The 72,089-nt window shown below is 43.6% G+C and overlaps 2 protein-coding genes across 4 annotated transcripts; one reads left to right on the plus strand and one right to left on the minus strand.

Annotated features, from left to right (window-relative positions):
• Positions 1 to 20,418: 20,418 nt before the first annotated feature.
• On the minus strand, positions 20,419 to 27,390 carry LOC124704626. Of its 3 annotated transcripts, XM_047236899.1 has the most exons (7): positions 27,275 to 27,390; positions 24,879 to 25,274; positions 24,658 to 24,710; positions 21,526 to 21,752; positions 21,181 to 21,454; positions 20,991 to 21,068; positions 20,419 to 20,866 (listed from the first exon to the last, which is right to left on the minus strand). In XM_047236899.1, the coding sequence occupies exons 3-7, from the start codon at positions 24,661 to 24,663 to the stop codon at positions 20,819 to 20,821; spliced, it is 633 nt and encodes a 210-aa protein (XP_047092855.1). In that variant the 5' UTR covers positions 24,664 to 24,710; positions 24,879 to 25,274; positions 27,275 to 27,390; the 3' UTR covers positions 20,419 to 20,818. The 3 variants fall into 3 exon arrangements, with proteins under 3 accessions (XP_047092855.1, XP_047092856.1, XP_047092857.1); XM_047236900.1 differs by lacking the exons at positions 24,658 to 24,710; positions 24,879 to 25,274; positions 27,275 to 27,390 and adding an exon at positions 22,389 to 22,532 and having other exon boundaries at positions 21,526 to 21,759; XM_047236901.1 differs by lacking the exons at positions 24,658 to 24,710; positions 24,879 to 25,274; positions 27,275 to 27,390 and adding an exon at positions 22,046 to 22,134 and having other exon boundaries at positions 21,526 to 21,759.
• A 17,615-nt stretch (positions 27,391 to 45,005) lies between these two features.
• Positions 45,006 to 45,849, plus strand: LOC124704628 (photosystem I reaction center subunit II, chloroplastic-like). Its single transcript, XM_047236902.1, has one exon. The coding sequence runs from the start codon at positions 45,042 to 45,044 to the stop codon at positions 45,657 to 45,659; it is 618 nt and encodes a 205-aa protein (XP_047092858.1). The 5' UTR covers positions 45,006 to 45,041; the 3' UTR covers positions 45,660 to 45,849.
• Positions 45,850 to 72,089: the final 26,240 nt, after the last annotated feature.

Here is a 72,089-nt window from a genome sequence, read left to right on the forward strand (position 1 = left end):
TTTCTTGAGCTACACTACTCCGAATTCTTCAGATTCGTTTATTTCTACGCGTTCCTAACTTCGAGCCCCACCTTTTCCACCGACCTATGGTCTATATAAACTCTCCACCAGACCGCAGTTTCGTTTTCCCTTTCCTCCTCTCGAAATCCTAGATAAACGAATCTTAACTCGTTGCTTTGATCCCTTAAACCACTTCAAATCGTTTCGGGCTCTACACGAAAGTTGTAGATCTCGTCGAGATCTTTCAATCCCGATCAATCTCATCCCTTTTCATCCACCGTACACGGATAATTTCGCATCGCAAGGTGTCAGATCTGACAAAGGGAATCTTCAATTAGTTCGTGCTCGTTCCACGAAATCCAAATTCCTTTGGTGAGTATCTAGATCTGATCATCCTCTACAACTTTCATGTTGAAAGTTTTTCGATTTGAAGTACCAATTTATCACTCATCTACAGATCTATTTCGAGTTAACTGGAGCCAAATCGAGTTTCAAAACGATCTCGAATCGTCACGACTTCAACACGTAAGTTGTTCCTCTCGTCAAGATCTTTTCATTGCCGCAAGTTTCACCTTGTTTCGTTCACCGAGCAAGGAGAAAATCGTGTTACAAGATTCAGATCTTATAAGGTATAACCCAGATCTTGTCAAACACATTAATCCGTTGTGAAAAGTAATTTGGGCGTTAGATAGATCTATTAATTCTATACAACTTTCATGTAGAAAGTTTTTCCATCCGAGCAAATTTTTTTGTCAACTTTATGACATCATCATGACATCAGCATAGTCAACTCAGTCAGGTCAAAGTCAAACTGCAGTCAGCGGTACGGTCAGCAGTACGGTCAGCGGTACAGTCAGCAGTACAGTCAGCAGTCAACTATACAGTACAGTCAGCGTCTCAGTCAAACTCGGTCAAACTCATTTTAATGTAAATTTTAAATATCAGATTATGTGTCTAACTTAAAAATTCATTATAAAATCATCCAGAGGTCCAAAATTTACAAACTTTATATCGTTGGAAAGCTTATAACATGTAGAATCCAAATATGCAAGAATACTGTATATGTTATGTATTAGTTTTCGAATCATAATTCAAATGATTTAATTAATCCTTTTTCACTATAAAAATCATATCAAATAATCTACTGGGCCAAATCTTATGTTTTTGTACTTTCTGGAATCCTCAGATCATGTGCTTCAACTTGGTATAGGAGTTGTACAACTTTGATACGTGCACAAACTTGCTTTAGTAAAATCTATACAAATTAGTAATTTGACGATAATTTAAATTCTATAAATCATTTTTGAATAATTCCAATTGGTCTAATCTTGTACTACTGTAACCTATCCAAGGAACTCAAGTTTATATTTCTACTAAACATAAATCTTGCGGTAGCTAATTAATAAGGTTGTGTATGTTAAGTAGATACTCAATTAATGTTTTCTAAACCAAATTAAATATCCAGGAAACTTTATTATTATTGCACATATCGGAGAACACGCCAATACCACTAGACACTTTACCTTGAACTAATATCGTGTCTATCCAAATGCATTTTCATTCACTCCTTTGACTAGTTTAAAACTATTCAACTTACAAATGAGTAATTTAAGTAATGTCATGTATCATTTGTTTATACCCAAGCCTATGTGTAACTCATACTAACTTAGTAAGTGTTGTCACACTTTACTAAATAATATTTTGAGTTGCGTCATTTGAGACTCATGTGATTTTATCACATGGATCATATCATTTTCCCATCCTTGAGTAGCAAACAACAATTGACCATAGGTTCTTATCAATCATTTTCTTCTAAGTACTTAACTTAGATAATCATGTTCTTTCCAGGTATTTGACCCATCCGTGCAATATCTCCAACTCATATCTTGCAAGCCATACCTCGTGCCATATCTTCTTTATCCAATTTCTAAAACACAATGAATAACTACTTGTTGTTGGCTTGGTTTGATTTTATTGTTGTTGAATGGTGTGTTTATGTTGTGCTATATTCTATGTTATAGTTTGTACGGAGAGGCGCGTATTTTGATTAAGAGAAGTAAACGCGCTTCAACTACCAAAAGGCAAGTGACACTCAATTACCTACTTATTTTTGTTAAGCATTAGTGTTTTATAAATTAGTATGCATGGTAGGAATTTTGTTTTCAAAAGTTATGCTATGCTTAGATCCTAGTAGTGTGTAGCCATCCTTGAACCATTGCTAGTAATTTTAGTATGCCTAGCAATAACAAAATGCTACTGCTGTTTTGAATATTCTGGACTGTGAGTGTTGGGAATTAAAATTAACAACCTTAATGAAACACCTGGGTGGATTGGTTGATCGGTGGGCGGCTGCTCAGGCTCACGCGCCCTAGGGACTAAAGTGACTCCTCACGCGCCCTAGGGACTAAAGTGATGAATTCCTGAGAGTGCGCAATTGTAAAGTGGCTACTCAGGGCCACATTGTGGTTGTCATCGCCTGAGGGTACACTTGTGGATGGCCACTCAGGGTTAAAGAGATTAATATGTCGTCCATGTTTTAGTTAGCTTCCAGTGCAGCCTTATGGTATTATGGGCTCTGCCGGGATTAAGTAAGTCGTGAGGTCAAACTTGTTGCTAGACATGATGATGTGGCTTGCTACCAAACGGGAACGGGTCTAGCTGGTTATGGTTGAAGCCTCCTTCTGAAAGATCTTGTCTCATTTCTTCTCTTGGGAAGGGTGGGTCGTAAGGTGAAAGTGCACAACCTCTCGAGAGTAAACCTAAGATCTTAGCCGTGTCCCCGGTTATGGACAATTTGAGCTTCTAGGCAGGGAATGTACGGAGGAATCTCATCACCTTTTATGAATGTATTTAAAATTTTGTATCAACCTTTGAAAACTCATGGGAGATGTAACCATGTGATTATTCTAAAACCCATGGACGATTTAACCATGGTGTGATTTCATAATGTCATTCAAAGGTTTTCAAAACGTTTTGTTTTAAATAAAATGTAGGATAAAATTGGCTTTATGCAAATTTGCCTAAACTCCACCTGCCAAATATCACGTAGCTAGTTAAGCCCAAAACAGCCACCATATAAGTGTCATTTGCCAGTACATCATTGTACTGACCTCTATTCGTGGGGCTGCATATTCAAACGTGCAGGATTTTCTGAGGAGAAGTACGTGGTAGGATCTCGAGTCTACATTCCAACATGATCTGCTCGTGGCACATGAAGATGATGAAGGCTCATTGCTGATTTACTTTCCACTTGTGTTTATTCTGAGCTAGTCCATGTGACTATGCAATTTGTAAGGTTTTATTGTACCCTCCGGATCAACGATGTAGTAATTTGATACTATTGCAATGATTACTATATTTTGTAATGTGTGTGCTATCAGTGATCCCGGGAATAGCACTATACACAGGTATCTTGCCTTTATTAAAAGGTAGGGTGCTACAACAAAAATAAGATAAGGAGAGGTTGCTATAGTAGTAACAACTTCCAAGACACAAATATAAAACAAAGTACTGTAGTAAAATAAACACATGGGTTATCTCCCAAGAAGTTCTTTCTTTATAGCCATTAAGATGGGCTCAGCAATTTTAATGATGCACTCGCAAGAAATAAGAGTTGAAGCAAAAGAGAGCATCAAAAGGAAAATTCAAAGCAAATTTAAGTCTAACATGCTTCCTATGCATAGGAGTTTTGTAAATAAACAAGTTCATGAAGCAAAAAGTAACAAGCATAGGAAGATAGAACAAGTGTAGCTTCAAAAATTTCAGCACATAGATAGGTGTTTTAGTAACATGAAAATTTCTACAACCATATTTTCCTCTCTCATAATAACTTTCAGTGGCATCATGAACAAACTCAACAATATAAGTATCACATAAAGCATTCTTATTCACATGCATAAAAGTATCATTACTCTCCACATAAGCATAATCAATTTTATTAGTTGTAGTGGGAGCAAATTCAACAAAGTAGCTATCATTATTATTCTCATCATCAAATATAGGAGGCATATTGTAATCATAATCAAATTTATCCTCCATAACGAGGCGGTACTAAAAGACCAATATCATTATAATCATCATAAATAGGAGGCAAAGTATCATCAAAGTAAATTTTCTCCTCAATGCTTGGGGGACTAAAAATATCATGCTCATCAAAGCCAGCTTCGCCAAGCTTAGAATTTTCCATATCATTAGCAACAATGGTGTTCAAAGCGTTCATACTAATATGTTCCATAGGTTTTTTAATTTTCGCATCAAACCATCCATGTCTTAAATCAGGAAATAGAATAAGAAGCTCATTGTTGTCCATTATGCCAAACTAGTGTAAACAAGAAACAAAAAGATACAATTGCAGGATCTAAAGGAAATAGCTTCGAGCACTCACACAATGGTAACAGAAAAGTACTTTACCTGGGACCGGAGTATGAGAGCCTTTTACCTTTCCTCCCCGGCAACGGCGCCAGAAAAGTGCTTCGTTGCCGGGATCCGGTGTGTGTGTGTCGTTTACCTTTCCTCCCCGGCAACGGCGCCAGAAAAATTGCTTGATGGCGTGTACAGCACACGTCCGTTGGGAACCCCAAGAGGAAGGTGTGATGCAGACAGTAGCAAGTTTTCCCTCAGAAAGAAACCAAGGTTTATCGAACCAGGAGGAGCCAAGAAGCACGTTGAAGGTTGTTGGTGGCGGGATGTAGTGCGGCGCAACACCGGGGATTCCGGCGCCAACGTGGAACCTGCACAACACAACCAAAGTACTTTGCCCCAACGAAACAGATGAGGTTGTCAATCTCACCGGCTTGTCGTAACAAAGGATTATATGTATAGTGTGGATGATGATTGTTTGCGAGAAAACAGTAGAACAAGTATTGCGATAGATTGTATTCGATGTAAAAGAATGGACCGGGGTCCACGAGTTCACTAGAGGTGTCTCTCCCATAAGATAAATAGCATGTTGGGTGAACAAATTACAGTCAGGCAATTGACAAATAGAGAGGGCATGACAATGCACATACATGATATGATGAGTATTGTGAGATTTAATTGGGCATTACGACAAAGTACATAGACCGCTATCCAGACATGCATCTATGCCTAAAAAGTCCACTTTCGAGTTATCATCCGAACCCCTTCCGGTATTAAGTTGCAAGCAACGAGACAATTGCATTAAGTATGGTGCGTAATGTAATCAATAACTACATCCTCGGACATAGCATCAATGTTTTATCCCTAGTGGCAACAAGCACATCCACAACCTTAGAACTTTTCATCATCGTCCCGGACTTAATGGAGGCGTGAACCCACTATCGAGCATAAATACTCCCTCTTGGAGTTAAGAGTAAAAACTTGGCCGAGCCTCTACTAATAACGGAGAGCATGCAAGATCATAAACAACACATAAGTAATAGATTGATAATCAACATAACATAGTATTCTCTATCCATCGGATCCCGACAAACACAACATATAGAATTACGAGATAGATAATCTTGATCATGTTAGGCAGCTCACAAGATCCGACAATGAAGCACATGAGGAGAAGACGACCATCTAGCTACTGCTATGGACCCATAGTCCGGGGTGAACTACTCACTCATCACTCCGGAGGCGACCATGGCGGTGAAGAGTCCTCCGGGAGATGATTCCCCTCTCCGGCAGGGTGCCGGAGGCGATCTCCAGAATCCCCGAGATGGGATTGGCGGCGGCGGCGTCTCAGTAAGGTTTTCCGTATCGTGGCTCTCGGTACTGGGGGGTTTCGCGACGGAGGCTTTAAGTAGGCGGAAGGGTAGGTCAAAGGGCGTCACGAGGGCCCACACAACAGGCCGGCGCGGCCGGGGGCTTGGGCCGCGCCGCCCTGGTGTGTCGCCACCTCGTGGCCCCACTTCGTCTATCCCTCGGTCTTCGGAAGCTTCGTGCAAAAATAGGACCCCGGGCGTTGATTTCGTCCAATTCCGAGAATATTTCCTTTGTAGGATTTCTGAAACCAAAAACAGCAGAAAACAAGCAAGCGGCTCTTCGGCATCTCGTTAATAGGTTAGTGCCGGAAAATGCATAAATACGACATATAATGTGTATAAAACATGTAGATATCATCAATAATGTGGCATGGAACATAAGAAATTATCGATACGTCGGAGACGTATCAATGGCAAGAAGCCATGAAATCCGAAATGGGATCCATGTATGATAATAAAGTGTGGACTTTGGTAGACTTACCTGATAGCCGAAAGGCTGTCGAGAATAAATGGATCTTCAAGAGAAAAACAGATGCTGATGGTAATATTAATGTCTATAAAGCTCGACTTGTCGCAAAGGGTTTCCGACAAATTCAAGGTGTTGACTACGATGAGACTTTCTCACTCGTAGCGAAGCTAAAATCCGTGAGGATTTTGTTAGCAATAGCTGCATTTTTCGATTATGAGATTTGGCAGATGGATGTCAAAACGGCGTTCCTTAATGGAGATATTGAGGAAGAGTTGTATATGGTACAACCCAAAGTTTTTGTCGATCCTAAAAATGCTGACAAAGTATGCAAACTTCAGCGTTCAATTTATGGACTGAAGCAAGCATCAAGAAGTTGGAACCGACGCTTTGATAAGGTGATCAAAGACTTCGGGTTTATACAGTGTCATGGAGAGGCTTGTATTTACAAGAAAGTGAGTGGGAGCTCTGTAGCATTCCTTATATTATATGTAGATGACATATTATTAATTGGGAATGATATAGAACTATTAAGCAGTGTAAAGGGTTATTTGAATAATAGTTTTTCAATGAAAGACCTTGGTGAAGCATCGTATATATTAGGCATCAAGATTTATAGAGATAGATCAAGACGTCTAATAGGGCTATCACAAAGTACATACCTGGACAAGATTCTAAAGAAGTTTAGAATGGACGAAAGTAAGAAAGGATTCTTACCTATGTTACCAGGCAAGGTCTTGAGTAAGACTCAAGGTCCGGCTACGGTAGAAGAAAGAGAAAGGATGAGTAAGATCCCCTATGCCTCGGCAGTAGGCTCTATCATGTATGCCATTCTATGTACTAGACCGGATATAGCAGATCGTTGTTAGTTTGACTAGCGAGATATCAAAGTGATCCAGGAATGGAACACTAGACAGCGGTCAAGAATATCCTGAAGTACTTGAAAAGAACTAAGGATATGTTTCTTTGTTATGGAGGTGACCAAGAGCTCGTTGTAACAAGTTACACCGATGCAAGTTGGAACACTGATCCTGATGACTCTAAGTCACGATCTGGGTACGTGTTTATATTGAATGGTGCTGCAGTAAGCTAGGCAAGCTCGAAGCAGTGCACGGTGGCGAAATCCTCAACAGAATCGGAGTACATAGCGGCTTCAGAGGCTTCATCAGAAGCGGTATGGATGAAGAGGTTCATTGTAGAGCTCGGTGTGGTTCCTAGTGCATTGGACCCATTAGGCATCTACTGTGACAACATGGGTGCCATCGCCAATGCACAAGAACCAAGGTCACACAAGAGGCTGAAGCATATCAAGCTACGTTATCATTCGATTCGCGAGTACATCGAAGATGGAGAAGTAAAGATTTACAAAGTACACACCGATCCGAATGTAGCAGATCCGTTGACTAAAGCTCTCCCTAGGGCAAAGCATGACCAACACCGAATGCCATGGGTGTTAGGTACCTTACAATGTAATCTAGATTATTGACTCTAGTGCAAGTGGGAGACTCGTTGGAGATATGCCCAAGAGGCAATAATAAAAGTAGTTATTATATATCTTTATGTTTATGATAAATGTTTATATACCATGCTATAATTGTATTAACCGAAACATTGATACATGTGTGTTATGTAAACAACAATGAGTCCCTAGTAAGCCTCTTAACTAGCTTGTTGATTAATAGATGATTAGTTTCATAATCATGAACATTGGATGTTATTAATAACAAGGTTATATAATTATATGAATGATGTAATGGACACACCCAATTAAGCGTAGCATAAGATCACGTCATTAAGTTATTTGCTATAAGCTTTCGATACATAGTTACCTAGTCCTTATGACCATGAGATCATGTAAATCACTTATACCGGAAAGGTACTTTTATTACATCAAACGCCATCGCGTAAATGGGTGGTTATAAAGGTGGGATTAAGTATCCGGAAAGTATGAGTTGAGGCATATAGATCAACGAGTGGGATTTGTCCATCCCGATGACGGATAGATATACTCTGGGCCCTCTCGGTGGAATGTCGTCTAATGTCTTGCAAGCATATGAATAAGTTCATAAAGAGACCACATACCACGGTACGAGTAAAGAGTACTTGTCAGGAGACGAGGTTGAACAAGGTATAGATTGATACCGATGATCAAATCTCGGACAAGTAAAATATCTCGTGACAAAGGGAATTGGTATCGTATGTGAATGGTTCATTCGATCACTAAGTCATCGTTGAATATGTGGGAGCCATTATGGATCTCCAGATCCCGCTATTGGTTATTGGTCGGAGAGAGATCTCAACCATGTCTACATAGTTCGCGAACCGTAGGGTGACACACTTAAGGTTTGATGTTGTAATAGTAGAACTTGAAATATGGAATAGAGTTCGAAGTATTGTTCGAAGTCTCGGATGGGATCCCGGACATTACGAGGAGTTCCGGAATGGTCCGGAGAATAAGATTCATATATAGGAAGTCATTTTATAAGTTTGAAAATGATCCGGTGCATTTATGGAAGGTTCTAGAAAAGTCCGGAAGAAATCACTTTGGAAGGCGGAGTCCCGGAGGGACTCCACCACCATGGCCGGCCAACCCTAGAGGGTGGAGTCCTAGGTGGACTCCACCAAAGGTGGCCGGCCACCCCCTCCCAAGGAAAGGTGGGAATCCCACCTCAAGTGGGAATCCCACCTTGGGTAGGTTTCATGTCATATGGAAGGTTTTGGTTTGGGGTCTTATTCGAAGACTTGTAGACCAACTCTTGGGTGTTCCACCTATATAATGAGGGATAAGGGGAGGGGGCCGGCCACCCCAACACCACAAGGTGGCCGCACCCTATAGTGGCCGGCGCCCCCCTCTCCCAAACCCTAGCCGCCCCTCTCCTCCACCTCTCCCGCAACGCTTAGCGAAGCTCCGCCGGAGTTCTCCATCGCCACCGCCACCACACCGTCGTGCTGCCGGATTCAAGGAGGAGCTACTACTTCCGCTGCCCGCTGGAACGGGGAGAAGGACGTCGTCTTCATCAACACCGAACGTGTGACCGAGTACGGAGGTGCTGCCCGATCGTGGCGCCGTGATCAAGATCTTGTACGCGCTTTTGCAAGCGGCAAGTGATCGTCTACCGCAACAACAAGAGCCTCATCTTGTAGGCTTTGGAAATCTTCAAGGGTGAGTCTCGATGATCTCCTCGTTGCTCCCATCTTCTAGATTGCATCTTGGCTTGAATTGCGTTCTCGCGGCAGGAATTTTTTTGTTTTCTATGCAACGTTATCCTACATTAACAAGGTGTTCTTTTCATGTGAAGTTTTAACAAGACTTGAGTGTATCTGACACTCAATGAGTAAAAACACATGAGTGAGTATGGATCACGAATAATATGTACACAATCAGATGTCCTGTGCTCTAAAATGTTATGAGCATATACCAGAATGATTCATGTGATGATCATTGGATGACAGTAAGAATATCCTTGAGTACTTTAGAAGAACCAAGGATATATATATAATTTTATATGGGGTAATGTCAAAAAAATCGCTGTAAGGTGTTGCACCAATATTTGTTTGGTCACATATAAAAATGAAATTCAAATCTCAATTAGGCTAAGTATTGTTTAAAAGGTAACACAATGCTAGATTTAGAAGAGTTCTAAATATTGTGAAGGATTCTACAAAAGAAGGCAGAGTATGTCATTGTTTTGACAATGACTGAGGATGTTTAAGTCGAAGAGTTCTTTGAGAACTTGGTGTAGTTCCGATAGTGTCAGAACTTTGAAGCTACATTGTGTGTGACAATCTTAGCGACATATTTCAGGCCATGGAATTAAGGTTCCACCAGAAGACCAAACATATTTAATGCCGACTCATTTGGAAAATGAGTGATGCGTGAAGACGCAAATGAATTGCAAAATACATACGTTTCTGAGTGTGTCAGAACCGTTGACTAAAGCTCTCCCTAGGGCAAAGTATGACCAACACCAGAATGCCATGGGTGTTAGGTACCTTACAATGTAATCTAGATTATTGACTCTAGTGCAAGTGGAAGACTGTTGGAGATATGCCCAAGAGGCAATAATAAAAGTGTTTATTATATATCTTTGTGTTTATGATAAATGTTTATATACCATGCTATAATTGTATTAACCGAAACATTGATACATGTGTGTTATGTAAACAACAATGAGTCCCTAGTAAGCCTCTTAACTAGCTTGTTGATTAATAGATGATCATAGTTTCATGATCATGAACATTGGATGTTATTAATAACAAGGTTATGTCATTATATGAATGATGTAATGGACACACCCAATTAAGTGTAGCATAAGATCACGTCATTAAGTTATTTGCTATAAGCTTTCGATACATAGTTACCTAGTCCTTTCGACCATCAGATCATATAAATCACTTATACCGGAAAGGTACTTTGATTACATCAAACGCCACTGCGTAAATGGGTGGTTATAAAGGTGGGATTAAGTATCCGGAAAGTATGAGTTGAGGCATATGGATCAACGAGTGGGATTTGTCCATCCCGATGACGGATAGATATACTCTGGGCCCTCTCGGTGGAATGTCGTCTATATTAGCTTGCAAGCATATGAATGGTTCATAAGAGACCACATACCACGGTACGAGTAAAGAGTACTTGTCGGAGACGAGGTTGAACAAGGTATAGAGATACCGATGATCAAACCTCGGACAAGTAAAATATCGCGTGACAAAGGGAATTGGTATCGTATGTGAATGGTTCATTCGATCACTAAGTCATCGTTGAATATGTGGGAGCCATTATGGATCTCCATATCCTGCTAGTGGTTATTGGTCGGAGAGTGGTCTCAACCATGTCTACATAGTTCGCGAACCGTAGGGTGACACACTTAAGGTTTGATGTCGTTTAAGTAGATATGGAAATATGGAATGGAGTTCGAAGTTTTGTTCGGAGTCTCGGATGGGATCCAGGACATCACAAGGAGGTCCGGAATGGTCCGGAGAATAAGATTCATATATAGGAAGCCATTTTCTAGGTTTGAAAATTATCCGGTATTTTTTCTGGAAGGTTCTAGAAGGTTCTAGAAGAGTCCGGAAGAAATCAGCATGGCAGGTGGAGTCCCAGAGGGACTCCACCCACCTTGGACGGCCAGCCTAAGGGAGGAGGAGTCCCAAGTGGACTCCTCCCCATGGTGGCCGGCCACCCCACCAAAGGAAAGGGGGAGTCCCACTCCCCCTAGGTTTGGTCATATGGAAGGTTTTATGTTGGGATCTTATTCGGAGACTTTTGACCTAATCCTTGGGGCTTCCACCTATATAAAGAGAGGAGGGGAGGGGCTGGCCGGCCACTCTTGCCACCACCTTGGCCGCACCCCTTTGAGGGCCGGCGCCCAAGCCCCCCTCTCCCAAACCCTAGCTACCTCTCCTCCACATATAACTCCCGCATACGCTTAGGCGAAGCCCTGCTGGAGTTCTCCACCACCACCGCCACCACGCCGTCGTGCTGCCGGGATTCCGAGGAGGATCTACTACTTCCGCTGCCCGCTGGAACGGGGAGAAGGACGTCATCTTCATCAACACCGAACGTGTGACCGAGTACGGAGGTGCTGCCCGATTGTGGCACCGTCAAGATCTTCTACACGCTTTTGAAAGCGGAAGTGATCGTCTACCGCAGCAACGAGAGCCTCCTCTTGTAGGCTTTGGAAATCTTCAAGGGTTAGTCTCATTCATCCCCTCGTTGCTACCGTCTTCTAGATTGCATCTTGGCTTGGATTGCGTTCTCGCGGTAGGAAATTTTTTGTTTTCTATGCTACGAATCCCATCAATGGAATATGGAATGGAGTTTGAAGTTTTGTTCGGAGTCTCGGATGGGATCCAGGACATCACGAGGAGGTCCGGAATGGTCCGGAGAATAAGATTCATATATAGGAAGTCACTTTCCAAGTTTGGAAATGATCCGGTGTATTTATGGAAGGTTGTTTCTAGAATCATCCGGAATAAATCACTATGGAAGGAGGAGTCCCGGAGGGACTCCACCAACCCTAACCAGCCAACCAAGTGGGAGGGTGGAGTCCATGGTGGACTCCACCTCCTTGGACGGCCAACAAGGGGGGAGGGGAGAGTCCCTGTCCCTCTAGGTTTCGTCCATATGGAAGTTTTTGAATTGGGGTCTTATTCGAAGACTTTGGGCAAACCCTAGGGATTCCACCTATATAATGAGGAGGAGAGGGAGGGGGGCGGCCACTCCAACAACACCTTGGCCGCACCACCGAAGGCACCAAGGCCGGCTGCCCCTCTCCCAAACCCTAGCCACCTCCCTCCTCCCACATCTCCCGCATAGCTTAGGCGAAGCCCTGCCGGAGATCTCCACCGCCACCGCCACCACGCCGTCGTGCTGTCGGGATTCCGAGGAGGATCTACTACTTCCGCTACCCGCTGGAATGGGGAGAAGGACGTTGTCATCAACACCGAACATGTGACCGAGTACGGAGGTGCTGCCCGACTGTGGCACCGTCAAGATCTTCTACGCGCTTTTGAAAGCGGCAAGTGATCGACTACATCAACAATGAGATCTAATCTCGTAGGCTTTGGGAATTTTCGAGGGTTAGTCTCATGATCTTCTCGTTGCTACCATCTTCTAGATTGGATCTTGGCTTGTTATTCGTTCTTGCGGTAGAATATTTTTTGTTTTCTATGCTACGAATCCCATCAGTGGATGTCGTTGGCTAGTGGCGGATCCAGCCCAATTTGCTAGGGTGGGGCAGGCCAAAATTGGGCTGAGCATTTTTTTTGTTGCTCATACATGGGCCAGGCCAAATATTGGGGTGGGGTCCGCCCCATCCTTCCAACCACCTGGCTCCACCACTGTTTTTGGACCTTGGTTTTTGTCCATGCTTAAAATGGACAAATTAGCCGAATGAGGACGCACATTCAGAGTGACCCTAAGGCTGGTCATAGAGGGGAGTAACTTAGACTAGTAACATATGCTACGTTATTAGTCTAGGTTACTATCTTCATACTGGGTAGTAACTTATATGTGGTGTCATGCATTGTATCATTTATTATGTTGTAGACTCATCTTGCCTTGAGATGTGTGATGTTATGGTAAGACTGCTCATAGTGGGAGTAACATAGCTAGTAACATCACACATCTCAAGGCATTTTGGTGATATGGCATGCTAATAAATGAAGAAAGAGAGTGAGATGGTAACTAGCTATGTTACCATAACATCACACACCTCAAGGCAAGATGAGTATACAACATAATAAATGATACAATGCATGACACCACATATATAAGTTACTACCCACTATGAAGGTAGTAACCTAGACTAATAGCATGGCATATGTTACTAGTCTAAGTTACTCCCCACTATGACCAGCCTAACATAGCTAGTTACCACTCACTCTCTTTCTTCATTTATTAGCATGCCATGTCACTAAAATGACTTGAGATGTGTGATGTTACTAGCTACTCCCTCCGTTCTCTTTTAATTGACTCAAATTTAGTATAAATTTGTACTAAATTCGAGTCAATTAAAAAAGAACGGAGGGAGTATGTTACTCCCACTATGAGCAGTCTAAGAGAAAAGGATGAAACAGAAACATTAAAGCTTGTTTTTTTTAAAAGAAAAAGACACATCGTAAAAGTTAGAAGGGTCGACCATATTTTCGAAGAGCTAGCAGGTTATTTATTTATTTATATATGCTTAGGTGGATAGATTTAATACTTAGAGAAATAGATTAGTGTGGCATAATATTTAGCTGCACTTGCAAGTGTGTACGTGCAGCACTAAGGATTATTATTTAAACCACACACCACAAAACTATAGACGAATAGAAAACAATAAAGGAAAAGTTATTAGATCAGCAAGATAGCATCATTCTAAGAATATCTAGCCTAAAGAGAAAAGGATCAACGGTGTTGGACTATTTCAAACGTGACGACAAATTTAAATATTGTTAGAAAATATATAAGAAAAAGGTTCGAGCAACATGTGAATCCAACACACGCTTTACTCACCCCCTCCCCAAATCCCTCTCGCTCAAGTTCATTCTCTCTCCCCAATCTCTCTCACTCAACATCGCTCTTTCTCTCGCCAAAACCACGTGATCTCCTTCCCAGCATCCTAATGAGTGGCACAGCCTGCTCTTTAATTTTTTTTCACCTTTTGTCACTGACACTTGTCATGCGGTAGCTTCGCGATGGCTCCCTATGACCCCACCTAGCCGGATTTTCGCCGGTCCCGACGACCCAATGTAGCAGGCTACTCGTTGACTCCTCGGCAAGGACCAATGGCATATCCACGACTGTCTTTCATGGATCTCCGACAAGCCCCAATAAAAGCAGAGCGCCGGGTATTGCTGGAAAAGGCTATTCCCCGAATGTGCCTAAGATGTCTGGTATGGATGTATTTATGATCTTATGTCATTTTTTATTCTAGCATGCTATTTATACTAAATATGTTTACTTATGCATTACTCATTTGGTCGCCGAATCTTAAATATGTTTTAATTCATACAACCAGACATAGAAAAGTTTACAACGAAAGATTAACTTTATTTAATAACATGAAACACCTACCAAGGCTAGAGACAGATGGAAAAACCTCGCTCAGGGCAATGATGCATACCCTGCTCTAATAGTGAAAGCATAAAAGACGAAAAACTAACGTCCGTTTGATAACATATGCCATTGAGATGTACCATAATGTGTCTATATGTTGTTATTTCCGTTTAGTATCTTGCATTTTTTAAGAGGATTCCACAACCTATGAGTTCAACAAATATCCTAGCAGCGGCTTGTATTGTTCCATTGTCTAGCTTAGGTAATAGGACTAGAAAATTCTAAATTATAGGAGGTGTAAACTATTGGTTTGTCCTCTAATCATCTTCTCTCTCCCTCCTTGGTTGTCAATGATATTTTCGTTGTTTTTCTTGTCAATTCCAGAGTTATACCCTTCAAGTATTATAATTGGGAACATACATATGTGATACGTCCATAATCACGTGGAAACAATGTTTGTAACATGCAGAACAATTTGGAATCCAAACTAAGTTTATAGAATCATTATTTATGTAGATTAAGGGATTTATTTAAATTTTATATAATTTCGCACATTTTGCCATCCACGCATTTGATACTATTGGAAACATATGCAAGAATATTCTCGGTTTACATTCCAAAAACAAAAAGGCTACTATGTGACAAAATAATGTACAGAAAGAGAAGAACTTTTGAATTGGTTTTTGACATGAAACCATCTTTTAACAAAAATGTGAAGTATGAACTACTCCCTCCATTCCTTTCTATAGTGCCTATTGTTTTTTCGCTTTTGTTTCAAAGTACTCCCTCTCTCACAGTTTATAATTTTAGCTCCAAGTGCGCGACACATATGACATCCATAAACACACAATACTAATGCAAAGGAAAATATAACTTCTGCCTGACATGTATGACTGGATTCCCGGGGGAAAAACCAATGCATGACTTGATGAGGTGGCATGGTTGATTAATCCCCAAAACATTAACTTCTGGGTGCATGCATAACTTGATGGTGTCCCTCAATTTTGATCAGACCGCTATTAATTAATAGCCGAGGTGATGTGGTAGCACCCATATGGAGAGAAATCTAGTAGCGACAGCTAGCTATTTAGAGATAAAATATAGAATTGCATTGTTGATAAAAGTTATTTTTGATAAAAGATGATTTTACATGAGAGGAGAAGACCAAGACATTGTGACTGACTGGCCATGCAAAATTGCTGCTTTCTAGCTTTGGTTATTCCACTTTGCTCTACAAATTGAATCCAAAAATTTGATTGTAATCCAACTGCACATTTTTTGGGCGTACAGCTCTGACGTTGTTCAAGTGTCATTTTGCTAATGTCTAAAGAATCATACGAATGCACGGATCTGACAAGGTCAGTAATGTGTGTCTCTGAATTATAGATTCTGCACGGACAAGTCTAAAATCAGCAACGAGAACACCAAAAAGAACACTGGTCCCTAGCTAATTATACCTCGCACGTATCAACCAAATCAGGCGACGATATGCCCATTTCACATCAGCACTATAAACCCGTACTCCGTAGATCGTAGAATTGGCATTGGAGCCAAGATCAGAAATTGTTCAGCCTCTGCACAGCCCCGCGAACACCACGAGCATCACCATTCACCGGCGGCGACCCGCACGCCCACATCCTCGACGTCGTCACCGGTCGCCACGGCGAATCGCCGCCCATATCTGCCGTCCGAATATCAGAACAGAGGGTCTACTCCGCCGCGACGCAGCTGAAACGAAAACAAGTAGGCAGAAATTTCAGACCGTGCAAACGTAAACAATGGCGAGCGACGGGGCAACGGGACTGACCATTATCGGGCGGTAGCCCGGCGTCGCCGCCGGGGAGGCGGGGTCGGGGTCGACCCAGGTGTCCAGCCGGTTCAGCGGCACGTGCATTGCGCGCCACGCGAAGTAGCCGACGAAGGCGAGGGTCAGGAAGGCCAGGACCTTGACGACCGGGAGTGGGCACCGGCACCGGCACATTCTGCGGCTCCGGCGAGGCTCGCCTGCATCATGAATGACCACGCAACCTTGGCGTCTCTCGCTTAACCACCGGTGGGTGCTAGTCGGGCGGCACATAACGAGCTTCGTCTATATTTAGGGCGTACGGTCCTATTTAGAACCTGTTCGAATGTCCTCCGCTCCTCAACTGAGCTCCCGGAGCGGAAGGAGCCACTGTTCATTTTCCGAGAGTTGCCCAAACCGAGCTTCACACTCCACGGATTTGAGCGCTGTAGAGGACATCCAAACACGGTCTTAGAACTTCCCTATTGCCTGTTGCATGTTTGCTCATGGCATAAGCACTTTTCTGCCTAAATTTACTAGGCTTCTTTGATTTATGGGATTTGTATAGGAATTATGTGAAATTTGAATCCTATGAAAAAATTTCTACATAGGTTGTTTGATTTATAGAAACGTATCCTGCAGAAAGTAATCCTATAAGAATCTTATAGTGTTAGTTCTATAGAAAAAAACATTAGGTCATATCTCATGAATTTTTTTTGCTACAATGAAACACGTTTCTTATTTCCATAGGATTCAAATAAGCATAATATTACATCCGATTTAAATTAATTGACTCAACTTTATCTAAATACCACTATATCTACTCCCTCCGATTCAGTTTATAAGGCGTGCACGTTGTTTAAGAAAAACTTTGACTATATATTTTGCGAGATATACGCCACAAATGTTATATCGTTGGATTCATCTTCAAGAGAAGTTTCTAGCAGTATAATTTTTGTAACATATAATTCATATTTTGTTGACTAAATTAAAGGTCACAGTTTTTTTAAATCTACGTGCATACCTTATAAACTGAACCGGAGAGACTAGACAAAGTTGAATCAATTAATCTAAACCAAGGGAGTATTTTATCCTATGCTTCTCCTAGTCTTAAGTTTTCCATATGTAAATCAAAGGATCCCTAAATGGTACCACTTTCAATTTTCCGAACAAAATACTACTCTATCCACAAAAAGATGTCTTAACTTTGTTACCACGCCTTCGACAGCCTCGATTTGAGGCGTTCTCACGAGATCTGCTTGCGCAATGCGCCGTGGGTTGAACGCAGGATGTTGATTTGATTCGCTGGAGACTTGCTTCATCACCCCCGCCGGCGACAATGGTTGGCACAACCAAGTCTCGAGAGTCCGGAGGTCTGTGCCTCCGCCGTTGCTCCTCGTGCAGGTCCATCGCACGCAGCTGCTGAACTTATCCAATCAGGAGTTAACTACAGCGGCAAGTTCGGCAGAGGATCTGCAAGCAGGCTGTGCGAGGAGGCAGAGATCAGGAGGCGTTGATAAAACAAGCCGTGGAAGATTGTGCTCGATCCGCCAGCGGCGATTCTGTTTGGAGCTGGAGATACGACGTTGCTCTATGTGGATCCGAGGAGGTACAGAGCTGGAAGGAGGACTGGGGCACATGGTTGGCTTGGCGGTGGTCTCTGCTGCTGCCTGACATCAAAATTATCAAGATGAGGATTGGGGTTGGGGACCTTATCAGCAAGAAAGACTTGAAATAACTCGCAGGATTACATACACTTAGCTTAATTGGTATAGCAACAACATATGCTGACTTTGGACCAGAGTGTGTGCGCGCATTTTTTCAAGGATTTCTTAATCAATCTTCTGTGTTGATATCGGGTTGTAGGTCTGGCTATGCATTCGGTTAATATATTTAATTCGGTTCGATTTATAGGGTTTTGAGTTAATATAGTTTTAATATTTCGGTAAATATAGTTTTGTATGAAAATACGGTTCGGTTTCGATAATAACCAATTAACTTTGGTTCGGTTTAAAAAATAACCAAACTAACCAAAGTTAACACGATTTTTGAATGTGGGATATATCATTTATGGTTGTATACAATGCAGTTTTGTATTTTCAATTACCAAACAGAATGTATTGCATAAAAAAATAAGGTGAAATGAAATTTGGGCCACCATTAGGAATTGAAGTCACGACCTCTATATGTAAACAAAATAAACCAACACGTCTAAACCAGCATGCCACGAGCGCTTTTCTGAAAGGATTGTACTTCATAGCCTACATTAATAAGCCACGTCAAGCTAAACTGGGCTTCAGAATAATGAATCAACGCTAGGATGAGACGTGTTCGGTTAGTTTCCGTTTAACTAAAATATTTTGGTTTTAAACTGAATTAACTGAAGGCCTTTCGGTTAGGTCTTTTGCGAACTTAAACCTAACTATAAAACTGAAATAACTAGAATACTATTTTAGTTCGATTATTTTTCGGTTTCAATTCGGTTATGCACAGTCTTAGGTGGAGGGCTGGCGGGCGGGCCTCATCACCTTCGAAATCCCTTCTGCAAGCCTGCAATGCATGGATGCTTGGCATCGGTGCCATGTATGACGAAAACCTCTGGCATTCTATCCTAGGATGACTTTTTTCAGGGTCAGTTTTAATACTCTGCAAGGCTTACGATGTAAAATCCATCGCAAAATAAGTTGCTCAGGTTTATCTAGATCGGTAATATCTAGATATATTTTTAGTATGTAGATATGAGTCATTGTCTAGAAAAGGTTGAGCAAGTTATTTAAGACAAGAGGAGTAGAAAAATTGGATTGTTACCTGGATTTCAAGAAGTGTTATAATCCCCGTGTACACAATGTTTCAAATATATGAAATGAGACTTTTCAAGTTTATTTCGCGCTTTATGAGAAGCTCAAAAAGATGATGATATAAATTATAGGAGAATTATCTTTTTGATTGACCAAAAAATATGTCAGACTATGTGTGTGTTCAAAAAAGGTTTAGATTCAAGTAAAACTTTTCCACAACGTAGATTTTTCTTCCCGTTGCAACGCACGGGCAATTTTCCTAGTATATCTAGAAATATTTTGGTGTGTAGATACATGCAAATTGAACAGAGAGAGTACAACACATCTGGATCATTAAAAAAACGATGTCAGCGTCCTGCCAAAATCCAAAGAGCAGACCGTCCGACCACAGATGGGTCGAGCGGGCTGACAGGATGCCCAAAGGCCCAGGAAGAGAAGGCGTCAAGGCCGAAAAGGCAACGAGTGTTCAATCAACTAGGCTGCACAGAGCCAGATTCTCTTTCTAACTGAAAAAGTCTGAGTTGACTATCCAGGAAGCACGAGTTCATGAAAAACAAGATATTTTTCTTCCACACCAGAAATTCATGATCATGCCCAAAACATTGCTTATATATGTGCAAGTCTCAACTCATCCACAACAACTACGGTAATACAAGTATAAATCTAGCTTTTCCTCCACAAGTTTCTCAAACTTCCAACAGATAACACTCAAGAGAAACCTCTGAACTTTCATCATTTTTCATGGGCAGACACCGAGTACCCCAGTCGCATTCATCAGTATAAACAGGGGCCCCGAAATTCTGAACCACAGGCTCACCAGATCAGAAATGAACTAACGCACTACTACAGTTTTTACCATTCTTCATGATTCTAGACAACAATTTGTTTGCAGTTTCGAACAAAAAGTAGAGGAACGATCTTGGATATAAACAGTTAAGCAATTAAAGAAAGGTGGGACAGGCATTCAACTCCCAACAAAATTGAACTTTCTTCCCGACAGAGCAAGAAACTCTGCACCAGGAATTCAGGATCATGACCAACACATGGGTGATACAGATGCTCTGCTATTGCAGCCAACTGAATGATAACAACAATGGTAAAGCACTAACGAATTAACTGATTAACCATGAATTTTCCTCCAGTTTCATACCATTACAACAAATGACAATCCTAAGAGACCTCCAAACTCCATAGTCCCACCAGCATTCAGTATTAACAGGCGCCCCACTATCTGAACTGCAAACTCACTAGATCAGGAATGGTCTAATATTACTGTTTCGGTCATTGTTCACGGTTCCAGATGACAATTCTTGGAAGTTACCAACAGAAAAATAAAGGATGGATCATGGACATTCAACAGGGTGTGAATAAGAAGAGGGGGGACAGGTATTGATCCCCCCACTAAATTAGCTGCTTAGGTTTGTCTAGTTAAAGAACCGCCAATGCTACCTATTTTCTGCATCGACCAGAGGTCAAAAAATTGATTTTCTTCGACCTCTACTCTGAATCACTCTCCATGCACAGAGCCTTCAGTCCTCTAGCCCTCTGCAGATTGATTTTGCGCATATCAGCAATCGACAGTAGCCCATCAATAAAACTAAACTGCTAACTCTCTAATGTAGGAGTATATTACTTGCAAGCAAGTAGAAATGAATGAAATGCAGGTTACCTTTTTGGAACTCTTCTTCTCTCTAACTTCATACCTCTCATGGGTCAAATCCGACAGCCATGCTCCTGGGCACACCGTCTACGGTCATAAACAAGAGTGAAAAACGAGACAAGAGGGTTAGGAAATGAGCATGATCACATCTTTTGAAAGAACAAAGCTTCAAAGTTTATTTTCTGAAAGAGAACATTACAAGCAAGCACTTCTGCATCAACTTGGGCCTCTTCTTAGGCCTCTGTGGGAGCTTGCAGCCCTTCATTACCATGAAGTCCTCCTCTTTCTCCTTGTTGGACAATGAGATGAAGAATCTTGGCAGAGCGGTGTTGCCCTTCTCTTCCACTCCACCATTGAACTCAAAGCCATGCCCCTCAAAAGTAAACGGGGAACCCCTGGTGGAGTAATACCGGTCCTTGTCCGGCGAGACCGATATGGACTGCCTGGCCTCCCCTGCCAGAGCCTCGGATTTCCTGCTGACAGATATTAAGTTCAGAGATTTCTCAACAGTTTGCAGAGCAAAGGGGGTCTATACTGAAATTACCTTCGGTGAAGGGTGCTAGGGCGCCGCGGAGAACGAAACTGCGCAACATCGCCTCCCAGAAGGGGCCGGTTCACCCGGGGTATGGTGCGTCTAACCACCTCAGACCGAGCTGGCGACGGCGAGCCATCTTCGCGCGTCTTGACGCAGCGAAGCCGCTTCCGGCTGCCCCATTGCAGGAAGAGATTCGGCTCGCTAGAGGGCCTTGGTTCCTTGACCTCCAGATCCATCTATATCCTGGAAAAAACGAAGCAGTTAGCCTGCAGTAAACCTTAACTGCAGATTACCTCAAAAAAAAACCCTTAACTGCAGATCGGAATGAACTTCCTTCAGAAAAGGAACTACCAGTAGTAGGTAAGAGGAGCAAACTGCAGATCGGAATGAACTTCCGTCAGAAAAGAAACTAGCAGCAGGTAAGAGAAGAAAACTGCAGAACAGCGTCGGATCTAGATGGCGCGCAGTCGGAAACTGTGGAGACCGGTGGGGGAGTTGCAATACTCACTGGATGAAAACAAGCTCATACCTAAGACAAAAGATTTGAGGACGGGGTGGAAACGGCACGGCAGGGAACGGCGAAGCGCGTGGGTGCCGGAGGCGGAGCGGTTGGTTAGGGCCGTGGGCGGCGGCTGTAGAGCTTGAGCCGGCGGCGGCGTTGGGTGCAGATGGACTTTGACTGTGGATGGAGAGCAGGTAGAGCGCACAAGACTACACCGTCTGAGCACACCTACAGGACTCGCCGCCGTGAGGATCCAGACTCAGGCCGAGGAGGGCCGGACGGACGCCGCGACATCGATCTCACCGGGGAAGAAACCAAGAAAAAACCAACAAAATCACAAGCGGACGGCAAAGTGGAAGAGAGTGCTTACAGGCTTGGCTGCTCCACCGCTGATCTGCTCGGAGAAAAATTGCTGGAAATCGGCGCAAGGTTGGAGCAAAGGGGAGTTCTTGGGGGTTGGGGGATGAGGCTGTTGCTTGCTGGGCTGCGTTTTCTCGGCGAAAACCCAACCAGGCAGGCGGGGCGAGCAATCCACCCGCTCCCTTGTATATGGAGACGGCTGGTCTTTGCCCTGGGATGGAAAGATTCTGGCCGTAGGATTGGACATAGACGGTGCGGATGGTGGAGGTGGTTTCCCAGTCCACGGTTTGGCTTTCCGCCCTAGGGCTGGCTAGGTGGGTGTTGCGGCTATATTTTCCAAGATGAAATGGCCAAACCCTTTTTTGTTTTTGTTTAGTCATGCACCATGGGATAGGGGAGGTATTCACATCTTTTTGTATAGACGTTATCACAATGGCATATATTTGCCTTTACAAAGTTGGCTTGGCATTTCTCGATAATAAATTTTTTCTTGTTTAGAAATTATCGTATCAGCACCTCGATGATGCATGTTCATAAGCTACAATAACGTTACCATACTAACTTTCATAAAAAACCGTGACTTCTAGATATATTTTGTTACGACTAATATTTTGTTGTGAAACACACCAAAACCTTATGATTAAAAACAAAAAATCACCGTCAATACAAGACATCACGACTAACTCAAACGCCTGAGCCAAGATCATGTCCATACCCTCACACAGAGATAAAAAAGTATTCATGTTAATCCCGTAATCGAATACTTTTGTAGTGCTATTCATCCAATTAATATTTTCTTTATATTGTTTTCCTTTTATGGCTAAATAATTTTGCCGTGACAATAAGATGAGTATGATTTACTAATAAATAAAATCTCATTCCCGCGGGAAAGATAGGTTATAGTAAGAACTACAGTGTGCATCCAATATGTACTACCTTCGTTCCAAATAAACCGACAAAGGTTTATCTAGATACATACATATCTAGACGCATTTCAACGTATAGTTACATCTGCATCTCAACAAAGTTGCATCACTTAATTTAAACCTAATAGAATAATTTATAATGATATGTTTGGAATTCTAAGATATTCTTTACCAACTTAGATCGCATGATTGAGAAAGACATGGATAGAATAATATAGAATTTTGAGAGGGTGCAATTGCAAGACATAAAGAAAAAAAGGCACTGGGGGGAAACACTTTAGCTGGAACACAAAATAGGATAGAATATTCCTTGAATCTACTAAAATGGGTATAAAAGTAAGACCGTTATAGATATTAAAACTCCCCCTGAATTGAGGTAAAGAATCTAAAGGTTATTTATGACAAGAAGCTAAAAATTGTGATAGTGAGAAAAATGACCAACTCCTTCTATATACTAGATGATGCCCTGCGCGGTGCTGCGGGAAATAAGCGAGAATAATTGACATATATGTAAGCAACAAAGCGTATGCTTGATGAAAAAGGTTGACAAAACTAAAACAATAAAAAAATTGTTGAAATAAAAATATGAAGTCTTTCTAACATATTCAGTAAACCAGCTTTAGTGATGGTTAACCATCATAATTTATGGTATAAATATTACAAAGAAAATAGATAGTTGGCAAAATCAGTTTTACAAAAGTAGCTGAAGATGCACAATCACTTTAGTCCAGCTGCAATGCACGTTCGCACATTTTTTTAGTATTATTTTGACTATTGATCTTTGCTGCCTAATAAAAACATATAAATAGCATTTGTCATAACAATCAACTTTTCGCTAGTAGCTAGTCATTGGACATTCTTGTAAGTGTGCAATTGGACTGCAGAGATGATTATTTTGGGCAAAAATATACATGATAAACCGAAATGGGCATTCACTTGCCTGCTATTCAAGCATCACAATATTTGGTTTTATTCGCTGTGTTTTATTCAAGATCTGGACTACCTTCGGTGATCCTAGACCTGATAGTAAAAAATATGAACAAATTGCCAAGATATGACCAATAAGGTATTTTTCATTTTTTTTTTGTGCGGTTGCTCCTTGGTACTCGAATGGCAAAAGTAACTCGGCAAGACTGCAATGATGTATAAACCCCAAAACAATTGATAAAATAATTGAATTAGTCAAGTGAAATGCAAGCGAAAATATCCAAAAAAAAAGTGTGCATCCATTAGTAGACAATCCATAAGCTAATGTGCAAATGCAAAGAATTAAGCAAGAAAAATATATTTCATGGACCAACAAACCAAAGATTGCATATCAATGTAGGAACCAACAAAATATAAGAATGTTACCACCATTATGGGTTGTAGTAGAAAATATTCATCTTTGATAATCAATACCACACCTGTTTCAAAAATGCGACGCACTTATAAACGTTGGCAGAGCCCTGTAAACGTCACCAAAGTAGGAGGGAAAGAAATGAATAATTTTTAAGTGAGAGAGGATGACAAACACAAAATTGCGGATTGAGAATTGCAATAAATAAGCAGAGCATCAAAGGATGACGTCGTACCTTCTTAGAATAGCTGATGACGAACTCGAGGATGAAATGATGGTGGCTTCCGACGGCCACCCATGTTACGGCTTAATCGACCTTCCCACCCCGTTTGATAGCACACATTGAGTAACTCTGAATATATGAAGGTGGCCAGGTGCAGCATTAGTGCCAATAGCCCGAACGCAGTTACCATGGGGAGAGAAAAGGATTAGCCGCTGATTTATTGAGAGAGAAAGGGAAAATGGAGGCGAATGGTTGCTTGCTCATTTATTGAGGAGATGAATCATTCCGTGTTGCTTGCTCTTTTATTGAGGAGATAAATCGTTCTGTGTTGCTTGCTCTTTTATGTAGGGAGATGAATCGTTCCATACGTTGATGGAACCACGTCCGAAGTGAGTACTACATGCACTTCTGCTTCAGATATTAGTACTATAATAGAACAATTGAGATGCTAATAAATTAGATGTCTTGTTCAAAAAAAATAGATGTAAGGACGTGGCATAACTGCATGGGAGTGGTGATCATCTATATCTGATTTGCTTAGGTGGCAAACTATGATTGCTTAGAGATGCTTGATGAGGTGGATAGGTTGCATGTGAAGAGAAATATGTGATCACCTATTAAGAATAGAAAGATAAATCGGTTGGGGTTTTTTTATGGCTAAGTCGATTCCGAAAAGTGCAACTTTGAATTTAGTATTGCATTTTTCGTCAAACTGAACATTTGACCGAACATTACTTGCACGTTTAAAATCATTTTGTATTAAATAATTAGATAATCTAGCATTTATATTACAGTACATGATTTAGAATTATCAAAAAAAATTATACACTATTTTTTACAATCGCCTAACAGACATTGTTTTGAATAATAACCTGCTCGTGAAGGCTAAGAATAATCTGCTCGCTTTTATTAATCAATACCACCTGTTCTTGCCAGTTTTAATCCGGCCCAACAACAGGCAGGGCTGGCAATAAGCGGTGGGACGCGACCTGAGCCCAGCTACAGGCCCACTCTGACGAAGAAGTGAGGCAGCTCCAGCTTTCCGGGGAGTGCGAGACTTGTCCTTCCATGCACACTGTTTCGGGTCTAAAAAAAAGCACACTGTTTCCTAGACAGAGGCCAATTGGGATGTTGAAGTCAAATCCCCCTTTGCTCTGTAAATTAATGTAGCGCACACCAAGTAGTGCAGGCATCTGTTAAACAAAAGTAGTGCATGCAGGATCGCTCAGCTACACTGATTTCACCTCAGAAATTACTTGATCGTAGTGCGAAGAGATTAGTGTGGGAGGGACTAGAGAGCAAACCAAGTTTCGGCTAATGTTAATGTTAGTGAGCGGCGTTTCTACGGTGCACCTATCAAGTATGAATGGCCCACCTTCTCTCTCCTCTACATTTTAGGGAATACTGTATTGTGTCATCTACTTCTCCCTTCTCCCATATTTTATGAGATTTTTTTGCAGGTATGTTTTATGAGATATAACTTCAAAATTTCAAACTTATGTAGCTTTTGAATAATATAAGTTCAATCTGTGAAACCTTTAGATATCCGGGTTCCTCACGAGGAGAGCTTCAAAAAACATTTAATATATTTTGACAGTATTTGAAATTCAACTTTTGAAGCCTGGGGAAACTTTTAAAAACCTTTATCACGTTTGTAGGTTTTTTGGTCAAGCAGTTTGTTTCAATGTGTTTCAAACTTCATGCAAAATAGTTAAAAAATAAATTCCTCAAGAGGTCAAATATCCAACATCGAATTTATAGTTAAAATGCTAAGGGGAACATACAATAGTTGTATTAAATCCCGTGGTGACCACAAGTCAGGTTCGTTGGGTTTAAAAATCAATCATGATGTTTCATTGGTTTTTTCTTTGGCATCTTTAGAAGATATCATCAAAATAAAATAATACCACTCGCATGCGGCGTTTTTCACAGCGTGGACGAGTGGAACTTAACATGTGGCATGGGTGGAATTCAAATTTGCCAATCACACCATTGTTGAAAAGACCAGTCGGCTCATGTTGGCTCGCACGGTTGCGCGAGCGGGAGTACCTGCGCACAGACTCGAACAATTAGTTATTTTGGTAGTTATTCCAACACACACAGACTTTAAATTTAGGCTTCCAAATAAATTGGTGGAATAATGGATGGGACAGAGAGTGTGGGGTGTGCTCCACCTATTAAATAGTTCCTTGACTCTTAAGTAAGACAGAAGCACGAAAGACAAAAGGGAAAGATGTAAGAAGAACGAGAGGGCGATGGTGATTGGATACATGTCTATGAAACTAATAAACTAGAGGATAGGATTCACTTTTGTTAATGTCTACTATCAATATTATCTTAAAGAAGGTGACTCAACATTCCAAAAATATTACCATTATCACAATGAGATTGAAACAAGCATTACCTACCTTCAATTTCATCTGCCACACTCAAAGCATAAGCAACAATATTTGCTTCCTCAATCAACCTCTTGGGTGTCTCGGATCCCTCCTAGGCCTGTGTGGATCCTCTGCAATAGGTTCATCAGGAACAACAATATTTTGTGCTAAACTAACGAGGATTTTCAGTCCTTATTGAAAAAAGAGGTTTTTAGTCCTCCGAGGCAATGTCCCCTATGCATGCAAAAAAATGTTGCATACCCAAATATCAAATCATGTCTAGCACTCTAGCTCTCAAATCAAAGAAGGGTAAATCATTCAGTTCATGTGTACGTGTAGTTGATCTAGGTGAGGCTAGAAAGATATATATCTCGACAATGTAAGGTGCTTAGATGGGTGCTTAAGAAGATAAAACTTATTTGTAAAGCTTATTTGTGTAGGAGAGGTACCTAGTTAGGTACTATCTGTCTAGTATATATAAAGAGGTAATAACGCTAGGAGTGCATGAACTTGTTCCGCCTGTGCAAATTGGTGCATCAACTTGAAAACCAGTTCGGTCAGGTACATAAACTTGTTCTGCGGGTGCAGTTTGGTGCAAATCGGTGGAGAACCGTCAAAATAAGCCTATTTGGCAGGCCAGGTCGAAAAGTACAGTCACACGAAGCATGCGTGAGGTTGGATTAGTTCTAAAACTTTGCATTTAGGACTAGCAGATTTTTTTGAAACAAATTAGGACCAGCAGTTGGATTGAAAGAGAAAAACAGTTTGACCGAAGATATAGGACAAAGCAACACTTGTACGGAATCCTTATGAAATTATGTCAAGCATAAACAATTCACGAGAAATATATTATAATGTCATATGATATAATTATAAACATTCACCACTATATTCTTACAGAAGGGACTAACAGTTTTATTCCAATAAAAAAAATAGCATTGAACTAGCTTATATCTAGAACCCATCAGGTGCATTTTGTGTGGACACAATTTCATCAGGATTTTGATTGTGTGCACCATCATCACCAAAAACAAGGTGATTTGCACTCCCAGTTCCAATATCAAACCCACTGGTGGAAAAACAGGCTTCCGGGAAGCCCCATAAGTCGCGAAGGTAAAGGAACCGCGACTAATGGGGTCTTTAGTCGCGGTTCGTGTGGCGAACCGCGACCAAAGGCCTGGGCCCGGGCGCACGGTGGCCAGGCTGGTGCACGTGGGGGCTTTAGTCGCGGTTCGCCAGCCCAACCGCGACTAAAGGTGCCCGAAGGCCTTTAGTCGCGGTTGGCCGGGCCAGCCGGGACTAAAGCCCCTCCCTATATATACCCATCCGGCAGCCAACACTTAGCCATTTGGAGCCATTCTCTTCACAAACTTCACAAGTGAGTGTTAGGTTTGCTTTTGGTTCCTCTTATGCACATAAGGTGTTTGATGAAATGCCCCAAGAGCATGAAACAAACATGATATGAAGTGTTGGAGTCACACTTGAGCTTTCTCATTTATTTTTTCCTCCTCGATCGCGGTTAGCAACTTGAACCTTTGATATGTGTCATTGATAAAATATGCATGTGTGTGTAGTTCATTGTTTAATTTATATTGTTTGTAGCTAGTTAGTTTAACAAATGCATGATGGTTAATTATATATTTTATATTATAATAATGCGGATGAATCGGCAATGGATGTACGGTAACCGACTCTCCGGCGAGTTCGGTACGGGTTTGAAAGATTTCCTCGTAGTGGCTAATGCGAACAAGCGGGGGGTTTTGTTATCTGTCCATGTGTTAAGTGTAAGAATCAGAAGGGTTACTCTTCCTCAAGAGATGTTCACATGCACTAGCTTCGGCACGGTTTCATGCCAAGCTATAACTGTTGGACCAAGCATGGAGAAAGAGGGGTTATAATGGAAGAAGATGAAGAAGGGGATGATTTCAATGATGAAAGCTATCTTTCTCATTTCGGTGATACTTTCATGGAGGATGCTCGAAGGTGAAGGGGAAGGTGAAGAAGAGGCACGTGATGATCCCGTTGATGATCTTGGTCGGACCATTGCTGATGCACGGAGACGACTGCGAAGCTGAAAAAGAGAGGGAGAATTTGGATCGCATGTTAGAGGATCACGAGGAAGGCGCTGTACCCCGGATGCGATGATGGTACTGAAAAAGCCTGGGCTGCACTACTGGATTTGCTTGAGATGGAAGGCACGGGCGGGTGTAGCTGACTCGGCATTTGAAAACTTGCTGAAAATGTTGAAGAATATGTTTCCAAAGAATAACGAGTTGCCCGCCACTACGTACGAAGCAAAGAAGGTTGTCTGCCCTCTAGGTTTAGAGGTTACGAAGATACATGCATGCATCAACGAGCGCATCCTCTACCGCGGTGAATACGAGAATTTGAATGAATGCCCGGTATGCCATTGCATTGCGTTATAAGATCGAGGCGATGACCACCGGTGACGATGTTGAGGGCCGAAACCCGGGAAGAGGGTTCCCGCCAAGGTGATGTGGTATGCTCCTATAATACCACGGTTGAAACGTCTGTTCGGGAACAAAGAGCATGCCAAGTTGTTGCGATGGCACAAAGAGGACCGTAAGTCGGACGGGGAGTTGAGACACCCCGCAGATGGAACGCAATGGAGAAAGATCGACGAGAGAGTTCAAAGATTTTGCAGGTGACGCAAGGAACATAAGATTTGGTCTAAGTACGGATGGCATGAATCCTTTTGGCGAGCGAGCTCCAGCCATAGCACCTGGCCCGTGACTCTATGCATCTACAACCTTCCTCCTTGGTTGTGCATGAAGCGGAAGTTCATTATGATGCCAGTGCTCATCCAAGGTCCGAAGCAACCCGGCAACGACATCGATGTGTACCTAAGGCCATTAGTTGATGAGCTTTTACGAGCTGTGGGGCAGACACTGGTGTCCGTGTGTGGGATGAGCACAAAGAAGAGGAATTTGACCTACGAGCGTTGCTTTTCGTAACCATCAACGATTGGCCTGCTCTTAGTAACCTTTCGGGACTCGTAAAATAAGGGATACAATGCATGCACGCACTTGCTTACATGAGGCTGAAAGTGTACATTTGCCAAATTGTAAGAAGAACGTGTACCTTGGGCATCGTCGATTTCTTCGAAAGGTCATCCGAGTAAGAAAGAAAGGCAAGCATTACAACGGCAAGGCGGATCACCGGCCGAAGCACTGCGGAACACACTGAGTGCTTGAGGTATTTGATATGGTCAAGGGTTTGAAAGTCATCTTTGGAAAGGGTCCTGGCGGACAATCGGTTCCGAAGGGAGGCTGACGGGCACGTAGCCATGTGGAAGAAGAAATCTATATTACGGGAGCTAGAATATTGGAAAGTCCTAGAAGTCCGCTGCGCAATCGACGTGATGCACGTTACGAAGAATATTTGCGTGAACATCCTAAGCTTCTTGGGCGTGTATGGGAAGTCAAATGATACAAAGGAAGCACGGCGGGACCAGCAAAGTTTGAAAGACCACGATGACAAGCATCCGGAACGGTTTCAAGGTCGTGCCGGCTACGCTACGACCAAAGAAGAGAAGGTCATCTTTTTTGAATGCTCGAAGCGGTATGAAGGTCCCGTCGGGATTCTCGTCCAATATAAAGGGAATAATAAACATGGCGGAGAAAAAGTTCCAAAACCTGAAGTCTCACGAGCCGCCACGTGATTATGACGCAATTGCTTCCGATTGCTTTGAGGGGGCTCTCGTCGGAAAATGTTCGAGTAGCCATTGTGAAGCTATGTGCATTCCTCAATGCAATCTCTCGAGAAGGTAATCAATCCGGAAGTTCTACCACGGTTACAGAACGATGTGATCCAATGTCTTGTCGGTTTCGAGTTGGTGTTCCCGCCATCCTTCTTCAATATTATGACGCACCTCCTGGTTCACCTAGTCGATGAGATTTCCATTCTCGGTCCTGTATTTCTACACAATATGTTCCCCTTCGAGAGGTTCATGGGAGTATTAAAGAAATATGTTCGTAACCGTGCTAGGCCGGAAGGAAGCATCGCCAAGGGCTATGGAAATGAGGAGGTAATTGAGTTTTGTGTTGACTTTGTTCCCGACCTTAAGCCGATTGGTCTTCCTCAATCGCGGCACGAGGGGAGACTAAGTGGAAAAGGCACGATCGGAAGGAAATCAATGATATGTATGGACGGCCATTCTCGACTGAAGCACACCACACGGTTCGACCAATTCCGGCTTGGTGGCTCCGTACTTTGAGAAACACAAGAATATTTTACGCTCGGACAACCACTGGGAAGCCTGAATCCTGGATTAGGAAGGCCCACATGGAGACTTTCGGCGGTTGGTTGAGAAAACATTTAATGAGTGACAATAAGGTTGTAGATCAAGTTTGTACATGTTGGCCAAGACACCATCTTCGACTATAACGACTTTCCAAGGGTACGAGATAAATGGGAATACATTTTACACGATCGCCCAAGATAAAAAGAGCACCAACCAAAACGGTGGTGTCCGCTTTGATGCGACAGCAGAGAATGGGCAAAAGGTCACATATTATGGTTACATAGAGGAGATATGGGAACTTGACTATGGACCCTCCTTTAGGGTCCCTTTATTCCGGTGCAAATGGTTCAAGCTAACGGGAGGTGGGGTAAAGGTGGACTGACAATACGGAATGACAATGGTGGATTTCAACAATCTTGGTTACCTTGACGAACCATTCGTCCTAGCGAAAGATGTCGCTCGGGTTTTCTATGTGAAGGACATGAGTAGCAAACCGAGGAAACGGAAAGATAAGAAAACGATCGGTACATCATGCGATGATCCAAAGCGCCACATTGTTCTTTCGGGGAAAAGAAACATCGTGGGAGTGGAGGACAAGACGGACATGTCGAGAAGATTATAATATGTTTGCTGAAATTCCGCCCTTCAAAGTGAACACCGACCCAAGCATTAAGTTAAATGATGAGGATGCTCCATGGATACGGCACAATCGTAAGCAAGCGGGGACACAAGGGAAGAAATGATGTGTAATAATTTATTATTGTACCAAACTTTGTTGAATGAATCATGTGAATTATATTACCCGTGATGTGTTTGGTGTCCATTTTCGAATGATTCAATTGACTCGAGATAGCACCGATGATACATGAAATTTGGAGTGACTAAGTCATACTCCCGCATACATGAAATTTGGAGTGACTAAGTCATACTCCTGCATACAGGAAATTTGGAGTGACTAAGTCATACTCCTGCATACATGAAATTTGGAGTAATTTAGTCATACTCCTGCCTAGGCGTATAATATGCATACTCGTAGTCTTCATAGCCGCCGCCGTTGTACTGGTAGTCGTCGCCTTCTAAGTTGCCGGCGTCGTCGTCGGCTGCTTCTTGTCGTCGCTGTCGTCGGGCGGCGCTCGTGGCTCGAAGCGAGGGTAGCGCGGGCGGGGGATATCGCCGTCCGTGATGTAGTCCATGACGCTCTGCGGAGTCCGGCCGTACCACCATAGCCGACGGCCGGCCTCGTGGAAGTTTCCGGGAGGCGGACCGTCCTCCTCATACACGGCGAGCGCCCTCTCACGCCGATTGATGAAGAAGGCGTCCCAAGTATGCTGGTTATCGGGATGCCGGCGGGGATTCATCCGGCTGCTCCGGCGTGAGGTCGAGGTAGTAGTGGTTCGTGATGGCCGCCGGCGCGCGGTACCACTGAGGGACGGGAGGGACCGGCACGCCGCCGGCGCTCAGGCTCCGGCCGGCGGGGACGCGGTAGCCGGAGGGCAAGGGTAGTTCGAGGCGCAAAGCTCCTCCACTTGTTGGTAGGTTAGAGTGGGTGCGGTGGAAGCCATGAGAGAGTGATGAGAGATTGTAGAGATGTGATAATGCTAGCCAAGCCGGGCTACCTATATGTAGTGACAAATGGCGGGAAAAATGGGAGCGGGAAGACGGGGAGGCGGGAAGAAAGAGGCGGGAAGAAAGTGGCGGGAAGAAAGAGGCGGGAAGAAAGTGGCGGGAAGAAAGTGGCGGGAAGAAAGTGGCGGGGAAGAAAGAGGCGGGAAGAAAGTGGCGGGAAGAATTTTTCTGATTTTTTTGATATATTATTTGTATTTTTAAGAATTTAAATTGAATTAGTTTAATTTTTCTGATTTTTTTGATATATTATTTGTATTTTTAAGAATTTGAATTGAATTAGTTTAATTTTTCTGATTTTTTTGATATATTATTTGTATTTTTAAGAATTTGAATTGAATTAGTTTAATTTTTATGATTTTTTTGATATATTATTTGTATTTTTAAGAATTTGAATTGAATTAGTTTAATTTTTATGATTTTTTTGATATATTATTTGTATTTTTAAGAATTTGAATTGTATTAGTTTTATTTTTCTGATTTTTTTGATATTTTGAAAAAGAAAAGTATTTTCAAAAATACCTTTAGTCGCGGTTGGCCAAGCCAACCGCGACTAAAGTCGCTGCGCGCGGGAGCCGAAAAACCCGCCGAAATAACCTTTAGTCGCGGTTCGGGAGGCGACCCGCGACTAAGGTTACCGCTAGTCGCGGGTCGCCTCCCCAACCGCGACTAAAGGGGGGGGCTATAAGTAATCGCGCGCCGAACCGTCGCCTCCATCTCGTCTTCTCCACCGCGATTTCTGCGCCGGACGCCGTCGCCTCCATCCGCCGATCGACGCCGCCGCCCCGCCCCGCCGCCAACGACGACGCCGCCGCGCGCGCCCGCCGCCCTCTTCTCGCGCCGTCGACGCCCGGCCTCTTCTCGCGCCGACGACGCCATCTCCCCGTATGTCGCCGCGCCGCCCGCCGCGCCCTACGCGTGTGTATTCGATGCGTCGCGCGCGCGCGGCCGCCGGCGCCGTGTGTCTTCCCCACCGCCGCCGGGCGCCGCCCTCCGACGCCTCCGCACGCGCCGCCGTGCGCGCCGGACGCGCGCGCGCCGCCGCCCGCACGCACGCGCCGGGACGCCGCCCGCACGCCCGCCGCCCGTGTCCACCGAGAGAGGGAGAGGGAGAGAGAAGAGAGATCGAGAGGGAGAGAATTTTTTTAGTTTTTTTTAACTAAAAATTTGTAATTAAAGTGTAATTTAAACATGTAATTATAACTAAACATGTAATTTAAATTGTAACTAAACTTTGTAATTAAAAGTGTAACTAAAATTTGTAATTTAAATTGTAACGCTAAATTTGTAACTTAAAAGAAATCGCGACGCTAAATTTGTAACTTAAAAGAAATCGCGACGCTAAATTTGTAACTTAAAAGAAATCGCGACGCTAAATTTATAACTTAAAAGAAATCGCGACGCTAAATTTGTAACTTAAAAGAAATCGCGACGCTAAAACTAAAATTTGACTTAAAAAAGATTGTGAAAAAACTAAAAGATTGTGTAAAGAAAACGCTAAGGAAAACTTCGTCCCGTGCCTCCGCCCGTATGGTCCCACCTACGTCACCGTCTTCCCCTCCATCTTTTTTTTTCTGGCCCGGCAATCTCATCCCCAAATCGAGCCGCCGCCAACCCCAGCAGTGCGTCGAGCCATAGCGCGCCACTCCGCCTCTCCTGCATCCCGAACCCACCTACACCGGTCTCTCGGTCACGCGGTCACTGCGTCCCCCCTTTCGCCACCACCACTGTTCTCTCGGTCACGCGATCACTTGCGTCCCCCTCTCGCCTCCCTCATCGCCCTCTCTCTTTATATGTAGAAGAGATATGATAATGCTGGCATATACACAATTAATTTGTTTTGACTACATGTTTTCGGGATCGACATATGACGGACGATAGAGGTGACCCGATTCCGGACAACTATGATCCGGACGGCTGAAGAACATATCTTCGGCATCATAAAAGGCGATGTTATATATGTGCCGACCGGAGAAGAAGAAGATGATATCTCTTCTTATCCGAACCTTGAGGGTGAAGATGAAGGGCGCCGTCGGCAAGATGGTGCGGAAGAAACGTCGATAAACGACGATCTTCGGTTGGAAGTAGCAACCACCTCCGGTGCCGAGGTATATATATATATATACATATTGAGCGTACGGTGATACAACTAACTGATTTGAATAAATGTGTGTGTACTAACGCGCGCGACTCTCTTTCTTATTTTAGCCCTCGGCCGGATCGTCGAAAAAATCGAGTACGTCGTCGTCAAAGCGTGGCGCAACCAAGACGATGAAACCGGGAGAAACATGCACCATCGATGTTGTCGACGAAGAAACCGGCAGGCCGCCGGAGCCCAGCAAGAACGCCACCAAGTTTGTCGGCCAATGCGGAGCCGTTGTTAGAGACAACGTCTCGATCACCCGCCAGGAGTGGAATGAGCCAAAGAAGGCACGTGTTGGTTTCACTTTTGTCGAACGAGAGAGAAAAAAAGATTGCTTCAACAAGCTTATGGAACATTTCGTTCTACCTCCGGAATACCGCAAATACGATGAGGAGGGTAACAAGATTGCGGAAAACAAGAAGAGGCGCAAGCTAGTCAAACGGTTCGCTCTTTCTAGGATGGCCAACGCATTCCGGAAATACAAGCAAAATCTAGCCCATGACTTTGTCAACCAGGGCAAGACTCCGGATTTCAAAGGACAATATGAGAAAGCTGCAACATGATTGGCCAGAATTTGTGAAGCAAAAGAAATCGGAGCGAGTTCCTTGAACTATCGAAAAAAAATAAGGAAAATGCGGCCAAGAAGGAGTACAATCATAAAATGGGGCCGGGAGGGTATCGCTTTTGGCAGCCTAAGTGGGAGAAAATGGAGAACGAGGCGAGGGCGCGAGGAATCCGTCCGAGTACGGAGGGATGGGACCCAAGGGCCAAAAGCTGGTGAGTACGGGCATGGGGGATCGGCTGAACCCGGAGACGAGGGAGTGTGTTTACCGGGGCAAAATAATTACACCCACCCAAAACCTTATTGAGGCAATGAGGGATGCTCAAGAGGGGAGGATCGGGTTCAACGGAGAGAACGACGCCACGACAAAAGCCCTCGGGAATCCTGAACACGGAGGACGTGTACGAGGCATGCCCGGGGACATTTCGTGGAAACTAGGGTTCCCCGGAAAGATGACCCGTACGGTTACAGAAGCCGTAAGAGAAAGATGGATCGGGATGCAGATGTTGTGGCGAAGTTGGTAACGGAAATGGATGTGATGAAGAAAACCGTGAGTGTACTAGTCGCCGAAAGAGATGCAGCTCGGGCGCAGCATGAAGATCATCCAATGGATCTCGGAAGCCAGCAGCGGAGAAGAAGCGAGCGTGGCTTCCACGGAGGCCTCACCGGGCTGGTGCACCGACGATCGAAATTACTGCACCGGAGCCTCGGCTGGTGGTCGAAGTTCTTGCACCGGAGCCTCCTCGCTACCCCGTGGACGATATAAAGGAGATGAAAGCATGTCATCCGTATTATCCTATCGGGAACATGTCCATGAAGGTAGCCATCGGCGGTGCTTTACCACACGGAGCACTCCACCACAACAACCCCATTCAAGATGGCTATGCTCGTGTCACGGTGGAGGAGATAGTCCAAGGGTTTGAGGACCCGGACATTGACATTGCTACACCTGAAGGGGTGAAAAGACTTGGAGATGTCAAGCGCCGGTTCATTCTATGGCAGAAGAAATTTATCAAGTTTCCGGGCGAGGCGCCAACAAGTCCACCCCGTACGGTGGTGGTGGTGGCGGTGGCGGTGACGGTGGCGGTGGCGGTGGCGGTGACGGTGGCGGTGGCGGTGACGGTGGCGGTGGTGCTTCACCTAATACACCTCATTCACGTCGGCCGACGCCGCCCCCGGTCCTCGTCCGGCGGGTGATCGGACACCGGTACCGCCCCCAATCCACCTCCGGCGAAGAAGCGGAAGCGGTCCTGGGTTATTAACCGGGACCCTTACGTACCTAAGAAAACAAAGGTACCGGAGGTATCATCGAAGCCTCTCCCCGGAGGTCTTGGGAAAGTAGTGCCGAGGAAGTCGAGGCGGGCGCGGCTGCTGATTTAGAGAAATGGAAGGCAAGCGTCCGGAAGAAAATAGAGGGCGAGCCCAAGCCGGTATATTCGACAAGGAAAAGCGGTGGGCTAAGTCATTTTTGAACACACCGTCCCAAGCCGCGAAGAATCGCTCGACGACTATTTACGTGAACTTCGTAGGCAAGCACTCGCCTTCAAGAACGAGGAAAGAGTTGGCGGAGAAGAAAGCCTTGAAGGACGAGGCCGAGTCAAAATTAGAAAGGGGAAAGAAGTTGCCCAGCTCGGGGAACAAAGTAAACAATCGATCGCCCCGCTCATAGTGCAAGCCGCCGGTCCCGGATGCCCCCGATATCATAGCAGCTGCGGCAGACATGGATTGACCGTAGAAAGTGCCGAGAAAACAAGCGGCCGACTTAGGTATCACTCTTCGTGCGGTGTTAGGCCTTGATGAGGCGCCAATGAAGGACGTAGTATTTTCATATGTGAAGAATGGCCCTCTCATCGAGCCTGCGCGAGAAGAGGATCTACCTCGACAAATGAAAGGTCTGCTAAATTGGTACAAGGGTTACATAAAACATGAAAACGCCAAAGACTATATCTATGCGGAAGTTAAATATGTGCATCACTTCAAACGTTACTCGGGTACAAATTCCTCCGAGTGAATTGTTCCGAGTTGTTCAATCTGCGCGAGCTCGACAAATCTATCATCGGTTGCTACGTTACTGTAAGTGATTTATTAATTTCTACCCCATCTCGTTCATTGCCCGCACAATATATATATATATATTGTCCTAACTATCTTGTTGTGTACGCTATATATTATGCGAGAATGAAGAAGCGGAAATGCGAATAAGGAACATCCATGATGTTGGGTTCATTGACCCACACATCGTTAATTCATATGTGTTAGAATACCACCCCGCCGACGTGGAGGAAGACCTGTGGCGGTTTATTAGAAAACAACAAGAGAAAAGTGATATTCTATTTCCTTACCATTTTGGGTGAGTGTTTCTGTCTTGAGCACATTCTCTTTTGTTTACTCCATGCATGGTATGTGGCTAATCGATGAGTTATGCATGATCTGTGCATGTATCGTGTCCGCGGGTTCCACCGGATTCTTATGGTAATTAAAGTTCGGACCTCCTCGGTTCTCGTCCACGACTCTCCGAATATGGATCCGGCGCTTTGGGCGACATGAGAAAAATGATGCAAAAGTAATTATTTTCATTCATTTGCGCTCTATATCGATCGGCCTATTTCGTTCATCATTTCCTTATATCAAGTAACTAATTAATAACTCTCTTGTTTATTTAATTTTCTTTGCCTCGTAGGGTTTGGAGACGGTTCGTAGATACCAAGGTCGGTGAATTCAAAAAAGAGCTACATTTTAAAATGGCGAGTGCCGACGTATTGGGGATACTCGGCCACCGGGGACCAATCTATGTGGATACTATGTTTGTGAGAGGATCCGGAGATACTTGCAATGAGCGGGACCGGACGTGTGAGAACAACATCCGAGGAATAACCTCCGGAAGACGCTTAGTCCGAAGCTCGCTTCCGACCACTTCAAGAGGAACTAGCTGGATGGTTGGCGAGGAAGTCATCGATCCTAGAGGAGAACACTATTACGATGACGTAGATCTTTATACGCACCGGAATTTGTAACTAACTTGTTCAAAATTGTATATGGTCATCCGATATTGAATATATATTGTATATGGTCATCCGATATTGAATATATATTGTATATTACTCTTGAATTCTTTTTGGTTCTAATTTCAAATTTGTTTGAAATTGTACATTCATATGCATGTATGTATACGAGTACCGTAGAATATGTGAAACTCCTTCAAAATTAAAACCCAAAAGAAATAAAATAATACAAATTAAAAAGAAAACAGATTTAGGGGGAGGGGGGCTAAACCCTAAACCCTGCGGAGGCCTTTAGTCACGGTTGGCCGAGAAGAACCGCGACTAAAGGTCCTCCGCCCAGCGCTCGCCTGCGGCCCACGTGGATGGGCCTTTAGTCGCGGTTCGTAAGGGGGGGGCCTTTAGTCGCGCTACTTTGGTCGCGGTTGGGCCACCGCGACTAATGGCAGTTGCCAACCGCGACCAAAGCCCCTTTTTCCACCAGTGACCCTTCACGTGATCTTCTTGTTCCACTGCCCATGCTAGTACCAGCACCAAAATTGCCCCTTGATCTTGTTGCTCCTCTACCTCTGTCAGTTGGTTCTTGATCAGTAGCAACTCCTCTTGCCGTTGTTGATCCTCTGCCCCTACCAGACAGTCCTTGATCAGTAGAAGTTCCCCTGCTCCTACCAGGCTGTCCTTGATCAGTAGCAGTTCCCATGCCCCTCCCAATTGCTCTTCCTCTCCCTTTGGCTGCAGTTTCTTTAGTGCTCCTTCCTCTTCCTATGTTAACTGTTGCCCTTTCCCTTGACATTGCGGTAGTAACTCTGCAAGGTGGAATGTTCTCTCTATTCTCAACCACAAAATGAGATTCTTCTGTTAGTGACCCTTCTGGTATCCTAGATGCTCTTTCCTGTGCACATACGATTTCGCAGGATTATTGTGATAGGAAAGTTAGCATAAGAAAATGAGACAACACAGTAGGTAGTTTTCTCACTTCATGCAGCAGATTGTAAACCATTGAGTCTGGCATTTCAGACGGATCGGTATGGAAAATCCCATCATGTGGCATTACTTCCTGAAATGAAACCAATAATTTCATGTGGTGATTGTCAAATTATGAACTAAAAACTTGAAAATTGCAGCTTTTTCACATGACAACTCACTGCAAGTATGGTTGGATCATCAAATTCTTCTTGCCCTACACCTTCAGGTTGACTTGCATGTGCAATATGATTTTTGTGTCCATTCTTGTTGTGATATGCAGACTTGCAGATTGAACAATGCATTGTCACACCATGCTTTGTCAGTTTTCCGTCTTTCTCAGTAGGATCTTTCTGCCTATTCTTTTTTGGCCTCCCAATGGTCTTTGTGTACAATGGTGGATGCACAACAATGCCACTCATCTTCTCCCAATGCTCTTTGCTTCTCAGAGGAACAACATAAGATCCATAGGCTTTCAAATATGTCTCAACTGTGTAGCAAGAGTGGACTAGATCCTCTGGATCTAGCCTATCATCTCTGCAACAAGCAAGGGCATGCCCACAGGGTATTCCACTTAACTGCCACCTTCTACAATCACATGAATTTGTAGTCATATCCACAATGACTGGCAAGCCATCGGGTGCACTAACCTGATAAATGCCACCACCTGCAGATGTTACACCATATCTAGCAGCAAATTCGATGTTCTTGTCAAGCTTCTTCTTAATTTTGGGACAAATTCTACCATGCCATTCTTCTGTAGCCTTTTTATTGTTGCTAGAAATTCTGACCATAATCTGGCACAATATCTTGTGAAGCATGGACATGATAGGTAGCTCTCTAGCATCTAGTATGTAACTGCAAAGGCAAACAATTCATGTAAGCAAATGTGTTCTACCAAATCATGTAAACAAAGCATTTATAAAATTTCTGATCTGTATGGTCAAGAACGGGCATATATGACCTTTATGGTTGAGGATGCGTATATATGACATACCTGTTGAACACCTCACAATGGTTATTTAGGAGTAGATCACACTTTGGGAAGTCATTAAAGAATGCCTTCACCCAAGTGTTTGGTGCTAACTCTTCAACCCAATCAAATGCAGATGTATTGTCTGTCTTCATCTTCTCCATATTCTTGTCCCATGTTGGCACATTTGTTGATCTTGCTATAGCCCACAAATTATTTTTTAGTGTTTCTCCCTTGTGCTTCTTGTGAAAATTCTGGTAAAGATGCCTCACACAATGCCTATGTTCAGCATCTGGCCAAATCTTCTGCACCGCTTTGATTAATCCCTAAAAATAACAGAATGGTCAAATGATGCTAGTTACACATAACACATTAGAGAAACTAATTTGTGAAAAAAGGAATTACCTTTTGCTTGTCACTCATGATAGTGTATGGTCCGGTATTGATGATGTTAAGATCGTTCTTTAGATTTGTCAAGAACCACTCCCAACTAGAAGTTGACTCTACTTCCACCAATCCCATTGCAATAGGGAAAATGCAATCATTTGGGTCAAGGCCAACTGCGCAAAGCAAATTTCCTTTGAACCTAGTTTTAATGTGACACCCATCAATGCATATGATCGGCCTACACCCTCTTAGAAAACCCCTTTTGCAAGCATCAAGAGAGAAATACAATGTGCTGAAATGCTCTTTTGGAATTGCATCACTATGTTCTTTGATCAGTTGTGTGGTCATGTAAAACTTGCTGCCTGGATTACTTCTTCTAAGCTCCTGCCCAAAATCCCACAGTTGAGTGAACTGAGCCTCTTCATCACCATGAATAATTGTGAGTGCAGCTTTCCTAGCTCTCCCCAACTTCCATCTTTTAGGAACCATGTTAAATTCCTTCCTCACCTTTGTTGCAAATGACTTAAGGCTCATCTTCTCATCATCTCTAAATTCATCTATAAATTTTTGTGTCAGAAAAGGAGCAGTCAGTGCTTTCACATTCCATTGTCTGCTGCATCTGTGCACTCCACAAAATTTCTTGATCACCATGCAGTGTTCTCTGCTGTCTTCTGATGCCCTGAAGAACCAAGTACATTTTTGCTTACCTAATTTGCCATCACAACGTGCATTTAGAATTGATGCGGTGTTTCTTGTTTTTACTATCTTCACTCTATTCTTGACAGTGTAAGAAGCAAGAGCATTTCTCAGCTCCTTCACATTAGAGAATTTCATCCCTAGCTTGAACACCGGATTGTTCATGTCAAAATCTGGTTCAAACGTTTTGAATTTGTAGCCTATTTTCTGTCTTGATTCGCTTGGCATGTCTAGGTGAGGATCATCTAGTGCATCAAGTTCTTCAACTTCTTCGGCTACTACTTCTTTCTCACCATCACCAAGTTCATCTACATTTTCATTGTAAAGGTCATCATCACCCTTGTCAACCTCATAATCGCTGTCATGAAAATCTGAGTCAGATTCTGACTCAGATTCTTCTCTATAATGATCTTCTCTTTCGTCTGCAATATATTCTTCTTCTTCCTCTATGTTTGTTGCATTACAGCTTGTCCCTTCATCACAAGTGTACTTTCTTTTAGCTGCCCTCTGCCCTTTTCTAGGGCTTATAACTTTTGGAGGCTGTATGTGACCATACATTAGCGCATCGTCTTCATTTTGCCTGACCAAAAAATTCACATGATCAACAAACACCTTTACTGTCTTGTTTGTAGCAGCTGCATTAATCATATCAACAAAATCTTCATCACTCTTTAGTGCTTTCAGTCCAACACCTGTGCTAATCCCTGGAATGCACCAGTACAATGCATCACTTGTTCCCACTATATTGATTCCAACCAAATTAAGGAAATCTGCCATCCACAACATTGACCATGTGTCCGCCACACAATTGTCAAAGAAGTCAACTTTATCATCAATATAAGTCCTTTTCTCCCGAATCCCACAGAAGAAACCTCTGTGATGTAACTCCACAGAGAACAAGCCATCTCTAGGACCTATATTTTCATAAATGCAGAGTATAAATTCAGTATGAACTAACATATATTAAATTGTAATTGAATGAACAAGTGACAACAAAATTTATATAAAAGAACCATATACTCAAAAAACACAATTAAGTGAACTAAATAGGTGCCATACTTATTGGCCATCAGTAGGGATAAATAGATGGAAATAAAATAATTAAGCCGAAAGTAGGCGACAAATACAGAGAACAAGCCATCTCTAGGACCTACTTCTCTACATACTGTGTATTCCTTCTATATAGTGTAAGATGTATTTTAAGCACAATGTACTCAATATGACCTCAAACTTCATGTTCTCTAGATGGTGTGCTTATGTTTACAAGATCACTCGCTCCATTAAAATGCCATGGCATTTGTATCAATGTGCTTTACCTTGAGGCATTAAGAATATGCATGAGCCGAGGAAGATACTTTACGCACTAGATTGTGGACTTAATCTACCGGCCACACTGAGAGTTTATATGCACATTCACGGTCACACTAAACCAATCAGATTGGAGGGGAATAAAGAGCAGTGTCGTACTTCACTGAAAAAAGTTTAGTTATCACAGTTAGTAAACAGGCTACAATGTTCAGTCTGTCAGCCACAGTCAGTAAACAGACTACAACGTCAAGATACAGGTTACTGATCATGCAGCTCATACAAATTTAGCTCCTTTTTGTGTTTAATCATGATACAAGTGATTAATCATTCCGTGACTAATCTCTTCTACCAAGATCATATCACAACACTCAGACCCCCGATTCCAGTAACACGCAACTCTCCGATTCCAGTAAAATCCTACCATTACTGGCCCTGCCCAAATAGGACAAATCACACGCCTTCTTCTCTAAAACACATGGACTACTACCTAGCATCATAACCAACATGAAAATCGACATCAAATCTTCATCTACACTGGTTGATCATCCACACAGAAAATCCCCAAATAAATCTGAAAAAAGGAGAGGATTGCGCCGTCGGGGACTCACCGTATATGGGGCCAGGATCGCCGGGTCGTCGCCAATTATCCATGAACGCAATTTCGATCGTCGGCGGCAGCAACGATGATGGCCGCCACCTCCGCCGCCATCTAGGCAACTGCCTCGAGCTCTTCACGAACAGGACGTCGTGTAGAAACAGAACGCTGAGAGGTTGTTGCCATACAACCACAATTCAGGGAGCTAAATGCAATAAGACAGCACCACCACTCCCCTGCTTTTATTTGTAAAGTCTCTATTCCTCGGTGATCAAAGCCCAAAGATCTATGAACTACCTCATGTTTGACTAGCCAATTAGATACAATTTTGAATTATCAAAGCAAGAGCTTTATGTACGAGTGGAAGCCCCAAAAGGTGAATTAGGAATTTATCTAGTAGGAGATGATAGTCTTTTCCCCTGGAGATGGAAAATTCGTCCGCCCGGTTTTATTAATTTACAAATTCTTCCTCAGCTAGTTAAAAAAATGAAATTGGCTGATATCATGACGATATTAGGTAGTATAGATATCATTATGGGGGAAGTTGGTAAGCCACGCGTGAGCTTAACGTGGGCCCACTTGACACATAGCAGGACACGTACGCTGGAGTTTGCTCATGTTGACCGCGTTTCCCCAGTCTGCACCAAGTTGCACCCGCGCGACAAGTTTATGAACTTGACCGAACCAGTTTTCAAGTTGATGCACCAATTAGCACATACAGGACAAGTTCATGCACTCGCAGCGTTATTACCTCATATATAAATAAGTAAAAACCAGTTAATTTTTATGAGCACCTTCCTAAATATTTTGAATTGTACATGCCCATAGACGTCATCTACTGTGCTCTGCCGTTGCTACGGCCTACGCCGACAGGGATCATTCGTCCATGCATACGGCCTACCCGATTCAACGTGCCTCCCCACTACGCGCATCGGAGCGGGATAAAAGCTCGACTGAATAACGGGCGGTTCTGCGTTGTCACGTTCACGAGCGGGCGCTCGCAAATCAGGCGTCGTGTGGCCGTGGCACGCCGTCATGATCGCTCACCCGCGCGCATATGTGGTGGCGATGCCCGTATCAAAATCGGCACTCCCCATTGGTCGACCTCATATTGCCATATCCCCTTATCCACTTCCCCACCATCTCCGCCCAAACCCACGGTGTACCTCTTCTACTCATCACCCACCCGTCATCACTTCCCCCACTCACAGCCTCTCCCGCGCGCGCGTGTGGCCTCTGCTCTCTCTTCCTCCACCACCCCCAGCAAGCAGCACAGCCACCGCCATGGCCATGGCCACGCAAGCCTCGGCGGCCACGCGCCACCTGATCACCGCGGCCTGGTCGCCCTCCTCCAAGCCCCGCGCCAACTCTCTCTCCATCCCCTCCACCCGCGGCCCCGCCCCGCTCTGCGCCGCCGCCCCGGAGACGCCCGCGCCCGCCACCAAAGAAGCCGCGCCCGCGGCGCCCGCCGGCTTCGTCCCGCCGCAGCTCGACCCCGCCACGCCGTCCCCGATCTTCGGCGGCAGCACGGGCGGGCTCCTCCGCAAGGCGCAGGTCGAGGAGTTCTACGTCATCACCTGGACCTCCCCCAAGGAGCAGGTCTTCGAGATGCCCACCGGCGGCGCCGCCATCATGCGCGAGGGGCCCAACCTCCTCAAGCTCGCCCGCAAGGAGCAGTGCCTGGCGCTCGGCAACAGGCTCCGCTCCAAGTACAAGATCGCCTACCAGTTCTACCGCGTCTTCCCCAACGGCGAGGTGCAGTACCTCCACCCCAAGGACGGCGTCTACCCCGAGAAGGTCAACGCCGGCAGGCAGGGCGTGGGCCAGAACTTCCGCAGCATCGGCAAGAACGTCAGCCCCATCGAGGTCAAGTTCACCGGCAAGAACACCTTCGACGTCTAATCTCATACGTACATGCGTGTTAGCTCGTGGATCGTGGAGGGAAACGGAACGGTAGTTATCGGTGGGTGCCATGGTGGACGTCCTGTAATTTTAATTATCGAGTTTCAGTGATGGATTCGGTGATGATGATGCTGCATCAGATTATATGTACTGTACATGTTAATTTGGTGATGATACGTTAATTGTTGTATGTTGACGTTTGCATGCATGATCATCTCTCATCTTTTGTGTGTGTTGATCATGATATCTTGATGTAGTATGTCATCCTTTTTGTGTGAAAATCTAGGACACCATCACCATGTTATGCACATAACATATTTATTTTTTCTGCCTCACTGACTCACGAATTACATGATCTACCTCATTCATTTCTATCTCGCCCTCGCTTAGTTATCTGATGCAGGGCAACATAAAAAGTGAGCTTTTCCCCACATAACAGATTCACTTGGCAAGTGCCGCACCGTCAGGTGGCACCGACTGCCGAGAGGTGGCAACAAGCTAGCCATGTCCGCATTAAGAAATGAATCCAATACCTATAGCTGAATAAAAGCCAAACATTAGAAAAACTTATTATCATAATAGTTTTGAACCATTTCTGATCAGTGAGGATATTTATCTTTTTCAATAATGAAGTGATTCCCTCCAACTTCTATCCTTCATCAAGCGGTACACTAGCATGCAAAACTTTATTCATATGAAGCTCAATGCCAACTTGGCTTACATGATGGTGATGAAAAGGGCCACAGTAGACTATCACGAATCTCTTGGAACCGGAACATGAAAACATCAAACTTTTATAGCAACGAAAACCATCTAAGGACCCTATAGAAAATAAAACTAGCTCTACAAAATGAAATCAATGCCTTCGATACTTGCCATTCCATACCTATATGTAGTGATTGCCCTAACTTACTCTCAGTGTATTTATTGAATCACATTTTCTCTCTCGTATATTTCATTTATGTAATCTTAAGATCATATAGTATAATATATCTTGTAGATGCAGTGTGCAATTAATGGTAAGATTTGGATGGATTTTTTGACAGTTGGAAATAAGGAAAGTACTGATGTGTTGTGCACTAGAAAACATGTATCCGTCATACTGTCATCAATGACAAGACTTCTTTTCACTGCTATTATTTGTGACTTATAGCACACTTCAATAATACTAGAAAAACGACTCAAAATTCACATATGGCGCAAAATCATACTTTTCATGTATTCGATATCACCCAATAGAGAATGAAATGTTCGAACACAATATATGGTTATTCTTAGATATATTCAGCATCGTTTTCTCGAAAAAGGATGCATTCAACATTTCTTTCAGCGGTAAGACCCAACTACAGATGCAAGAAAAGGTCATGATTCGTGAGCCGCCCAAGATCAACTCATTTTTTTTAGCTTGATTGGAGATTGACTCGAAAAGAAATGATTTGAGTATGAGTGTCTTATATAATTTGAATGGAAAACGAGTTGATCTTGAGCCAACACCAGCTCGCTTAATTTAGCTCGACGACTCAAAAAATTAATTATGCACAATATCTAGGTTGTATATATTGAAAGTAAATAAGATAATTTATTTACTTATATGTTGTGGATGGATTTTATTCTTCCCACCCTGGATGAAATTTAATTAATAAAATCTAGAAGGTTAGTTTATTTCTTTCATATATGGTGTGGATGACATTTGTCTTCCTTCTATATATGTGAGGGATATCAAAAGATGAAAACTAGCTTGAGATTAACTCAAAATCTTCACAAGCTGAGTATGAGCGGTTAAGATTTAGTCGGGCAGTATGAGCTAAGCGTGTGTAAGTTTTGAAATAAGCCTAAAGACCCTATATTATATATAAAACTCTAACGGCACACCACAAGCGTTCAGATACAAACCACACACAAGTGTGAGACCTCACAACACACTACACACACTGGTCCGACAGATACATAGGACATTAGTACACATAGAAAACCCGAAGGGGCCGACACTGCTAATGATGTCCATGCCCTCAATCTTGCATATAACCTCCTAACCTCAACCAAAACCGCGTTCACTAGATCCATGCCCCTCTGTCTGACCAGAACCGTCCAGCCTGCATGCAATGGCAAGGAAGACCCCGGCCCCGGTCGGAATCCAAGTCCAAGACCTCCTTCCCACATGAATTTTGCAAGACTACAGTTGAAGAAAATGTGGTCGCAATCTTCCCACTCCCTAGAGAGAGCACACCGCCCATCCGACGGGTCATTCCTCTTGGCCAACTGTTCCCCAGATGGTAGCCTATCCTTGATCTACCATAGCAACACCTTGATTTTCGGCGGTACCTTCGTTCTCCATACCTATTGGAAGTGTGTGATCATCGCCGATAATTAAAGGTATAGCGAGTTCGGGAACTAGCCACCCGAGGCCTCCAATGCAAGACACCTCATCCCGACCCCCCCAATGTTGAGTGCAGATCGAAGATCTTACAAAGATTATCCAACTCAACCGCCTTGTCCCACCCAAATGAGTAAATGACGATGGAACCTAATGCGCCACCTCGACGACCCTAACCCACGCTACCATCGCAAATTGGTTGTCACATCATGCAAACAGTCTCAGGAAAGAGGCACGCAGTGGCCCCGTGCTAGTCCACAAGTCCAGCCAGAAGTAGGTTCTTCTCCTGTCGCGGACTTCATAGCGGGCTCCCAGCTTGAGCCGGCAAGTCAATTTGAATTTGACTCGTTGCAGCCCTAGTAGATCAGATTGTGTGGTTGAGATGATTTATGTCAAGTGTAACTTCAAAACCGAGCACATCAAACACACGTACCTCTCTCAGCAATCTCGTTGCAATCGTAGCAGATATTTGGTACTCCCTCCATGCCACAAGGCAGTGCGCATTGGTTTTTGCGGAAGTTAGAGTGCACCAACTTTGACCAAGTTTATTGAAAAATTATATATATATAATATAATTTATACCATATTAAACTATACTTTATGATGATTCCATGGTGTTGATTTGAGATTGTAAATGTTGATATTTTTGTCACAAATTTAATCAAAGTTTACCTGGTTTGACTTTTAAAAAATCTTAGACACTACTCCTATTTTAGCATAGAGGGAGTACTACCATAGGTTGATGATAGCGTTCTGCCGTGCATGCCTACAAAAGTACAAATCCTGCCTATATACGAGCATCGATATCCGTCTCCTCCGTTTTCGCAGAACCGCAGACCTAGCCGCAGCGATGAGCAGCGGCGGCGGCGACCTCTTCGGTGCGCTGCCGGACGAGCTCCTGAACCACGTGCTCTCCTTCCTGCCGTCGCCCGAGGCTGTGAAGTCGTCCTTCCTCTCCCGCCGCTGGCGCCACCTCTGGCGATCCACCCCAGCCATCCGCGTCCGCGGCGAGGGCGACGACTTCCTGCTCTTTATCAACACCCTGCTTCTCCGGCGCGCCGCCGCCGCTTCGTCGCCGCCGCTGGGCTCTTTCGAGATCGACACTGACATGCTGAGGCGCCCCATCTTGGACGACGAGTCCCGCGAGTACGATTACTACTATGTTGACGGCGCCTACAAGCCCAAGGTGGATCGCCATCTCGACCTCTGGATCGACCACGCCCTGTCGGCGTGCCGCGCCCGCTCCTCACCGTCCGCATCAACGTCCGGTCCGAGCCGTGGCAGCCGCGGTGCTCCCTCGCGTTCGCCTCCCCGCACCTGACAACGCTGCATCTCGAGCACGTCCGCCTCGTCGACGGCCTCCTCGATTTCACCCGCTCCCCGGCGCTGCTGCAGCTCACCCTCGTGAACTGCGACCTCAACCTCCAAGGCGACTTCCTCGTGTCCCCCTCGCTGGAGTTTCTCAGCGTCGTCGACTGTGACATATTCTGCGATTGGCAGGGCGAGGAGATCACGGGAACCACGAAGAGGATTTGCACGCCGAGCCTCCGCTGCCTGCAGCTATCCAGTCGCTACAGAAAAGAAAATGCAGCTGTGTTCCTGGAGAGCGAGAGCATCCCTTGGATGACCGATCCCAGCGTCCGATGTACCGGCAACACCAAGATTTATTTCCCCAAACGGTGATGATCTTTACGATCGTTTCGACGCTGCAGAGCGATGAAGTTTTCTCCCTTTGGCCTGCCTTTAGGTGGTTGTTACTGCCAGTCTGCCACGATCTTAGCTAGTCCTGGAGTAGTGAGACATGTTCACGATCGTGGACGTGAGTTTGATTTTGATACAAAAAAATAGTTGTAAATTGGTGTTCCTGTTTCAGTCTCCTATCTTACGTGCACATGTCTGATCATGTTCTTCTCGTCGTTTTTTATCCAGATAATTGTCTTGCCGTCTTTAGAATTTTCTTTTTTCCGAGAGCACACCAAAGTGTGCCTTATCTTTATAGAAGGCATAATTTTGACTACAAGATGACTGCAACTCGTTGCGGACAACGAGGGCAGACGGACTCCACTCCGGCTAGTCCAAAGGCAGCCACCACAAACACCACGAATACAAAGCAAAAAAACATGTCCTAGACTAAACACCAACGCCGCGTCTCGACCAACGGCGGTCACCTCCGAAGAACAACAACTCCCACTGACTTCCCTTGTCGACGCACCATCCACCCTTGATGTCGAAAAGGAGGTGGCAAGTGAATGGCAGGACTTGGCTAGACCCGAGGAAGGCACCGTCTTGGACTCACCGGCGACAGCGTACATTGCGCCGCTGAGGAAAAGCCATGAACAACGGCGATAGCCGAAGGAGCGCAACTAAAGACCTCCAAGCCGTGTCTCCAAACACGATGCTCCCAAGAGAGGAACGGCGTCGATGATGCCGCCGTCGTGCCGATCCAACTCTGAATCTAGGCTTTTGCCCGGAGACAACTACCAATACCATGAGGTAGCGAGGGACACTACTCGGCGACGCCTCCAAGGAGGAACACGACACCCGCAGGCGCCATCGTCACCGGCCCGACCAATCTCTTACCTCGTCGTTCCCTAGATCCTGCTCACCTCCATTCCTAGATTGCGCCCACCTCAGCCATGTATAGCAGCCACCGGACGTTCTCGCTGCCATCGGATTCGGACGCGGCAGCGTCGCTGTTGTTGAGGCATGGGCGCTGTACGTGGCACCCGGTGCTGCCGAGCATGCGTCCGCCGAGCAGAAGTGGGTGGAAGATGGCCGACGTGATCGGCATAGCATGGCACCCACGCCAGGGACGGAACGCTGACGCGACGTGATCAGGGCCCAGCGGCTCCGCCTGGACCTGGATGAGCGGCTCTGCATCTCCCCCTACCCCGTGCCAAAGCATGAGGTGAAGGAGGAGTACGAGACTCCAGAGCCCTGTGGAGACGTGGCAGCAGCGGCGGTGGCATAAGGATCCTCAATATTCTATAGGAGATGTTCGTGCTTTGTCATTTGGCGCCAGGCAAATATTTTAGCGCCAAGATATAAAGTATGCATGTTTTTCTCTCCATGTGTCGTTAATAAACACAGGGAATCTGTTTCCAATTAGGTTTGCACGGAGGGAAGAAAGAAGGCCCGTTCGATTCCATTTGACGGTAGATTCGGTGAACTACTGTACCTATACAGTAATAGCAGTACTTATGAGCCGTGCCCGTTCAAATGACTAAAGCATATATTTATTTTTAAAAAGTGATGCCAAGTAAAGTTTGATCAAATATATATAAGAAAAATAAGTCTTTTTTACGAACTCATCATGTATCTAATGGTATTAATTTTGTACTATATATGCATATTAATGTTTTTTTCTAAAAGAATTGTCAAATTTTACATAGTTTATCTTTTTGTTAAATATATGTATTATTTATCGGGAACTGAGATTTTATGCTAAAAAAATTGTCTTTTTAAGGGCTATGCTATCTACTGGAGTATGTTCCATAAGAGAGGAGTATATGATCAACAAATTTCGAACAAATTAGGTAGCACCGATCTCAAACCAACAACGTTTTATGCAGGTTACATGTGTGACATGGATCTTGAAACATGATTCAATAGTGGAAACCCTACTAACGAAAGGTTCCAGATCTGATATTTTGACAACATATTACCACCATCTCAGCCCGTGGATTGGTGTGAGATGTATGAATCGCCCTTGTGGTCTGGGCAACTCTTTAATTTGTGACTGTGAGTGTTGAATCACATATAATTTCTTTGTGGATTTTAATTTGTGCTTACCCAACAGGCGGGCATTACAAAACAAACAGGGCACGCCGTCACAGTCACTACGGGAGAGATGTTGTATGCCGATGGCCGCCAGCCGTCGGCACAGCCTAGAAAGCCGTCGGCACAGGCTGTGCCGACGGTGACCGTCGGCATAGCGTCGTCGGCATAGTTCTGGTCGGGGACTGCCCGATCACCGTCGGCACAGACTAGCCGTCGGCATAAATTGTTGTGCCGACGGTTTTTACCGTCGGCATAGTATTTCAAAATTTTCAAATTTATTTTCGAAAAAATATTCAAAAACATTTTAAAAAAAAATTTAATTTTTTTTTCACTTTTTTTCTTCTAGTTTTTTACTTGTTAATCTTTCACAATCACACACTTAGTACACTTAATCTTAGGTCAAATAGCACTTATGGTCAAACTTCCCAGTTGGTCACCCATCCTCACACTACTCCCGCCCCGACACGCTTAACTTCTTGGTTCTCTTCGGATGAGCTTCCACGAAAGAAATGACACCTTGATATTAATATTACCATATCTATCATATTAACCCTTTGACCGTGATGTCACACCTCTATATTTTTAAATTCTAAACAATTATTTAAGTAAACAACAATGAATATATATAAATAATAATAATATAGAATTTGAAATACAATTAAATGATTTTATTTTTTGTTTTTTATTTAATAAGGAATAATTAATATCAGTAAATGCGAATTTGGCAAATAATATGTCTAAATTGATCAGAAAAATGAGACGAATACAAATATGACATCCATATCATCTTTTGAACCTACAAAGTTAACTTACCCAAAAATCATGAGCATTAGATCAAGTATCTCTAGTTTAAATTTGACTGACTTTATCGAAAATGAGGTGGGAAACGGCCTCGGCATGGCATAGTTTGCCGAAACAAGGTCATATTTGGCACGTGTGTGGGCCCTAGGATGGGAAGTAAGACCCCGGATGCGCATTTCAAATCCGATCCACGGTCGGCCATCTTTTCATTTTTAGCGTGCCCAAACGGTTTTTATTTGTGAAACAGCTACGTGGGGCGCATTTTAGTATGAAGTGAAACCTCCGTGCGATGATAGTAGATCACCTACGCACCACCTATCACATGCCATGTGCACGCGTTAGCTTTTTGGGAACCCACTGCGGCTTCCGGCGGTGTCCCGCCGTATCCGTCGGAAACTGACCGGATTTGAACTAGGGGTCAATTATCCGTCGCTCCAGAAATTCCGGAAAAATTGTTTTTAGTTCAACGACGCATCATTATATGTGCTAATTTTTGTCCGTTTAGTTTGTTCGCGAATGGGTGCACCCGCACGCCCGGTACGGCGATACCGCATGTCTCGGGGGTCCTGTTTTGGCCAGATGGCAATTTGAACGAAGTCAAAAAAATCCCACAGAGTCGCGTGACGTCATTTTATATTTCATAGTAACTATTCCGTTTATTAAAACTAGGATACGGCAATTATTTTGAAAAACCCTTCACGAAAAGGGCTATCACGTCCGGAGTTCTATGGATTTCAAGAGAAATGAGGTGGGAAACGGCCTCGGCATGGCATAGTTTGCCGAAATGAGATCATATTTGGCACGTGTGTGGGCCCTAGGATGGGAAGGAACACCCCGGACGCGCATGTCTAATCCGATCCACGGTCGGCCATCTTTTCATTTTTAGCGTGCCCAAACGGTTTTTATTTGTGAAGCAGCTACATGGGGCGCATTTTAGTATGAAGTGAAACCTCCGTGCGATGATAGTAGACCACCTACGCACCACCTATCAGATGACATGTGCACGCGTTAGCTTTTTGGGAACCCATGCGGCTTCCGGCGGTGTCCCGCCGTATCCGCTGGAAACTGACCGGATTTGAACTAGGGGTCAACTATCCGTCGCTCCAGAAATTTCGGAAAAATTGTTTTTAGTTCAACGACGCATCATTATATGTGCTAATTTTTGTCCGTTTAGTTTGTTCGCGAATGGGTGCACTCGCACACCCGGTACGGCGATACCGCATGTCTCGGAGGCCCTGTTTTGGCCAGATGGCTTTTTGAACGAAGTCAAAAAAATCCCACGAAGTCGGGTGGCGTCATTTTATATGTCATAGTAACTATTCCGTTCGTCAAAACTGGGATACGAAAATTATTTTTAAAAACCCTTCATGAAAATGGCTATCACGTCCGGAGTTCTATGGATTCCAGGTGAAATGAGGTGGGAAACGGCCTCGGTATGTCATAGTTTGCCGAAACAAGATCATATTTGGCACGTGTGTGGGCCCTAGGATGGAAAGCAAGACCCCGGACGCGCATTTCTAATCCGACCTACGGACGACCATCTTTTCATTTTTAGCGTGCCCAAACGGTTTTTATTTGTGAAGCGACTACATGGGGCGCATTTTAGTATGAAGTGAAACCTCCGTGCGATGATAGTAGACCACCTACGCACCACCTATCAGATGACATGTGCACGCGTTAGCTTTTTCGGAACCCATGCGGCTTCCGGCGGTGTCCCGCCGTATCCGCTGGAAACTGACCGGATTTGAACTAGGGGTCAACTATCCGTCGCTCCAGAAATTTCGGAAAAATTGTTTTTAGTTCAACGACGCATCATTATATGTGCTAATTTTTGTCCGTTTAGTTTGTTCGCGAATGGGTGCACTCGCACACCCGGTACGGCGATACCGCATGTCTCGGAGGCCCTCTTTTGGCCAGATGGCTTTTTGAACGAAGTCAAAAAAATCCCACGAAGCCGGGTGGCGTCATTTTATATGTCATAGTAACTATTCCGTTCGTCAAAACTGGGATACGAAAATTATTTTTAAAAACCCTTCATGAAAATGGCTATCACGTCCGGAGTTCTATGGATTCCAGGTGAAATGAGGTGGGAAACGGCCTCGGTATGTCATAGTTTGCCGAAACAAGATCATATTTGGCACGTGTGTGGGCCCTAGGATGGGAAGCAAGACCCCGGACGCGCATTTCTAATCCGACCTACGGACGACCATCTTTTCATTTTTAGCGTGCCCAAACGGTTTTTATTTGTGAAGCAACTACATGGGGCGCATTTTAGTATGAAGTGAAACCTCCGTGCGATGATAGTAGACCACCTACGCACCACCTATCAGATGACATGTGCACGCGTTAGCTTTTTGGGAACCCATGCGGCTTCCGGCGGTGTCCCGCCGTATCCGTTGGAAACTGACCGGATTTGAACTAGGGGTCAACTATCCGTCGCTCCAGAAATTCCGGAAAAATTGTTTTTAGTTCAAAGACGCATCATTACATGTGCTAATTTTTGTCCGTTTAGTTTGTTCGTGAATGGGTGCACCCGCACACCCGGTACGGCGATACCGCATGTCCCGGGGGCCCTGTTTTGGCCAGATGGCTTTTTGAACGAAGTCAAAAAAATCCCACGAAGCCGGGTGGCGTCATTTTATATGTTATAGTAACTATTCCGTTTGTCAAAACTGGGATATGGAAATTATTTTTAAAAACCCTTCATGAAAATGGCTATCATGTCCGGAGTTCTATGGATTTCAGGTGAAATGAGGTGGGAAATGGCCTCGGTATGGCATAGTTTGCCGAAACAAGATCATATTTGGCACGTGTGTGGGCCCTAGGATGGGAAGCAAGACCCCGGACGCGGATTTCTAATCCGACCTACGGACGACCATCTTTTCATTTTTAGCGTGCCCAAACGGTTTTTATTTGTGAAGCAGCTACATGGGGCGTATTTTAGTATGATATGAAACCTCCGTGCAATGATAGTAGACCACCTACACACCACCTATCAAAAGACATGTGGACTCGTTAGCATTTTGGGAACCCATGCGGCCTCCGGCGGTGTCCCGTCGAATCCGCCTGGAACCGACCAGATTTGAACTAGGGGTGAACTATCCGTCGCTCCAGAAATTCCGGAAAAATTGTTTTATGTTCTACGACGCATCATTATATATGCTAATTTTTGTCCGTTTAGTTTGTTCGTGAATGGGTGCACCCGCACGCCCGGTACGGCGATACCGCATGTCCCGGGGGTCCTGTTTTGGCCAGATGACAATTTGAACGAAGTCCAAAAATCCCACAGAGCCGCGTGAAGTCATTTTATATGTCATAGTAACTATTCCGTTTGTTAAAACTGGGATACGACAATTATTTTGAAAAACCCTTCACGAAAAGGGCTATCACGTCCGGAGTTCTATGGGTTTTAGGGGAAATGAGGTGGGAAACGGCCTCGGCATGACATAGTTTGCCGAAACGAGATCATATTTGGCACGTGTGTGGACCCTGGGATGGGAAGCAAGTCCCTGGACGCGGATTTCTAATCCGACCCACGAGCGACAATTTTTTCATTTTTGGCGTGTGTGAAAGCCATGAAACCTCGAACATTATAGCTCATTTCTAAAAAGATTTGTTTAGGTATTTAAAATATTCCATTTTTTATATTTTTCTATGATAGATCTTGTTTTTCTGCAAAATTTGATATATTATACTTATTTTTCTCAATTAGAATGATTTAGTTATGATTTTTTGAAGACTGTCGTGCAGAAATAGAAAAAAGCTATGCCGACGGTATAACCGTCGGCACAGGTCTGTAGTAGAAAAAAAAGAAAAAAAATGTTGTGCCGACGGCCAGACTGGTCCTGTGCCGACGGCCAGAACTGTGCCGACGGTCACCGTCGGCACAACCGGCTTGTGCCGATGGCCATTTTAACACCGACGGCCATCTTTGTCGCCACGGTCCGGATGCTTCTGTGCCGACGGCCCCGATATTTGGCCGTCGGCACACACGGCGGCCGTCGGCACATCTGCGCTCTCCCGTAGTGAGTCCGGCAGGCCTGAACCGAGTCAGATTCAGGCAAACTAATTAACAGGATAAAACGATTGTCTCGACTTACCCTTTTTTCTTCATGCGCCGAGCCCAACTCTCCACGAACAGGATCGAGCTTAGTCCGTGCGAGAAGACTTGGTCCGAGCCTCTGGGTCTAATCCTGTGACAGTTTGAGCATCATTTTCCCCTTTAATATGTTGATAGCTCCCTTCTACAGCGCACATACACCGGGGGACAAAACATAAAAAATGTTAAAAAATGAACACGTCGGAGAAACCTATCTTGTGGGTTTGTGACTATATATCATGCGTGTCTCGCCTTGTGCGCACACTAGTTCGCGGGAATGTGACATTGATCTGGAAACTCACATTTGGTATTAGCGCATTGATCTATTTCGTAAGCTAGACCTTTGGTGCTTGTAGGCGAACTTCCCAAGACATGCATATCCGGCAGGAAGCAGGGTTGTTAGCAGCTCTGGGCGGAGAAGATGAAGCTCTCCCCGTTTAACCCAGGCACAAATGGATAGCTAAGAGGTCGGTTTCGACTATTCTTCTTCTAGACTACCCAGAATGCAAACCCAGAGTGAATCTGATCCCGATCGACTCGACAAGATTACAAGAGACAAGGTATGCACGCTGTGAGATGAGTGGCCTGAGTAAGGCAGGTTGCACCCTTATTGTGATGCTATAAGAAGGTATGAGACTCCCACTGTCATCTCCACCAACAATATGAGAGTAAACCTTGTATTCATGCCATGCACATGTGAGATTTTGAAGGAATTATTGATTACATGCATGGGCAAGGGCACGATTAATTTTGTATTTGTCGAGAAAACCGTTAAAAAATTGAACATCCACTTAAATCATGAAGCTACACTCTTATCCATCGAACAAGTAGAATAACTATGTATTGAACTATTAGAATTTTAAAAAATAATTTTAATGTAGGTTATTTTGCTTATTTCTGCGAAAGGAATTGTATATTGGTGTTCATGCCAAATGTTTATCTCAATGATTCACACTAATATGCTGTGTTTCTGAGAACCAACCTGAGGTTGGATGGTTAGGAGGGTGGTTGTACCCCCAGCCCACCAGAGTTCAAACCCCAGGTTTGACATCTGTGTGTCTCATAAAGTCGGAATATTCATTCAGTGGGAGGCGACGTTCCCGTCGACAGCGAGGCGCCCGTGGTGACTTCGTCAATTTCAAGATCCAATCCGCCGGCTCAGTCTTCCGGAGGTGCTCATAGGGGTAGGGTGTGCGTGTGTGCATTCATAGGGGTGAGTGTATGCGCGTGTATGTGAGCGTCTGCGTTTGTACTGTGTTTCTCAAAAAAAAAAATGCTGTGTTTCTGTTAATTTTATCCCGTGAAGAAAATGTTCTCATCAAACATAATGTTTTCAACAAGTGAGCTAGCTTCACTTAGTTAGGGAAGTACATGTACAACCTATTTATGGCACGTACAATGAGGTTGCCCCGCCAGATTTTTCATACGTTTGTCACATCAAATTTTTTTACTTAGTTGGAGGAAAGAGAAGAAAGAAAGAGAATGTTATTTTTCCTTAGCTAAGGGATACTCTCTTATGAAATAAGAGAAGCATATTTTCTCATTGTACTACTTGTCTTTTCCTCAGCCACATAATTTTCTACTAAAACTATTTGTTCTCATTTATTGCAAGGGACGATAATAAAAGATAATGCACTGTATCCTTTATATTTATTATCTTTTTAGACGATATGGACTACCAAGAGAAAACATGACTTCCCTACCATTATACATGCCCTTACACAAGTTAAAGTTCTCAAGAGTGCGAATTTAGGTTCTACCTGTTAAGTTTCATGCACTAGCCACTTGAACCAAAAGTCCGAACTGATGGAAAAGGGCTAGGCAATCTACTTGTACACATCAACACCCCCTCTCACGTGTGACGGGGAGACGAGAAGACAAGTCAACACGTGTAGAGAGGCAAAGAGGCAGCGCCGGGACCACACGCACACGGTAAGAGGCTGCGGGGGAATTTAGAATAAATTGTGAAAGCTAGGATTTGAACTCGAGACCTGGGGCTCTGATAGCGAAATCAGGGTAATTCGCGCCATCAAAGATCACCGGGCAGCGAGGGATCGCAACATAGCCCGAGGAAGACATAACTCTTTTTTTTTTATAGATCGGACCAGATTCCAATCGAATCAGAGACGAAAAGGCACGCGGGGACGATGCGGCGGAAGAACGCACACAGTACGGGGCGTGGAGGCGGCGGGCAGACTCGGGCGCGGGCGGGCGGACGTGGAGGCGGCGCGGGCGGGCCAGCCGGGAACGGAGAGGCCGGGGCGGAGGAAGCCGGGGAGCGGCGGCGGCCGGGAAGAAGAGGGGCGGCGGGGAAGGGGCTGGCCGGCGGCGGAGCAGCGGCCGTGGAGGGGCGGCGGCCGGGGAGAGGCGGGCCGGCGGACGGAGCAGGGGCCGGGGAGAGGCGGCGGCCGGAGAGAGGCGGCAGCCGGAACAAGCCAAAGAGAAAGAGACCGTACGGACTAGAAGAACAAGAGGACCAATTTTGGCTCTGATACCATGTTAAGCTTCATGCACTAGCCACTTGAACCAAAAATCCGAACTGATGGAAAGGGCTAGGCAATCTACTTGTACACATCAACACTACCATCGATCACACCAAAGAGGGTGTATGTGCGGGGGTAAAAATGCTAATAGCACAAAAAAGAGACCGTAATTTTTTTTATTTCAGAAACTAATTTGCTCGATTTATTTGCTAAACAATTCTTAATTAATTTAGCAAAACTTTTGCTGGAAATAGCAGAATATTGGTGTGGACGTACACATCCCACGGGATACTCTGGATCAATTATTATTAACGCTGTTTGAAAACGTATTATAGCTGAAGGAAGCTTATTTTTGTTTTGGTTTTGCGAGGCTAGCCGCTAGCCAACGGAATGCGATCGAATTGCGAGGCTGCAAATCATACCGAATATTAATTCGTGCTACTCCTACCTTTTTTTCTTGGAAGTGTTTGATTTGCATGCATATAGCAAAGGCTCTGCCTATAATATACCACCCTCGAATATCTCCCCCTCCATATTCCTACAAACGCAGACCTAGCAGCGCCGATCCGTCAAAAGATGAGCGGCGGCGGCGGCGGCGGCGTCCTATTCGACGCGCTGCCGGACGAGCTCCTGAACCACGTGCTCTCCTTCCTACCGTCGCGCGAGGCCGTGAAGTCGTCCATCCTCTCCCGCCGCTGGCGCCACCTCTGGCGATCCACCCCCGCCGTCCGCGTCCGCGGCAAGGGCGACAACTTCCGTCTCTTCGTCAACAGCCTGATCGTTCACCGCGACAAGCCGCCGTTGCACTCGTTCGACATCGACGCCAACCTGGTGATACCGTCCGAGCCGTCGTACGACAGCCCTGACTACGATTACTGGCGCTACAAACGCCAGGCCGACGGCCACATGGACCTTTGGGTCAACTACGCTCTCTCCGCACAGTGCCGCGCCCGCTCACTGATGGTCCGCTTGGAGAACGCGTCGGTACCCTGGCGGCCGCGGTCTGCCTTAACGTTCGCCTCCCCGCACCTCACGACGGTGCACCTCGACGCCGTCCACCTCGTCGACGGCCTCCTCGACTTCTCGCGCTGCCCGGCGCTGCGGAGTCTCGCCCTCGTGCGCTGTCGCCTCCAGGGTGACGCCCTCGTGTCGCCCTCGCTCGAGCGCCTGGCCCTCGTCGGCTGCTACTCTGACGAGACGATGGATTTCGATCCGGATTACCCAGACGAGAGGCTGTATATTGGCATCTCCACGCCGAGGCTCCGTTTAATGGAGATATCTGAATACTACGAACATGAACGACAGTTCGTCAAGATGGTGCCATGGCTCACGAAGGACAACATCCGGTACACCAGCATCGAAAGGATATCATCCGGGCGGCAATCGGTTCGACGTAAATGCGAACTTTAGTTTTGGTTTGGTACATGTGCTTTTCTTAACAACAAAGGAACACTGAATGGCTCTATGAATATAAGGACACGTGTGCGCGATGGTGATCCTTCAGCTTGGGAGTACAATGGTGACATTTTGTAAGACGATTGTTGAGTTTGATGAGAAAACAAGGATTTACCTTGTCTTAAATTAGAAAAGCATTTTTGTAGAAGGACAACACTTTTTTGTTTATTGCACGAGTTGACATATCTTAGTCATGCATTATACTACCTCTGTCTATAAATAGATGCATGTCTGAAATTTGTCTAAATCTAAGTGTATCTAGATGCTATTTAGTGTCTAGATACATCCGAATTTCGATTTTGTTGTCACATTTTAGATAGTTTTCACCGTCTTGTGATTTGTTTTTCGCAACACAGTATGGCGCATACGCTCACAAATATATACATACACTCATCCGTATGAACACACACCTATAAGCACCTCTGAGAGATCAAGTTCAAGAAACTGACATGGCCAGTCTTGAGATCAATGTTTTAAATAGCCGGCTACATGCTATAGCCGCGGCATCCCAAAACAGCTATAGCCCGGCTATAGCTTAGCTATAGCCGACTATTTAAGGACTTGGACATCTTTTAGCAGGCTAATGCAGTTATCCGCACCATGCGAGAAAGGCTATAGCGGATTTTAGCCCGCATCCCTATCGAAGGGAACATCACCTCTCACTGAAAAATATTCTTTGTCACCTGTGATCTCATTTATAAGTTACTTCCCGTCATTGCACCAACTATCAATTTTCCCCGTGCCTTGATGAAACCCCATAACATATAAAATAAACTCCCTTTTTTTTACCATGGCTCATCTTTGGAAGGTAATTACTGTATGGTTTTCCTTGAAGTCACAGGAAAAGGCTAAATGGAACTAGTGGTCATCTGTCTTTCTTTTAACATAAAATTGTATTCATCTAGGAGCATTTTACAGAGAGAAGCGTGAAAGGTAGCACCTGGTTTGAGAGAGAGTTCCTCTCATTGGACAAAGTCCTCCATCTGAACACAAGCAACGGAATAGTACAGGTCTATCTTGCAATTTTGAAGCTAGCCTTGAAAGATGATGAGCCTTGACGGTGTTTCCCCTGTTTATGTGAGAAACGTTGCTTCGCTTGGAGATAGGGTTATTTTGAATCTGAGCTAGCAGTGGCCTGTTGTCCTGAAGCGGAGAATATATCTGCTGCTTTTGCCGCGTAAGCTAGTTCTGAGGAATCCGTGAGAAAGTGTGGATCTTGTATGTTGAATACCTCCGCTAATCTGGTCGGAAGAATCAGACCAAAAGTCTCGGCCGGAAGAGGAGAAGAAGCTGGAGGGTACATTGCCGAGATGTGAAGTTGTTTGACATGGTGATTATTTTGAATTTGAATGAAGACTCCAATTCGTGCTAGTTTAGTGGTGTTGTTTGGTTGCATTTCCCACGCAGCGTCACAGAAAATTGTGTTGCCTGCAAAAGAGTGTGGACCTTGTATTGTCGGCGGTAGTAGATGGTCCTGTAAGCAATTCACACCATGATCTTTAGCAGGGCCGGACCATCTAATTTGGATGCTTCGATGATAGCATTTGCTGTCACGAACACTTGAGATGGCCTGCAATATTTCCTAGCAAAGAGAGCATCGTTTCGATATTTTCAAAGGTACCACAAAAAGGTATATAAACTAGTAAGAGTAAACTGTGGAGGGCGGGAGTTAAGCAAACTTTGGATCATGTCACGAATAGAGTGATTAGTTGCAGCTAGAATTCTAGTTTTAATAAACCATGGTGAATAGAACCATCCAGCTTTAGAAAAGGGGCAAAGGAAAAAAAACATGTGCATTTCATCTTCTGTGTTGTCACACCTAGAGCAGTTTTCATGTATGTGTTTAGAGAACTTACTTGCTCTCTTACTTGTAGGAACTGCTTTTCTTAGAAGCCTCCAAGCAAAAATTTGTACCCGTGGTGCCATGTGCTTGTCCTGTCAGACCTTGTTTAGAAGAACAATACTTTGTGGATGAACAAATTTTTTTCGTTGTCTTGCCAGTTTTCTTGCCAGCTGATCAAGGTTGTTGAAGCAATGTTGTTTATACACAATTTTGGAGGAGAAATTGTCTACAGGTGTTAGTTTTCAAATCAAAGTATCTTGTCCAACAACTTTAAGTATGGAGTCTGAGAATATCATTTGATATCTCAGGCAGCATTCCATTCCTTCGTTCTTTCATAGTAGCAGGGTAGATAAAAGGATGTTCTGTCTAGCGCGCGGTGGCCACGACGTAGGGGGAGCTGGGGAGCTCATCGCCGTCCACGCACACGAGTCAGGGAAATGGAAGGGGCTCGCAGACCGGGGTTGCCGACGTGGCGGAGAAAGGGATTCGCCGAATGAGTCTTCGGATACGACTGAGGAAGGGCCTTGCCGTCCGGGGCTGCATACGCGACAGAGGAATCCAACCACTCCATTGTGCCGCATCCATCCACGAGCGGGCGGACATACTACCTTTACCATGGGCCACGACCGACGCTGCATGTTTGTGCTACCTCCAAATCAGCGTGTGTTTGTTGGAGAAGGGCGAAGAGGCATGGGAGTTTGACAACGAGGTCGGATGGTGGCGACCCTAGCTAGTAGTAGGAGATCGTCATGGGAATATTGGTGGAAGGGGATTGGGGTTAAAAAGGGATGAAAATGAATATGATAGATGTGTCATGTGATTAAGTGGGAGTAGCTAATTATTTACATTAATTTGGACTTTTCCTTTTTTGGTTTGACCTTTTCACGTTAGCAAAATCCCAACTTAAATAGGTTCAAGGTTTAAAATAGGACCGGGATCTGAGCGCTTATGTTTTAAGGGTGTGGATAATTCACAGCCAAATGATTTCATTTCATAATTTGATACTACAGTAACATTTTTTACCCTGTGAATAACTTTTCTAGTGCGTGAAATATTTCTTTGGTTACACCCCCCTTGCAACCGGTTTTTTCCAATACAACTTGTAACACTAAGGGAAAAACAAGATTTTGCCGTGCAACTATTTACATGGCAAAGAATCCTATATACACGGTAAAGGCTTTGCCGTGCGAGGTCGCACGAGAAAGATCGCATCTTTGTCGTGTGCCAAACATGTTTTATCTAAATAAAAAGGCCCCAAACTAGCTGGTCTAGGATTCGAACCCAGGACGCAGAGTAGAGAAAGCATGCTGTTGATAACTATACAACGCCACGCATTTTAAGCTGAGAAGAAATCCAGTTTTTACATATTTGTCGTGCGCTTACACTATGCAAAGGCTTCTTTGCCGTGCGTTTGTTAAAAACACTAGGCAAAGACTTGCTTTGCCGTGCGTTTGTTAAAAGTACTAGGCAAAGGCTCCAAACCTGTTTCGACAAGATCACAAGATTGAAAGAGTGAAGATCACGAAAACCCATACCTCCTTCCTTCTATTTTTTTTCCGAAATAGGGAGTAGAACCCCCAGCTTCTGCATCATGATGATGCACACAGCCTTTTATTAAGAAGTTACGAGTACACAAAGTTTAGAACATCTCAATCATCACCGAGGATTGATACAAGAATCAACCAGCGAAAGAAATAAAACAAAAAAAGACTTCACATCATTGCAGCCGCCTAGTGTGTCGCCAACCAGCCTGGCACAAGATATCATGAACGACCGTCTCGAGCCGTGTGCAGCTAGTAACCATAGTATTCCGCTGCCCCTCCGGTGACAGTAGAGCCCACAACTGAACCCAATGTGCCACCATATGGATAACTTGCAAAAAGTGAAAAGATTGTTTTTTGTTAAAAATAATATCATTTCTCGCCCTCCATATAGACCAACATAAGGCAGACACTCCAATGCGAATGAATGCTTTAAATTGTCTATCAACACCATTTAACCAATTACCAAACATATTCATAATATTGGTTGGAGGTGGAAGATCAAAAGTGAAAGTGACTGTACGCCAAATTAGTTTAGCCAAAGGACAGGTTATGAATAGATGTTCAATAGTCTCCTGCTCTCCGCAAAAAACACACTTTGTACACCCATTCCATCGACGTTTAGCTAAATTATCTTTAGTAAGCAAAACCTTATTATTCAGAAACCATATAAATTTTTTAATCTTAAGTGGGACTTTAACTTTCCATAAGTATTTTCTCAAGAAGGGAGTGTGGTCATTCATAAGATCTTCATACATAGATTTCACCGTAAACAAGCCATTATTTGTCAAACTCCAAACAAAACGATCCTTGTCCTCATTTAGTTGAACCATCATAAGTTTTTGACATAACTGTAACCACAAAGTCCATTTGTTACCCACCAACAACCGTCGGGAACCAATATTTAGAGGTGTTTGAGCTAACACATGGGCTACCGTTACATTCTTGTGATGCACAATATTATATAAGGATGAATATTGCTGGGCTAGTGGTACTTTTCCTAACCAAGTATCTTCCCAAAAACGAGTATTTGCTCCATTTCCAATTTTAAATAGCCTCTACTAAAGAAATCATCTTTAACCCCCATCAGTCCCTTCCAAAAAGGAGAGTCAGTAGGCTTGGCTGTGACCTCAGATAGGTTTTTTTTGTATTAGGTATTTATTATGTAGCAGTTCTTGCCACACCCCATCCTCATTAAGAAGTTTATAGAGCCACTTACTAAGTAAACATCTATTTTTGAGTTCGAGAACCTCAATCCCTAACCCCCCTTGATCTTTGGTCGACAGACGATATTCCATTTTGTAAGTCTATATTTTTTTGTTTTGTTCATCAGACTGCCAAAAAAATCTCGACCTATAGAAGTCCAGCCTTTTCCTTACCCCAACAGGTATCTCTAGAAAGGACAACATAAACATAGGTAAGCTTGTCAAAACTGAATTGATAAGAACAAATCTATCCACATAGGACAATAATTTGCCTTTCCAGCATCCCAATTTGCTTTCAAATCGGGTCTCCACTGGATACCAATCAGAATTTCTGAGCTTTCTATAATGGATAGGAATACCTAAGTACCGAAAAGGTAAGGAGCCAACATCACATCCAAAAATTTGCTTGTATTGATCCTCTTCCTCCTTTTCCTTACCAAAACAAAAAATCTCACTTTTATGGAAATTTATTTTAGTCATGAGAGTTCTTCAAATAAACATAAAATTAGTTTCATATTGACTGCTTTCAAGGGGTCAAGCTCCAAAAAAAGGATTGTATCATCAGCATATTGTAATATAGAGATGCCCCCCTCAACCAGATGAGGAATAAGGCCCCCAACTTGACCATCAGTCCTTGCTCGTTCAATTATGATGGCTAGAATATCTACTACAATATTAAAGAGCATTGGAGACAACGGATCTCCTTGCCTCAAAACTTTTTTTGTCTGAAAATAATGACCAATGTCATCATTCATTTTTATGCCTACACTCCCCCTTGAACAAACTGTCGAACCATCGTACACCATTCAGGAGCAAAACCCTTCATCCTTAGAGTTTGTTGTAAAAAAGGCCATTTTACTTTATCATATGTCTTTTCAAAATCAATCTTGAATAAAATTCCATCTCTTTTCTTACTATGTAACTCATGAATAGTTATATGTAAAATGACCACCCCTTCTAATATATTCCTTCCTGGCATAAAGACCGATTGTGTTGGCTTTATAACTCTTGGGGCAATCCCCGTTATACGATTTGTACCAACTTTAGTAAAAAAATTGAAACACACATTTAATAAACAAATAGGTCTATATTGTTGTATTTGAACTGCATCCTCTTTCTTAGGTAATAAAGTGATAATGCCAAAATTCAGTTTGTAAAGAGGCAAATCCCCATTACTAAACTGATTGAATAGCGCCATCAAGTCGTGCTTTATCACCCCCCAATTTTTTTGATAAAACTCCGCCGGGAAACCATCTGTCCCGGGAGCTTTATTAGGTTCCATCTCTGATAGTGCCTCATAAACCTCTTCCTCAGAGAAGGGAGCTGTCAATATCTCATTCTCAACATCTGAGATCTGAGGAATATCCTGCGTCCCTTCCACTACTAACGAAATATTATTTGAAACCGGTGCCCCAAACAATTTCTTATATAATTCAGTAATATAGACCTTTAGATTATCTTCACCAAGAATGGTTCCTTCCTGTTGTTCTAACTGAATTTTTTTTCTTTATTCGATGCTTCCCATTTGCAATCAAGTGGAAATATCGCGTATTATTTCCCCCCTTCTTGAATATGTTTGACTTTCGCTCTTTGAGCCCAGTTAGACTCCTCTTCTCGTCTTAACTTATTTAGATTATCATTTGCGTTTTTTTAGAACTTTCCTTCTGTAGGAAAACGTTGCATAGAAAACAAAAATTTTCCTACCGCGAACACGCAATCCAAGCCAAGATGCAATCTAGAAGATGGTAGCAACGAGGGGATATCGAGTCTCACCCTTGAAGAGATTCCAAAGCCTACAAGATGAGGCTCTTGTTGCTGCGGTAGACGTTCACTTGCCGCTTGCAAAAGCGCGTAGAAGATCTTGATCACGATCGCTTCAGGCGCCACGAACGGGCAGCACCTCCGTACTCGGTCACACGTTCGGTTGTTGATGAAGACGACGTCCACCTCCCCGTTCCGGCGGGCAGCGGAAGTAGTAGCTCCTCTTGAATCCGACGGCACGACGGCGTGGTGTCGGTGGCGGTGGAGAATCCCGGCGGAGCTTCGCTAAGCGTGCGGGGAAGAAGGAGGAGTGGGGCGGCTAGGGTTTGGGGAGAGGGGGTGGCCGGCCTCCAAGGGGTGCGGCCAAGGTGGTGGCTTTGGTGTGTCCGGCCCCCTCCCCTATGCCCCTCATTATATAGGTGGAACCCAAGTAGGGATGGCAATGGGTACCCATGACCCGCGTACCCGGTGGGTAAAAACCCAATAAGAGTACGGGTATGGGATAAAATATTACCCATGGGTTTGTAAATGGGAAAATGTCATACCCATCGGGTAGAGAGGGTACGGGTATGGGATGGTAGAACCCATACCCACATACCCATTTACCCATCTAAATTTAACTAATGGGTCATCGTAATATTCAAAACTACTTAATTTTCCCGTAATCATGCCTTCACGTTGCTAGGCTGAACCTCACGCTTTCCGGTCTTACAATCATCTGGTAGGTTAGTGAGGATTAGACCCATATTTAGAATCGCTTCACCTTCTATCATATTTTTTGATCAATTTGATGTGTTGTAAGGGTGGCTATTTTTTACCCATGGGTACCCATTTACCCTATCGGGTGACGGGTATGGGAAAAAATTGTACCCGTTGACGGGTATGGGTACGGGTGATGGGTAAGATTTAAGGCGACGGGTACGGGTATGGGATGGCACTACCCATACCCATACCCTGCGGGTGCCATCCCTAAACCCAAGTGTTGGTGTCCAAGTCTTCGAATAAGACCCGAAACCAAAACCTTTCATAGGAGGGGGCAATCCTAGCCCAACTAGGACTCCCACCCAAAGGTGGGATTCCCACCTCCCATGTGGGGGGTGGCCGGCCCCCTATGGTGGAGTCCACTTGGGACTCCACCCCATCTAGGGCTGGCCGGCCATGGAGGTGGAGTCCCTTGTGGACTCCACCTTCCTTGGTGGTTTCTTCCGGACTTTTCTAGAACCTTCTAGAACCTTCCATAGAACCTTCCGCGACATTTTATTTCACATAAAATGACATCCTATATATGAATCTTATTCTCTGGACCATTCCGGAACTCCTCGTGATGTCCGGGATCACATCCGGGACTTCGAACAAATATTCCAACTCCATTCCATATTCAAGAACTACCATTTCAACATCCAACTTTAAGTGTGTCACCCTACGGTTCGTGAATTATGCGGACATGGTTGAGTACTCACTCCGACCAATAACCAATAGCGGGATGCGGGAGATCCATAATGGCTCCCACATATTCAACGATGACTTTAGTGATCGAATGAACCATTCACATACAATACCAATTCCCTTTGTCACGCGATATTTTACTTGTCCGAGGTTTGATCTTCGGTATCACTCTATACCTTGTTCAACCTCGTCTCCGACAAGTACTCTTTACTCAGTACCGTGGTATGTGGTCTCTTATGAACTCATTCATATGCTTGCAAGACATTAGACGACATTCCACCGAGAGGGCCCAGAGTATATCTATCGCGTCATCGGGATGGACAAATCCCACTTGTTGATCCATATGCCTCAACTCATACTTTCCGGATACTTAATCCCACCTTTATAGCCGCCCATTTACGCGGTGGCGTTTGGTGTAATCAAAGTACCTTTCCGGTATAAGTGATTTACATGATCTCATGGTCATAAGGACTAGGTAACTATGTATCGAAAGCTTATAGCAAATAACTTAATGACGAGATCTTATGCTACGCTTAATTGGGTGTGTCCATTACATCATTCATACAATGATATAACCTTGTTATTAATAACATCCAATGTTCATGATTATGAAACTAATCATCCATTAATCAACAAGCTAGTTAAGAGGCATACTAGGGACTCTTTGTTTGTCTACATATCACACATGTACTAATGTTTCGGTTAATACAATTATAGCATGATATATAAACATTTATCATAAACATAAAGATATAAATAATAACCACTTTATTATTGCCTCTAGGGCATATCTCCTTCGAGTCTCCCACTTGCACTAGAGTCAATAATCTAGTTTACATTTGTAAAGATATAACACCTTGGCCTTATGGTGCTTTATCATGTATTGCTCACGGGATAGGTTTTTAGTCAACGGATCGACACGCTCGAAACGTATGTATTTTGTAATTCATTTGCGTCTCAACGCATCACTCATTTCCAAATGAGTTGGCATTAAATATGTTTGATCTTTCGGTGGAACCTTAATTCCATTGTATCGAAATATGTCACTAATATTGTCACACACAATATAGCTTCAAATTTCCGACTGTGTCGGAACTTCACCAAGTTCTCAAAGAACCTCTTGACTTAACATCCTTTGTCATTGTCAAAATAATGACATACTCTGCCTTCTTTTGTAGAATCCGTCACAATATTTAGAACTCTTCTAAATCTAGCATAGACAACTTCTAGCTCATTGTGCTACCTTTTAAACAACACTTAGTCTAATTTGAGATTGAAATTATATTTTATATGTGACAAAACCAATATCGGTGTAACACCTTACAGCGATTTGTTTGTCATTTCTTCATACAAAAAAATATATATATATCCTTAGTTCTTCTAAAGTACTCAAGGATATTCTTACTGTCGTCCAATGATCATCATATGAATCATTCTGGTATATGCTCATAACACTTTATAGCACATGATATCTGATTGTGTACATATTATTTGTGATCTATAATCACTCATGTGTTTTTACTCATTGAGTGTCAGATATACTCAAGTCTTGTTAAACCTTCACATGACAAGAACATTTTCTTAATATTTCTATATTGAACTACTTCAATATCCATCATATGTACTTTGACTTAAACTTATTTATGTGTTTTAATCTATCTTCATAGATCTTGACACTAAATATGTTTCAGTCCAAATCCTTTCATTGAAGTTAATTTTCAATGAAACCTTTTAATCAAGTATATAATTACATCATTTATAACCAACTATATGTCATCTACATAAGTATTATAAATATGTCTCAGCGCTCCCACTTAATCTCTTGCAAAAGCAAGCCTCTTCATCGTCTTTGATGAAATCAAAAAATTCTTTGACTATTTCATCTGGTGAAGATTCAACTCCGCGATACTTACTTCATCCAATTGAAGTTCGTATACCTATCTAGTATTCCACGGACCAGCAAAACTCTTGGTTGTATCGTGTATACACCTTTAATACACACTTCGATAAGTAATGTATTTTGCCATCCTTCTAACATATCTCATAAAAGAAATATGTAGTGATTACTAGAATAATCCATATAGACTATAAGCATTGCTACGGAAGATCTAATCTTGTCGTAGTCAACTCTTTGAACTTTGTCGTAAACAACTTTTCGACAAGTCAAGCTTCTTCAAAGATATTTCATCCAAGTCCATCAATTTTATAGATCCATTTACTTTCAAAAAGTATTCATCTATCTTGGATTTCATGGCGTATAGCCATTTTAACGGAATCAGGGCCCATCATAACTTCTTTGTTTGTAGTTGGTTTATCATTTGTTCAAAAAACAATCCTTTGTTCACAAATCATTTATTTGATCATAAAGTAAACCATACCTACAAGATTCAATATGTACTTCGATCTTCATGGCTAAAACATTTTGTAGTCATGGGAGCCATGATCGTTATGGCCGCTTCCGAAACCAATTCCGATGCTTTGCGCTACTGCGATCATTATGCTCAGGTTCATAAACCTTATCAAATTATATTGTCCTCCCACTCAAATACTTCACTAGAAACAATTTCTCGGAAATAAGAAACATTGACAAACACTTTTGTCTTTGTCTTGTGGGAAGAATTCCCAATAAAATCTCTTGGGATAACCAACAAAGACATTCATCCGATTTTGGTTGTAAACTCTTAGACCAAAAATTTAAAGAAAAGACTATTAGGGTTTATACCCATACCATAACTTGTATGGTGTCATTTCAACGGATCATGATGATGCTCTATTTAGTGTAAAAGCGGTAGTCACTAAAGCATAATCCACAAAAATATAATGGCGTCATAATATTTTATCACATCATTAATCCAACAAGGTTTGGATACATATCTCGGATACTATATCATCATTATGATACTCCAAGAAATGTGAGTTGTAGAACAATTTCATAACTCTCTTAGATGTTCGCTAAAACCTGTAATTCAAATATTTTCACCATGATCCAATCATAGATATTTGATTTTTCTATTACGATGATTTCCACTTCATGCTGAAGTTTATTTGAATCCTATTCAAATGTTTCAAACTTTTCCTTATTGAATATATCCACATATATACTCAATTCATTGTTTGAAAATTTTCATGAAGTAGAAGAATCTTCCGCACACAACTATGCCCAGTGAACCACATATATCATTATGTATGTTTTCACTAAGTTAGTTGCCCGTTCAACTCTTCGGCCTATGAACGGTATTTCAGTCATTACCTTTTAGAAAAGATTTTGCAAGTGCCAAACGATTCAACAAATCGAATGACTCCAAAAATCCATTTGCATGGAGTTCCTTCATGCGATCCTTTCTAACATGACCTAAATTGCGGTTCCACAAATAAGTGGAATTCAAATCATTTGCCTTATGGCATTTTTAGCGTCGGTGTTATGTATGTGTGTTTCACCATTAAGATTTATAATAACTTATCCATCGTACATGGAGTAATGTCATAATTTGAACAACTCATTGTTTTCATTTGACCAGAGCAAAATAACAATTATTAAGTTCTTTATTATAAATTCTAAGGGCTAGATAGAATGCCAACGACGAACATAATAACACTTTATTTTGTTCCGGACGTGCATTTCTATCATATTCCTTGTCGATC

This window comes from Lolium rigidum, chromosome 3, assembly GCF_022539505.1.
Source record: "Lolium rigidum isolate FL_2022 chromosome 3, APGP_CSIRO_Lrig_0.1, whole genome shotgun sequence".
In the NCBI taxonomy this organism is placed as follows: Eukaryota; Viridiplantae; Streptophyta; class Magnoliopsida; order Poales; family Poaceae; genus Lolium; species Lolium rigidum.

Excerpts from the sequence above, each read along its gene's own strand:
- LOC124704626 (XM_047236899.1), bottom strand. Across the intron at positions 21,455-21,525 it reads CCTAGCACCCTTCACCGAAG|GAAATCCGAGGCTCTGGCAG; the intron begins GTAATTTCAGTA and ends ATCTGTCAGCAG. Across the intron at positions 20,867-20,990 it reads AGAAGAAGAGTTCCAAAAAG|AGGGCTAGAGGACTGAAGGC; the intron begins GTAACCTGCATT and ends ATCAATCTGCAG.
- LOC124704628 (XM_047236902.1), top strand. The coding sequence starts at position 45,042 with ATGGCCATGGCCACGCAAGCCTCGGCGGCCACGCGCCACCTGATCACC.